At 46.6% G+C, this 72,089-nt stretch overlaps 1 protein-coding gene across 1 annotated transcript; it reads right to left on the bottom strand.

The window, feature by feature from the left end:
* Positions 1-42,642: 42,642 nt before the first annotated feature.
* On the bottom strand, positions 42,643-55,744 carry SIX6 (SIX homeobox 6). The gene is made up of 2 exons (XM_033172761.1): positions 55,060-55,744; positions 42,643-42,898 (listed from the first exon to the last, which is right to left on the bottom strand). Exons 1-2 carry the CDS (start codon positions 55,629-55,631, stop codon positions 42,721-42,723), a joined length of 750 nt encoding a protein of 249 aa, XP_033028652.1. The 5' UTR covers positions 55,632-55,744; the 3' UTR covers positions 42,643-42,720.
* Between the last annotated feature and the right edge of the window lie 16,345 nt (positions 55,745-72,089).

Below are 72,089 nucleotides of genomic sequence, written 5' to 3'. Positions count from 1 at the left end.
CTGCATAGTTGAGTCCACAGCCTATGATCCTGTAACTCTGAATCGAGCAGTATGAAGGGATGTGTCACCTCGGATAGTGGATCCCAACTTTTTTGGTATGGCGATCCACAAGTGCAAATTTATTTTAATATTTGATGGAAGCCGCCCAGAGTGGCTGGGGAGACCCAGCCAGATGCCTGGGGTACAAATAATAAAGTATTATTATTATTATTATTATTATTATTATTATTATTCATCAATTTATTGACCTACTAATTTTGGACCTTGGGGCTTCTCTGCAGCCAGAGACCGGTTCTCAAGTATTAAAATACAAGACACTAATCTTTCTGACATTTTATTTCAAGCGTCAACACTGCATTATAACATGCCAGTAAAACAGTATGTTGCAAGAGGCATTCATCATACCGGTTAAAGGATTACAAGCAATAATTCTTGCGGGTTTACCTTATAAAACCCCTCTGGCCACTTGCACAGGTTTTAGGATATAAACATTATTTCTCACTTCCAGGAGAAACGGAGAAACTGCAGGCAAATTCTCAAACTTTCCCCCACACACCTCCTTGTCTCCACAGGAAGAGGAGTTTGATGCGGTGGCAGCGCAATACTTAGGCCTTAAATTTAGGATGTTGCCACCCAGAATTGGCTCCTGCTCACCCTGTAGGACTGGACGCAACTTAAGGATCACGGGTTGCCTTTGCTTGTCATCTACTGTGTGTGTGTAAATCTGTGTATCCTTCCAAAAAAAAAATGATAATGACTGCATGGTGTCCTGTTCTCCTTTCTCAACACAATAGCCGCCTATAAAAGCCCGAGGGAGAATATTTGGCTCTCTCATGGGAAGAAAGAAATGGACCCAGGTTGAAAAATAATTACCGAGGACATCTGTCAGCACTCCACTCCCCCCATGTTTACTTGCGGGAACCAATGAACACAATAATAAACAGTCTAATGTCATCAGCGGCGTTGTTAATATGTACAATCCGCACACCATTAAGCACTTTTGGCGTCTTGCTGTCTTTTCCACCGATATCAACGGAATTTAAGAACTGCTTGTCTGTGCCTCTGAATGGTGTATCTCTGTAAACGATAAAGAAAAGCAATATCATTATAATGCAGGGTTGGGATGTGGGGGGGGGGGAGCTGTGACCTTGTAGAGCAGCCTTCACCAGCCTTATGGGACTTGGAGTCCAAAACAGGTTGAGGAAGACTTAGAATAGTAGAATCCTCGAATTGCAGAGTTGGAAGGGATCCTGAGGTCCTGCGATGCAGGAATATGCATTTGTTCCCATACAGGGATTAATATCTCACTCACGGTCCTTTCCAACAGCCTGCTTCAAAAAAAAAAAAGACCCCATAAATCTACTCTGGTGGGAAATGCGAGACTTTCCCCTTTTCTTCCAGTGTCAGATCTGAGGACGTGGGAAAAGCTTAAGGGTGAAATTTGTGTGAATGACTACGTGTTTATCTGGTGATCCGCCACAACCCCAAGGTTTTGCTCCTGGTCAGTCACTGCCAGCTCAGGCCCACGACCACCCGAAGAAGAAGAAGAAGAAGAAGAAGAAGAAGAAGAAGAGTTTGGATTTGATATCCCGCTTTATCACTACCCGAAGGAGTCTCAAAGCAGCCAACATTCTCCTTTCCCTTCCTCCCCCACAACAAACACTCTGTGAGGTGAGTGGGGCTGAGAGACTTCAGAGAAGTGTGACTAGCCCAAGGTCACCCAGCAGCTGCATGTGGAGGAGCGGAGACGCGAACCCGGTTCACCAGATTACAAGTCCACCGCTCTTAACCACTACACCACACTGGCTCTTTGAGGTAGGTGAAGCTGAGAGAGTGTGATTGGCCCAAGTGAGCTTAACTGGCCAAGTGGTTCCCCAGGCCCTAGTCTGATACCCTAATCGCCACACCACACCAGCTCTCTTGCGTTTGCCATTTTATTGACCGTTCACCCAATTTGAAAAGCTCCTTGTGGAGTTCCTTGCAAATCCCTCTTCTGTCTTAAACATTCTGAATAATTTGATGTCATCAGCAAACTTGCTGCTCACCTTGAACCCCTATCCCAATCCCATATGCGTCTGTTCAGAAGTAAGGCCCGTTGATTTTGATGGGACTGGCTCTCTGCACAGCTGAGCATTCTGGGTAGCCACTGCTGGCTCAGCTGTGAGGATGCAAAGTTGAGTTCCCAGATCAGGCCTTGGGCAAAAGTTCAGCTCCCTCCTTGAAGAAACCTCTTGCTGAAAGAGAGAGAGAGAGAGAGAGAGAGAGAGAGAGAGAGAGAGAGCGAGCGAGCGAGCTTGGGAGTCTCTGCAGGTTCTGAGTGGAGAACAAGATGTTCCAGTAGCTGAGGGCAAGTGTAGTTTAGCACTTCATTCTTGGCTACATCAGCTTGTGAGAAAGTGCAGGGTCTTTGCTGTGATTATTCTTTCCCCTTTCACTTTCTATTTCAGAATGCCTCCCTCCCCCCCCCCCATCTCCTTTTCCTTCTCGAAGCAAAGGGATTTGCATTATTACTCCCTAGGTCCATTTATTTCATATAACAACCAACCTCTCTCTGCAAATGAAGTTATGTGAGCTGATCAGAACACAGAAAGCACAATGGCAGCAATGGGAGTGCCAGCTTGGCCCCGCGACTGTGGGTGCCCGGGGACCGTGGGTGCCCAGTGCTTTCATGGGCAATTTTGTGGGTGCTCCCAGGGCCCGAAGGAATTGGCACTTTTGGGCAGCGATCCTACCAAAAAAGACATACAGTATTTCCTACACGGCTCCCCCTAGTGGGAGCCAAAGCTGTCAAAAAAATTATTGGTTAGCAGTTGATAGATAGATACCTTACAGAGCTTTTTCTGGGGGGACGCATACCCCCAAACATTTTGTGAATCTAAGTTTGGCCTCATTGAGGGACAGTAATTCAATATGAGTAGGAAAATGAGAGTGCCCCTAAACATTTTTTAAAGGAAAAAAGCACTGGATAGATAGATATAGATATAAACATTTTTTTGGGGGGGGGGACAAACCACAATCTCATTAAATTCACCATGCAACAGGTGCAGTTAAAAGTTGAAACAAGCCTCACATTGAATTCTGCCCGCAGCGATGCTACAGAGCTGAGATTGCACACCTGCCAATGTGAGTTCTGTTTCTGTGCAGACTTAACTAATAGGCAATGTCGACTTGGAAGCAAGTCGCATAGAGGTCAATGGGATTTATTCCCAAATTAAGTGTGACCAGGATGGCAGCTATTGTCCCTTTCTATAAAAAAGTGCCAACCATTGAAGAGTCATATGGCCGCCGAAAGGCTAACAAATTAATTATGGCACAAGGTTTTGCAGACTCAAGTCCACGTTGCATGAAGCAAATTTTCAGTTGATGGGTATATAACGGAGAACATTGCATGCTGGGAGTTGAATAGCAATGAGATGCAAAAAAAAGTACACTGTGATAACTAGAGCATAATATGTGTTAATTAGGTACACCTTTAATATTTTGCTATAGCCTAATTGGTGATAATTGTATCAACACCTCTAGAGGGGCAAGGATCAATTAGCAAGAAACAGTAATAGAAAACAGAGCCTTGGTTGGCTAATTAGCACATGAAATGTGTGTTTTTTTTAATTAAAAAAAACCCTATTGTCTCCATTTAACAGTGACTTGAAAGGGAACACTCTTTAAGTTGCAATTTTGTGCTTACTTTCCTGGGAGTCAGTTCCATTGAACTCAATGGGGATTACTTCTGAGCAGACATGTATCCCATTGAATTGTAAAAAAATCTACCACTGTAGGCAATAGCACCATTTGCACTCTGGATAAATAAATCAAAAATAATTCACCTGATTTCCTATGCACCCTAGCCAATGCAGGTAAGCGACAACACACACCTGAAAAGGGTGCAGAATACTGTGTACGTCTGAAAGCAGATATTTTTCAACCAAAACTGGACCCAGTGCTGCAAGATTCCTGTGACATGTAGCCAGGAGGCGATCCAGGATTGGGTCCTAAAATTATGGGGAAACAGAACACCTGTCAGTTCACAGAGGGGAAAACCTATGGGAAAGAAGCCTAGGTGGAAACACGCATGAACTGGTTAAACTGGAGAATTTAGACCAAAGGAGATAGAGGAGGTTAGCAATCCATGTTCAAACTCTGAAAGGCCCCATTGGTTTCAAAATAGGATTTACCTCTTTGAAAGTGACGCGGGTGACGCGGTGGTTGAAACCACCGAGCCTATTGAGCTTGCTGATTATAAGGTCAGTGGTTCGAATCCACACGACAGGGTGAGCTCCCGTTGCTCTGTCCCAGCTCCTGCCAACCTAGCAGTTCAAAAGCATGCTAGTGCAAGTAGATAAATAGGTACCACTGTGGTGGGAAGGTAAACAGCATTTCCATGCTCTCTGTGTGGGGTGTGAAACACAGAGCAGTCAAATACAACATTCCTAGAGTGGACATGTTTAGACATGAAGATGGATGTTTGTCCAGTCAGTAGATAAACTTCCTGTTTCCTCCTGGGCTGGGACAAACTTCCTCTACATGTGACCAGAGGTGGGCATGACCTCACCTGTGCAGGTAACAAAATAGCACAGGGCAGACAGCCATCTCTCTCTCTGACTCCATTTCTCGAAGAAGCAACATCTCCTTAGCCTGAGATGCTATCTTCGCCAAGAGAGGACAGAGGAACTATCTCCTTATGGGATAGATTCCAGGTGTATATATTTTGTAACTTAAGTCTGCCTTCTGGGATCCATCTGTGAACAGAATGTGTGAGTAAACTATTTTATACTTTTATACAAGACTGTGTTGTGTCTATTCCTTTTAGGAGGGAATAAAGGGGAATTACCAGGAAACTTATTTTAGAGGCTTAAGCAAGCCTGGCAGACATATCTGCTGTGTAAGTTTAAAAGGGGAATGTTACTCTGCTAAATTATAGAACTTGTTAACGCAAGTTGGAAAGGATATAATTAAACAAAATATCCTCTCCTGCCTCCCTGAACATTCCCACACTCTGGCTTCTGTCACAATGTCCCGTTGTGCCAGAAGCAGTATAGTCCTGCTAGCCACATGACCCGGAAAGCTGTCTTCGGACAAACACCAACTCCCTCGGCTTGAAAGCAAAGATGATTGCCGCACCGAATAGTCGAATCTGACTGGACTTAACCATCCTGGGGTCCTTTACCTTTATCTCTGAGCAAGAACATTTAGGACCGCAGCACCAGTACTCCTAAAATGTATCAAGTTGCAAAGCAGCCCCATTGAGTTCTATGGGGCTGACTCCCAGGTGAGTGAAAATAGGAGTTCAGCCTTGATAATATGTAATGATGGTCAACAACAGGAACGGCCTTAAAAGAGGATAAGACAAATTCGTGAAGTGTAAGGCTATCAGTAGCTACTATCAATAGCTACAATGGCTGTGTTCAGACTCCAGTGTCAGAGATAGTATGCTTGAGAGAGGACCAGTTGGTAGGGAGGTCCTTGCTTGTGGGCATCCTGTAGACATCTGGTGGGCCAACATGATAACCTAATACAGGACTATATGGGCTTTGGTCTGATCCTGCCATGGGGTTCATCTTATGTCAACTCAAAACCTCCAGCTTTAGTGGGTTTAAGATCACAAGCATTCTATTTACTGATCTGGCGAGGAGGAGCCTTGAGGACTAGTAACTTGGTCAGCTTAATTGGACTTGTCCGGATCAAGTGGCTTGAGGCTCACAGCCACAGGGGAAGCACAGGTCTCTCTGGCAACAAGAGATGCCTGCATTGTTGTTTTCCTTTTGCATCATGTTTTTTTTTAAAAAAAAATCAAGGCCTGATTTATAATGTCACCCCTGGGGTTACACCTCTGCTCCCACAGCTGGACCAGACAAATCGGTGAGGGGTGGGATGGCTGTCCCTCTGGCTGTTTGGAAAGTAAACACACCACTGCCAGTTTGATGTAGAAAACAAAGGGATTGTCTTACCTCCTGCATCTGTCTTCCTCTGCCGCCACCACCGCTCCCAAATTCTATCCTCCAGGCAAAAAGAGTTCAGTGGCCTCCTTCCACCCCCCCAAATCTAGACCCTCTCTGGCTGAATAACCATGACAAGATCCTTTTCAGTTAAAGCCTGCCCAGAGTCTGGAAGGTCTCATCTCATTCAGCCTGATAACATTTTGTTGCTGTTGTTGTTAAAGGCAGTGCAGTTAATTTATGATTCCCAAATGCTTGCCCGAAAGCTTATGGCAGAACCAGGCAGGTGGTGGGGGCCATGGGGAATAATCTTCAGCTGGAGGGACGCATTCCCTGCTGGGCAATTTCCAAAGGGCCACATGACAGTGGTGTGCAGGGCCAGAGGCAAAAGCGAGAGGAGCAACAAATGCAAATTTTACTATAAAGTACTTTCTGCACACACACACACACACACACACAGAGAGAGAGAGAGAGAGAGTAAAAATCCATCACTAGAGTGCCATATTTCAAAAGGTGAAAATCCGGACACAAAAGTTGCTGAGCATTTTTGGGCAAAGTTGTTGTGCTTTTCCGACATGGGCTGCCACATGTTCATATTTTCCTGGACATTCCAACAATTTCCACCCGGATACTGCTTCCGACTACCATGTTTCGGCGATGTCCGGGAAATTCCAGGTATGGCAACCCTATTCACCACAGATGTACTTTTAATGAGTCAATGATATGTTGCAAAACACACACACACACACAGAGAGAGAAAGAGAGAGAGAGAGAGAGAGAGAGAGAGAGAGAGAGAGAGAGAGAGAGAGAGAGAGTTGCAGTTACAGGTAGGTAGCTGTGTTGGTCTGCCATAGTCAAAACAAAAAATAAAATCAAAAAATCCTTCCAGTAGCACCTTACAGACCAAGTAAGTTCGTTCTTCGTATGAGCTTTCGTGTGCATGCACACTTCTTCAGATACACTGAAACAGAAGTCACCAGACCCTTATATATAGTGAGTGAGAGAGAGAGGGGGGGGGGCCTGAATTGGATTGTACTGCAATAGTCTCCACTGGGTCTGGCGTGCATTGGGCAAGTCAGGAGAGTCCAGTTAAGGGCAGGGGCGGAGTGAGGGGGGGCATAGGGGCGGGCCGCCCCAGGTACCAACCTGGGAGGTGTGTGACACTCGTTGGCCCGCCCCTCACCTCCATGCCGCGGCTCCACCCAGGGAGCCCAGCGGCGGAAAAAGCCCTGAAAGGGGAAACAAAGCGTCTGCTTTGCTTTCCTCCCCCCTCCCCACTTTCAGCGGCTTTTTTCGCTGCTGGCTGGCCTGCAGAGCCACGGCATGGAGGCGAGGGGCGGGCCAGCGAGGAGGGGCGTTTGTCTCTGACGTGACGCCCCTCCTCGCTGGCCCGCCCCTCACCTCTGCGCCGCGGCTCTGCAGCCGAGCGCCAAAAAAGCCCTTAAAAAGGGGGGGGGGGAGAGAGAGGAAAGCAGCCGCTTGTTTGCTCTGCCGGCGGCTGCTTTCCTCCCCCCTTTTCTTTTTTTAAAGGGCTTTTTTTGGCGCTGGGCCGCGGAGGCTTCCTCCACCACTGGTAAGGGGTCAAGAAGGCAGAGGGCAGAGGTGGGGTGCTGGAGGCTGGCGCCCTTTGGGATTGGTAGGCTGGAAGGCAAGGAGGCTGCCTGTAGGTGGCGCCAGACTCAATGGCAGGCAAAGTCAGTAACAGGTGAAGCCATCTAAGTCTGGTTCTGCACACCAACCCACCTTGCTGAGTCCTACAAAGACAGCAGTGAGACTAAGGAGAAGGCAGGGGCAAAACTAGGCTTCATTTCACCTCAGTCAAAGACCCAGTTTGGCACCCCTCCCACGTGCATTTGTATTTTTACACACACAGCCTGGGAGCCTCAATAGTGTCTCCCCGGAGGCTTCACCCAGGGCAAAAAACCCCACCAATCTGGCTAGCCCCCCTCCCTGTAGCTACAGTCAGGGCTACCCCTTGCAAGTAAGAAGGCAGGCAGGCAGGAGGTGGATGAAGGCAGAGTTGAGGGTTGGTGGTGGGACAATGTCCCACTTGCCTGAATGGACCAGCCCCCACGGATAATGTGTATACCCAGGGTCAGGTGTGGATGGGGTGTGTGTGCACATCTGGGTTTCAGCCCCCCCCCAAGCCAATAAGCTGCTTAAAGGTAAAGATACCCCTGACTGTTACCGGTAGGTCCAGTCACGGAGGACTCTGGGGTTGTGGTGCTCATCTCGCTCTATAGGCCAAGGGAGCCGGCGTTTGTCCGCAGACAGCTTCTGGGTCATGTGGCCAGCATGACTAAGCCACTTCTGGCGAACCAGAGCAGCGCACGGAAACGCCGTTTACCTTCCCGCCAGAGCGGTACCTATTTATCTACTTGCACTTTGACTTGCTTTTGAACTGCTAGGTTGGCAGGAGCAGGGACCGAGCAACGGAAGCTCACCCCGTCGCGGGGATTCGAACCGCCGACCTTCTGATCGGCAAGCCCCAGGCTCTGTGGTTTTTAGACCACAGTGCCACCCATGCCCCTTTAATAAGCTGCTTACACCTTGCAATTTCCACCTCACCTCTCCCCATCATTGGAGACCTCACCTGAACGATGCAGGTAAGCTTCCTTTCCAGGATAACTTAAAAGCCACCTGTTGAGCTTTCCTTTCCCCACTTTGCTCCCCTCCTTCCTGCTGATTGGCGAGAGAGAAGAGGGGGGGTGAGTGCGTGAATTTCGCCCCCTCTCTCCTTTTTTCACCCACCCCAATTTGCCTTCCTCTCCCTGACAGATTTCACACTGTGTTGCGCAGCCCAAGAAAGAGCCCAGGGAGGAAGCAGAGAACAGCCGGGTGATTAATTCTACCTGCCTCCCCTCCCCCCCCCGCCCCCAGGAGCATTCACCTGCTTAAGGGGGTCACTGGAGAGCAGGTAGTTCTCTCCATCTCCATCTCTGAGAGCCTCATTTGTTTGGTGACAGCTGAGTGACAGGGCTTGAAACCCGAGCTGCCCGGCTAAGCCTGATGTGTGGATAAAAACCCTGGATGTGTGTCCCCCCCCCCACTCCTCCCAAACATTTCAGGAAATGAAAGTTGTAACACAATCTCTCTCTCTCTCTCTCCCCCCCCCCCCACATCCACTGGCTCACCCACCTCTCCCTACTGCAGGCACACACAGAAAGCTCAAAGGGGCCTCCTCACATTCAGCTCAGGCCAGAGATGATGGAAGGGGAGGGGGCTGCGAAACCTGGGGCTGGTGGGTTTCCCCCCTCCCTGCTTTTCTCTCCTCTCCAGGTTTATTAGAAATGCCTGCCTGAGCAAGGATTCCTGGGGAAGGTCACCCAATTGCTGCGGTTTGAGCATGAATGAGAACCAGGTAAGGTGTGTGTGTTATAATATAGAACACGAGTTCTATATTGTGGAATCGTGGACATTCAGGGAAGCTGAGCGAGCATTGGAAGATTTGGGGGACACACACACACACACACACACACACACGAAAGAAAGGCCTTCTTCATGCAGTGCATAGCTGCGAACCATCCTGGGATCTTCTGATGGAAGGTGGTGTACAAATTTAATGTTGTTGTTGTTGTTGTTGTTCAGTCGTTCAGTCGTGTCCGACTCTTCGTGACCCCATGGACCAGAGCACGCCAGGCACGCCTATCCTTCACTGCCTCTCGCAATTTGGCCAAACTCATGCTAGTCGCTTCGAGAACACTGTCCAACCATCTCATCCTCTGTCATCCCCTTCTCCTTGTGCCCTCCATCTTTCCCAACATCAGGGTCTTTTCTAGGGAGTCTTCTCTTCTCATGAGGTGGCCAAAGTACTGGAGCCTCAACTTCAGGATCTGTCCTTCTAGTGAGCACTCAGGGCTGATTTCTTTAAGGATGGATAGGTTTGATCTTCTTGCAGTCCATGGGACTCTCAAGAGTCTCCTCCAGCACCATAATTCAAAAGCATCAATTCTTCGGCGATCAGCCTTCTTTATGGTCCAGCTCTCACTTCTGTACATTACCACTGGGAAAACCATAGCTTTAACTATACGGACCTTTGTCGGCAAGGTGATGTCTTTGGTTTTTAAGATGCTGTCTAGGTTTGTCATTGCTTTTCTCCCAAGAAGCAGGCGTCTTCTAATTTCGTGACTGCTGTCACCATTTAATAAATAAATACAAATAGGTGCGCAACTCACTCCTATGGGAAGCAGAGATGGCACCAACTTAAAAAGGTAAAGGTAAAGGGACCCCAGACCATTAGGTCCAGTCGTGTCTGACTCTGGGGTTGCAGCGTTCATCTCAGGTGGCCATAAAAGAGGATTAGATTAATTCATCGAGGACAAAGCTATCAGTGGCTACTAGCCACAATTGTTAAGTATAGTAATTTAATTCACTGAAATTGTACAAACACACTTTTTATTTTATTTTAAAGGCCCAGTTTCTGTGAAAGATGCAGTTTTCCCACATGAAAGAATTTTGCTTTTCACACGGGCAACCTGACTCCCCAAGTCCGCTGTTGAAGGTGCCTTGCGGTTTTGATTTCCTGGTGAGAACAATCGAATATTAATCTTCCTTGTAAGGTGTTGCGAGGGCACAGGTTACCTGAAATCTTGTTTGTGGGATTTCCTTCTGCTTGCATGCTTGCCCCCACTGCAAAAAAAAAAAAAAAACAGCATCAGATGTGTGAGAACGCACTCTGCACAACCCTCTGCCCATTGTCAGAAAGGCCAGTTTTTAAATCAACGGATAAGGGTTGGAATGTTGGCACTGCCTACATGGAGTTAACACGTTTATTTTCTTGGGATGAAAAATCCTTAGTGCAACACCGAGATTATTATTTACCTATTATTATCACTATTATTATTGTGATTACCAGTATTATTTCATGGGATTTATATCCTCGAGTCCCCAAAGCAGCCCAAGGGGTGGCTTGTGGTAATGTCAGATTATTCATCACCCTGCAATCCTCCTCTGAGGCCTTTCTTCATGAGCCTCTTCTGTGAGAGGTCTGGAGGGTGGCAACACAAGAACGGGCCTTTCCTGTGGTGGCCCCCTCCCACTAATAATAATAATAATAATTAATAAATTTTTATTTATACCCCGCCCTTCCCAGCCAAAAACCGGGCTCAGGGCGGCTAACACCAACTAAAATCACAGCAAAAACATAAACACAATCAATTTAAAATAACAGATTAAAATACAAATTTAAAAATTCAATATTAAAACTGCAGTCTCATTTTCAAATAACCCACCAATAAAAGAATGAAGCATAAATATCAAACAGAAACCAACCCAAAGGCCAGGTGGAACAGCTCCGTCTTGCAGGCCCTGCGGAAAGATGCTAAATCCCGCAGGGCCCTGGTCTCTTGTAATAGACTGTTCCACCAAGTCGGGGCCAGTACTGAGAAGGCCCTGGCCCTAGTTGAGGCCAACCTAGCATCTTTGTTGCTCGGGACCTCCAAAAGATTATTATTTGAGGACCTTAAGGTCCTACACGGGACATACCAGGAGAGGCGGTCCCTTAGGAATGCTCTTCCCAGGGAGGCTTGCCTGGTGCCATTGCTCATCTCTTTAGGTACCAGGCAGAAATATTCCTCTTCCCTCAGGAGGTGGTGGACTCTCCTTCCTTGGAAGTTTTTAAACAGAGGTTGGATGGCCACCTGTCATGGATGCTTCAGTTGAGATTCCTGCATTGCAAGGGGGGTTGGACTGGATGACCCTCGGGGGACCTTCCAACTTACAGTTATATGACTTTATGATTCTAGGATTCTCCCAGGTCTTTAACTAGTTATCTGTCGCCTTTTAAACTGTGTGTATTTGTGGCGGGGTTGTTGTTTTTGCTAGCATGGTGTGTATTGTGTTTTTATATTGTAAACCACCCTCGGATGAAAGGCGTTATAGAAATTTAATATATTAATAATAATAATAATAATAATAATAATAATAATAATAATAATTCACCGAGCAATGTCAAAGCAACTTTTAAATGTGATTGATAAATACATTGTGCACACAGTAGTTTTGCACCCAGCTGCAAAAGGGGGAGACATTTCTTAGCTCATCAACCCACTGACATTTGCTGTAACTTGAATTATTTGAGCTTGCTTTTCCCTCCCGCTCCTTTTTCTTCTTATGCTGTGTCCTTTTAGACAGTGAATCGGAGAACAGGGCCATCTTAGAACCGGTTTTATGTCAGCTGTTTTATGTATAGGTGCTGCAAATAAATAATAATAAATAATCTGTTCTGTGTTGCGTTTTTTTTTAAGAATAAAAAAGGCAAAGATTCCCACCTCCTTTTCATGGCTTCAGATATGCCAGCAATTTTTAAATAGCCACAAAGTTCTCCTTGGCATGCCCCATAAAGCTTGCTGAAAGTCCAGGAAGCGGGACGCTTTGCTATGCAATGCTGGGCTTCTGCCACTGTTTCAGCTCATTGAAGAAAGAAAATACAGGACGGCACTCCAGGGCCCAATGAAACACAGTCCTTTACTTCTGTCCTGTTAATGGATGGTGAAAAGCACGAAGGCAGAAACAGGTGATTCGGCTCCAGTTCAAGTCCAGGGAAACAGCTGCACCACCACCAAGGTTGGCTGTATGTTGTGTTTCGACAAATGCACCAATGAGCACACATGGGGAAAAGCTACACTTGTGCAAACTCACCCGTAATTTGCATTTATTTGTTGCATTCATGTATCCCCTTTTCTTCCGAGGACCGCAAGGAGGTTCTCTCCCTCCTCTCCATTTTATACTCACAACAACCCTGTGAGGGAGGTTAGGCTGAGAGACAGTGACTTGGCTTAAGGAGTGAGCTCCGTGGCTGAGCGGGGATTCGAACCCTGGTCTCCCATGTCCACGTCCAACACTCTAATCCATGGGTAGGCAAACTAAGGCCCGGGGGCCGGATCTGGCCCAGTCGCCTTCTAAATCCGGTCCGCGGACGGTCCAGGAATCAGTGTGTTTTTTTAGAATGTGTCCTTTATTTAAAATCCATCTCTGGGTTATTTGTGGGGCATAGGAATTCGTTCATTCCCCCCCTAAAAAATATAGCCTGGCCCCCCACAAGGTCTGAGGGACAGTGGACCGGCCCCCTGCTGAAAACGTTTGCTGACCCCTGCGTCTATTTTTTTTTGGGAAAAAGAATAGTCCTTTATTAACGATATTATCAACATTTACATAGTTTACAAATTTACAAATTTCCCATATCATACCTTTCCATTCCAATTACTAATAAGTCGTTTACAACCAAAAAACAATAATGATGATAATACTAATAACAATGAGTAACAAAATACAAAACAGAAAAACAGAAAAAAACTAACATATATATATACAATTGAAATAATAATAATAATAACAATAATAAAAAATAAAAAATAAAAATAAATAAAAAACAGAAATACAAATTAAATAAATAAATTATAGACTTCCAATCTTTTCCGATGAGCATACCTTTTCTGCTTGCGAAAGTACTTAACATTTTCATTTTATCCTTTAGCTTATTTCCAATACATTCTGAAACCCGGATACAGCCTTAGTTTGTTTCATACAATTATTTTACCTCCAAGGTCACTCAAAGGCCGCCACAGACTTTATACCATTGTTGATGCCTTGTAGATACATCAACAATGGTATCTACATGACCCCTGCGTCTAAGCGCTGCACCACACTGGCTCTTTCATACTTGGGTTTGTAGAACAAGAAGTAGGCTAGGCAGATATATTGACGCCTCTCTTTCTCTCTCTTTTTGTTTCCGCACAATTTCTCCAGAGTGTCTCCAAGTGCCAGGCTGCCTACAGACGCATAGGACTTGTTCACGCACATTACTAAGCCATTACTTAGCGTGAGCCTGGTTAGCATGAACCATGGTTAATCAACCATGGTTAGAGCTGAAGCACCTGGCAGGCAATCACCTGAACTTTGGTTCCACGTGTCACAATTATGTGTTGTTTCCAGCCCTTGAGCGCACCAGGAGCCTGCAAAGTGCAAGGAAATGGACTCCTAGCACTTCAAAGACCCTCTTGATGCTGCTACGAATGTACAATACTTCAGTAGTCATGGATTTCTAACAGGGACCCAGTTAAGTAGTGGGTGGACACAGCAGACGACACAGTGATTTCCAAGTAGCTCTTGTTTATTCTCAGGCTGGAACAGAAGTGAGCTGAAGGGCTCAGCAGCCTGCTTATATAGAAGAAGAAGAAGACTTTGGATTTGATATCCCGCTTTTCACTACCCGAAGGAGTCTCAAAGTGGCTAACATTCCCCTTTCCCTTCCTCCCCCACAACCAACACTCTGTGAGGTGAGTGGGGCTGAGAGACTTCAAAGAAGTGTGACTAGCCCAAGGTCACCCAGCAGCTGCATGTGGAGGAGCGGAGACGCGAACCCGGTTCCCCAGATTACGAGTCTACCACTCTTAACCACTACACCACACTGGCTCTCCTCATAGAACTCAGCTACAAAGCAACAGTAACAACTTTCTGTAGTTACCCAATCCCTGAACGTCACTTTTCAATCCCTCTTTTGCATATGCTGACCTGAGTGAAAACAGCAGCAGAATGAACTATATACACCCCCCCTAGTGGCCTAGGGTGAGAACTTCAATACATAACAGACCCTCTTTTGAATTTAGGCTGATGCCATCTTGAGGATAGGTTCAAGAACAGAGTGTCAAGGTGCCCCCTTTAACCCCTTCTGCTCCAGTGGGAAGAGCAACAGGGGCTTTCGAAGAGACCCCCATTCCACCCCTTACTACACGCTCCTGGGTTTCCTTTCCCTTTGCCAATCTTACTTTTGCAAACAAACAAGCAGCCGAGCTGCAGAAAGAGCCAGTGTGTTGCAGTGGTTGGAGAGTCGGACTAAGGCCTGGGAGAGACAAGGATTCAGCCACGAACCTCCCTGGATGACCTCGGGCCAGTCACTGCCTCTCAGCCTAACCTACCTCGCAGGGTTGTTGTTGTGAGGATTAAATGAGGAGGGGGAGAACCACGCGCATGCTGTTTTGAGTGCTTTGGAGAAAAGGCGGGGCTATAGATGCACAGTGCAACAAAACAAAACAAAACAAAATAGGGAAAACTTAAAGAGACATGGGCTTACGGAGTGTTTGCATCCTAAACAGAGGGACCTGCTTGGGCTCTCTCCTGTGGACCAGTCATAACCCCCTTTCCACAAAGCTGGTTGTGTTACAGGGCCTCCAGCAGCCATTCACTGAAGCCACCTCTCACTTGAAGCAGCAGTGAGTTGTTTTACCACTGAGGACTAGAGACCCAGGTGTTTGGTTTCCATGGAGGAAATTCTAAAAATTTGACATCATCGAGACGTCTGAATTTTTTTGCAGTTGCAAAGAGCAGCATGTCTGTGTTTATTTTTACTTTAGCTCTTGGGTGAGAATGCTTCTTCTCTGGAGTTTGAGTGTCCTCTGCTGGTTGGTTTGCCTCATTGCTGTGCCATCTTTGCTATGTGCCATGTGAAGAAGTGTGCACACGAAAGCTTATACCAAGAACAAACTTAGTTGTTCTCTAAGGTGCTACTGAAAGGAATATTTTTATTTTTTATTTTGTTTTAAGAAAAGTTTGTGTGTGTGTGTGTGTGTGTGTGTGTGTGCTGGGAAATACAGTGGTACCTCAGGTTAAGAACTTAATTCGTTCTCGAGGTGCGTTCTTAACCTGAAACTGTTCTTAACCTGAAGCACCACTTTAGCTAATGGGGCCTCCCGCTGCCGCTGCGCTGCCAGAGCACAATTTCTGTTCTTATCCTGAAGCGTTATTTCTGGGTCAGCGGAGTCTGTAACCTGAAGCGTCTGTAACCTGAAGCGTCTGTAACCTGAGGTACCACTGTAATCATGTGCAAAATATTTGCCTGATTTATCTAACCTCTAATCTAGTTTTATGCTGCTTTGCTTGCTTATTTTGTTTAAAAGGTTTATTAGATGGCCTTGGTGAAAAAAGTGTCCCAGGTGGTGCACACAATGTGAATAAACCTAGTTCGCACAACATTGCACAGGAAGCTGCCTTACAATGAGTCCTTCCATTGGTCCATCCAGTTTCGTCTTGTCTACACTAACTGCAGGGCCGGCCCAAGACATTTTGACACCTGAGGCGAACCACAAAGTGGTGCTCCTTCCTGCCGGGGAAGAAGGGTGGGGGTGGAGCGAAGATCGTCATCAGAAACAACGGGAGAAATAAGACCTACATTGGGATCTGCTGCCCCTATGGATTGTGCCACCTGAGGCAGTCGTCTATCTTGCCTTATGGGTGGGCCGGCCCTAACTGGGAACAGCCCCCCAGGACTTCAGGCAGGGAGTCTCTCCCAAGGCTACTTGGAGGTGCCTTGTGCATGCAAAGCAGGTGCTGTGCCACCGAATAAGATTTGCATGCCAGTCCAGCCTGCTTCTATGCACTGAGCGAGTGGGCACCATCTTGTTGTTTGCTTCAAGCAGCCAAATGCCTCAGGCCAGCTCTGCTGACCCCCCCCCCCTTTCTGCTTTGCATTTACATTTGTCCTCCATGTTTTGCCTTTTCGTGTTGCGAAACTTACACCGCACTGCGCCCTTTCCTGTTTGTCCTCCAGCTCCCTTGCTTTTCCTGGCTCCCCTAGGCTTAATTCCACCACCCTGTGTCCGTTTACTGCCTTGTTTGCATTTCCAATTTCCTTTTTCATTTTGTTCCCAAGGTTGAACCTGGGCACGGACTGCCGCGTGGGTGTATCTGGCCCTGGTGTCAGAGAGAGGCAGGCGTCGGCGGCTGCCAAGCCTTAATTCATCACCCGCACCTCCCTTTGGCACCCGGACATGCCCGCCCATTGCTGGCCTTGGCATCGCTTGGCATTCCAGGCTCCGGCTGCAGTGCATGGGCCAGCTTCCTCTGTTTGTTAGTGTTGGCATTCCTGAGTTGCCCGTTTGGCTTCAGAGCAGCATATTTCAGGAAGGGGGCGGGAATGGGATTTGGGGTTTTCCTTTCATATCTAGGTAAACCACAGCTTTGAGACATGGACTTCCTTTGTCCGACAGGGGTCACGGCTTTGTGGTCCAGCACAGGCTTTTATAGAATCATGGACCAGTAGAATTCCTCTACCTAATGGTAGGACCGATCCTGATCCCAGCCAAACTTTCTGCCTTCTCAGAGGGGGTAGAATCCAGGCATTTCTCATCCACGTGTGTTGGAATACACTGAAATCCAAGCAAAGTTTTAAAGCATTCATTAACTATGGTTGGGGAAAATGGAGAGCAAAAGCAGCCATGAGGCCTCGAATCTGGCCTCCATATCCCTCCGGCCAGCTGGCAACCTTCTAGGTGTCACTGCGTTGCAAACAAAGCCCTCTTTGAGAGGAGGTCTCGGCCTCTCTTGCACCCAGGCCAGATGCTGAAAGTGATTGAAGGAACAACATTTCTGTAGGGCCCAAGCAGGAAGGCTACCTCTGTAGCCCACCTCTGAGGACCAGCTTTCTTAAGGATGTAGGTTTCGCTGTGAAATTTGGCTTATGCATGGGGTGTATGGGAGGTTAGGGGAGGGGTAGTGCCTCTGTTGGGGGACACACCGTGCTCCTTCTGGGGTAGTTTGGCCACCTTTGGTCCCCATCCTGCACTCAGCTGTCACCTGTGGCTCCCAGAAGCTGTCAGCCTGCGACAGTGGCCGCAGCCCAGAAACAGCTTCAACTAGCTGGTTAAATCAGGTGAGGGTAGTCGATGGCTCTCAAACCTTCGGTGAGTTAGGGACTTCTCCTGAATGTGAAGACAGGCTCCTGTGGATTGAGCAGACAAAACCAATAGTGGGTCCAGCGGTCAACAAGGCGGTTTCTGCATGTGCTGTATGTGGGAATGTTTTGGGATCCAGGAGAGGATATATTGTTTAAGATATCCTATTCCAACTTGTGTTTACAAGCCCCAGAAATTAGCAGAGTTCTCATTCGCCTTTTTAAACACACACGCAGCAGATAGCTTGCTCAAGTTTGTTAAAACCTCTGTAATAAATGTCCTGGTATTTTCCCCATTAATCCCTCTCAAAATAAGACACTACACAGTCTTCTATAAAAGTATAAAAAGAGTTTACTCACGAGAAATCATCTGTTCACAATTGGATCCCAGACGGCAGACTTAAACTTAGTAAAAGTTACATTTACTCAGGAGACTGTTCCATAAGGGAAAACAGCTCCTTTGTGTTCTCTTGGCTGGAAGCCAAGAGAGCATGCTAACAGTCTCACTTCTTTGAGAGCGTGGTCCAAAAAAAGAGAAAGATGGAGTCTCGCCCCTGTGGTTTTGTGTGAACCTGCCCAGTTGAGACCACACCCATCTCCAGTTAAACAGAGGAAGTCCATCCCAGCCCAGGAGAAACAGCAAGTTCTGACTGGCTGGCCTAGAGTTCCCCTTCTATGTCCTCTCTAGCAATGTTGTGTTTGACTGCCCCTGTGCTTTACATCCCACACTGTAGAGGGAAGTGAGGGACAGGTGGGGCTTGTCAACCTGGCAAGGTAGCCCATCTAGGAGAAGGACAACTCTGATCCTATATCTCCACTGCCTTGTGGGACATCTTCAGGACAAGAAAAGCCTAAGGAATAAATCCCCCACAAATCCAGAGTGGTGTCCTTAAAACGGTCGGATGGCACCTTGTCTGCCTCCTTCCAGCAACTCCTGCAGCCAAGCTGATGCCAAATATATTGCTCTGCTTTCCTTTGGACCACATCAACAAGGCCGGGTGTGTGTGTGTCTTGTCATCTGGGCAGTCCAGGACCTCCATACACACTGCCCTAGCTTGTGCCCCAGAGAGAAGAAGAAGAAGAAGAAGAGGAGGAGGAGTTTGGATTTGATATCCCGCTTTTCACTACCCGAAGGAGTCTCAAAGCAGCTAACATTCTCCTTTCCCTTCCTCCCCCACAACAAACACTCTGTGAGGTGAGTGGGGCTGAGAGACTTCAAAGAAGTGTGACTAGCCTAAGGTCACCCAGCAGCTGCATGTGGAGGAGCGGGGACGCGAACCCGGTTCCCCAGATTACGAGTCTACCGCTCTTAACCACTACACCACACTGGCTCTCAGAGATCACTTCAGTGCTGCTATCGTTACAGTTTGACTTCACCCATGGAGGTACACTCCATCGTATGTCGAGACAGATGAATGCCAATAATGCATGAGAGAGAAGTTGGACCATTCTCTGCTCCACATCTTCGCTGTGCCAAAAAAAAAAAAGGAAACAAGAGGACAGTTTCTATAATCAGTCCTTGGTACTTATTTATTTTTAAGTCCCCACCAGCAATTTTGCTATCTAGGAATACTATCGTTATTATTACTATTTCATTTGTGAATTGCTTCCTGTGAAGTACCCCCAAAGCAATTTTACAGCTCTTTATCTGAGATGAGTGCCATTTCTCCCGTCTCAGTGCTGAGCAACAAGCAATGAAATGCAACCCTGGCTTAACAAACGTAATATACAAGTGCAACGTTTCAAGCTTGCCAGATACAGTGATACCTCGGGTTAAGAACTTAATTCATTCTGGAGGTCCGTTCTTAACCTGAAACTGTTCTTAACCTGAAGCACCACTTTAGCTAATGGGGCCTCCCGCTGCCGCCGTGCTGCCACGGCGCAATTTCTGTTCTTATCCTGAAGCAAAGTTCTTAACCCAAGGTACTATTTCTGGGTTAGCGGAGTCTGTAACCTGAAGCGTGTGTAACCCGAGGTACCACTGTACAGTGATACTTCTAGTTATGAACTTGATTCATTCAGGAGGTCCGTTCTTAACCTGAAACTGTTCTTAACTAGAGGCGTGCTTTTGCTAATGGGGCCTCTTGCTGCCGCTGCGCTGCCGGCACACGATTTCCGTTCACATCCTGGGGCAAAGTTCTCAACTCAAGGTAACTCTTCCAGGTTAGTGGAGTTTGTAACCTGAAGCCTTTGTAACCTGAGGCGTTTATAACTTGAGGTACCACTGTATTCTATATACACTATCGGAGGCAGTGAGTCTCTCTGAATTTCAGTTGCTGGGATTCACAGACTGTTTTGCTCGGCTTCTGCTTTGGGGCATCCCAATAGAGGGGACCTGGCTAGCCAATGTAAGAATACAGTGCTGGAGGAGTTCGGCTTCTGGCTTGATCCAGCTGCCCGGTTCTCCGTTCTATGTCCTTATGATAATCAGAAACAACAATAAGGTTAAACCTCAGATTCTCCACATGGTGGGGCTATTGGCCTGTGCCAAATGGATGTTGTGTTTTTGTGGTCTTCTTGCTGCAGGATGCTTTGTAAAGTACAGAGACAGCTGGAGAGAGCTGTGGCACCTTAAGATCACTTTGCATTAGGGACAAAATAAGGTCAATGATTTATCAAGGGGTGTGTGTGCATGCATGTAATAAAATAGGAAGCATTCCCCGTAGACAGAGAAAACAGGGCCATAGCCATTTCATGCCCCTCCTTACACTTAACCTTGCAAAGTTAAGTTCACAAAATGTAGCATCATTTTACTAGCTAAATGTTTTTACCAGTCGACATTTGCCTCGTTTGCACATCGCAGTAAGCCCAAGTTTGGCTTTCCGTGACCAGGAACGAGATTGTTACATGGACTGAAAGAGAAGCAGGGGAAAGGTTCCTTATTTGGTTATTGTTGTTGTTGTTGTTGTTGTTGTTCAGTCATTCAGTCGTGTCCGACTCTTCGTGACCCCACGGACCAGAGCATGCCAGGCACGCCTGTCTTTCATTGCCTCCTACAGTTTGGTCAGACTCATGTTGGTAGCCTTGAGAACACCGTCCAACCATCTCGTCTTCTGTCGTCCCCTTCTCCTTGTGCCCTCCATCTTTCCCAGCATCAGGGTCTTTTCCAGTGAGTCTTCTCTTCTCATGAGGTGGCCAAAGTATTGGAGCCTCAACTTCAGGATCTGTCCTTCTAGTGAGCACTCAGGGCTGATTTCTTTGAGAATGGATAGGTTTGATCTTCTTGCAGTCCGTGGGACTCTCAAGTGTCTCCTCCAGCACCAGAATTCAAAAGCATCAATTCTTCGGTGATCAGCCTTCTTTATGTTCCAGCTCTCACTTCCGTACATCACTACTGGGAAAACCATGGTTTTAACTATATGGACCTTTGTCGGCAAGGTGACGTCTCTGCTTTTTAAGATGCTGTCTAGGTTTGTCATTGCTTTTCTCCCAAGAAGCAGGCGTCTTTTAATTTCGTGGCTGCTGTCACCATCTGCAGTGATCATGGAGCCCAAGAAAGTGAAATCTCTCACTGCCTCCATTTCTTCCCCTTCTATTTGCCAGGAGGTGATGGGACCAGTGGCCATGATCTTAGTTTTTTTTAATTATGATTATTTGGTTATGCTTGCCAGCAACCGGTACGGAGAGGCCTACTGCCTCCAATGGCCATCAAGGAGGCTGAGGAACTGTGGCCTGAGAGAAGTCACAATGGCAGGTTCTCCAGCCCTGCTCTAGATATGCCCACAATTGCTGAACATGTTGAAGCTGGGAAATGAGGTTCACGGCATGGCGCAGCATAACAGAGGGGTGCTTTCACTCAAGAGTCAGGATGATTGATTTAGGACATGGAAGGTGGTTCAGTTTCCTCTCTGGAAGAACCAGTTGTGGCAGGGGACAAAGCCAAAAGCATGAGTTCTGCAGAAGCAGGTGGAGCAACAATGCTTTCTCCAGATCAGAGGGGGGTGGGGAACTACAATTCCCACCCTCGCTTCCCATCGGCCGCACTGGCTAGGGTTGGCGGGAGATGTAGTCCAAAACTCTGGGAGGGCACCAGGCTAGGGAAAGCTGGAACAGAATTGTTTTCTTGGCTTTAGCCAAGTAACAGCATCATGTTCCTCTGGAGTGTTCTCTGAGCTGTTATTAGTTTGGGCAATTTAGCCTGATACTTGTGTTCGGTAAAGGTAAAGGGACCCCTGACCATTAGGTCCAGTCAGGGACGACTCTGGGGTTGCAGCGCTCATCTCGCTTTACAGGCCGAGGGTTTGTCTGCAAACAGCTTCTGAGTCATGTGGCCAGCATGACTAAGCCGCTTCTAGCGAACCAGAGCAGCGCACAGAAACGCCGTTTACCTTCCCGCCGGAGTGGTACCTATTAATCTACTTGCACTTTGACGTGCTTTCGAACTGCTAGGTGGGCAGGAGCTGAGACAGAACAATGGGAGCTCACCCCGTCGTGGGGATTCGAACCACCAACCTTCTGATCGGCAACCCCTAGGCTCTGTGGTTTAGACCACAGCCCCACCCGCTGTCCCGATTCTTGTGTTAGCACTGCTTTAAAAGCAAGACTGTTTGTGGGTGTTATGTGTTACGTTGACCAGCAGGTGACAGACATGTTACTCTACTTAGGCCCCCTAACCACAAATGAAAATAGTACAAAAATGATTTATGAGTTGGACAGACAAGACCACACTCAAAATGAAGTTATATGCAAATGCATGTGGTAGTCACTGTTATGTAATAATTATGCCTCACATAATTATCAACAGTTGTGATTCTCAAAAAATGGCTACGCTTAAGCAGAATGATTATTTAGATAGAAGAAGAATTAAGAATAAGAAATTGTACCTTTATATCCAATTTTGTGTAAGAGTTGTGCAAATGCTTATGAAAATGCATATAAATCAATTTCATCATTTCACCCAGTAAAGGTAAAGGGACCCCTGACCATTAGGTCCAGTTACGGATGACTCTGGGGTTGTGGCGCTCATCTCGCTTTACTTGCTGAGGGAGCCGGCGTACAACTTCTGGGTCATGTGGCCAGCATGACTAAGCCGCTTCTGGTGAAACAGAGCAGTGCACGGAAACGCCATTTACCTTCCTGCCAGAGTGGTACCTATTTATCTACTTGCACTTTGACGTGCTTTTGAACTGCTAGGTTGGCAGGAACAGGGACTGAGCAACGGGCGCTCACCCCGTCGCGGGGATTTGAACCGCCGACCTTCCGGGGGGAGATGGTATTTAGGTTATGTGTCCAAAATACTTCAGAATCACACTTGTTGATAATAACTGGAGGCATCTGGAGAGTCCTCCAGGTTAAGGGGTGATATGATAGCCATGTTCAAATATATCAAAGGATGTCATATAGAGGAGGGAGAAAGGTTGTTTTCTGCTGCTCCAGAGAAGCGCACACGGGGCAATGGATTCAAACTACAAGAAAGAAGATTCCACCTAAACATTAGAAAGAACTTCCTGACAGTAAGAGCTGTTTGACAGTGGAATTTGCTGCCAACGAGTGTGGTGGAGTCTCCTTCTTTGGAGGTCTTTAAGCAGAGGCTTGACAGCCATCTGTCAGGAATGCTTTGATGGTGTTTCCTGCTTAGCAGGGGGTTGGACTGGATGGCCCTTGTGGTCTCTTCCAACTCTAGGATTCTGTGATTCTGTGATTCTGAGTCTACCTATCTGAGATTCTATCTGAGATTCTGCACACACACAATCATACAAACACTAAAGATGCCAGGGATTGAACCCATTACTTTCTGCATCCCAAACATGTGCTCTACCACTGATCCTGGGGCCCTATGCATGAAACACAATCTTCCCTAGGCCCCACCCCTTCTCCTCTGGTCCCACCCCCACCCTTCCTGTTCCATGATTTCTCTGAATAATCTTTCTTAGCTCAAATGCACCCTGGAACTATTATCATAGTTCTTGCTTCCTTGGACTGAAGATGGAGACACATGTGTGTTTGTGTTTGTGTTTGTGTAGAAACCTCTGACCTTCGCATGGCTGGGATGTAGCCTTTCATATAAAGGACAGAGAGCCGCATCCATTTGCCCAGCCCACTTTTACCTCAGGCCCCGCCCACCCCTCTGCCACGGCATGTGGCCCCCTGGAAGGTTACTCATGGGGGGATGCGGACCTCGGGCTCAGAAAGGTCCCCCACCCTCAGCCTAAGCATTCCAAGCTGAGCTCACCGTTTCCTCCTAGAACTGTTAGGTGCGACTCTTTCTGCCAGCACTCAAGGAGAGATTTTTCACACACATCTGGAAATCCAAGAAACACGCCAGGTTCCGCTTGTCAGCGTCATATGTTTTTTGCCTTTTTGATCAGAGATCCCGGTCCGAACAGCATCCGTGCACACGATGGAAGCCTCACATGCAGAGAATATGTTACATGGCCTTGATAGCAATCGCAAGGCTGAGGAGAATTTATTTAGAACATTTACGTATTCACAATGTTTGTATCCCACCCTCCCTCCATGGTTTCTGAGTGGGAGATTAGCAGCCAAGCCTAACAAATGTATACTCTTTCTGGTTAGCATGAGAAGGGGTAAAAGTCCACAGAGCTGTATTGTTGATAGGCAGACCATAGAAATGCAATTGATGGGGCTCTGTGTGGTGTCATTTCCCCTCCTTTCCTGGGGAGGATGGAACAGATAGCACTTCCTGCTCTTCTCTCTCTTCCTTTGACCAGCATTAGTTGCAGACATGCCTCTGCTTGCTCCAGATTTATATATGATTTATATACCTCTCATAAGATCTCAGGGCAGAATTTAAGTGTTTTGCCTGCATAGTTTTTGCTGCTGCTTGATTGCCGTGTGTCTTTCAGCTCTGCAAATGCCTCTCGCTTGCCTTGATGGAATGCAGAGTGTGGTGCGTGACTGTGTGCAGAAACTAGCCGGACTCTACAAAGGTAGTGTTAACTCTTCAGCTTCCAACACCTCCTCTCCCTCCGACCACTCATCGTTGTCCCATGACCACTGTCCAGGCTCTGAGCCTTCTTCTCTTGCAGTTTCTCCAGCTGCTTCCTCCCACCATTCCTCTGTGTCCAAGCAGCCTCATTGGCCTTGCTTTGCATCCCCTTTGAGGGTTTTTTGCCTGGCTGGAATGGGTCCTTGAGGTCAGATAATGCCTGTTGGCTGCCTGGGTGGAGGAGAGGACAGGAAGTGTTGTTGTGTTGGGGTTTTTGTAGAAGCTTGCGTCCTGCACAAAAGGTAAAATTTACACCTATTGCCCTGCCCACTTTTGCCTCTAGCCCCTCCCACCACTGGTGTGGGGCCCCTAGAAGGGAATGTGGCCCTTGGGCACGTATGGTTATAGCCACATTTTGGAAAGACTTAAAGGCGAGAACTTGAACATGTATTCCTTTTGTTTATAAATTCTCCAGGAAACCAAAGGTTCATACTAACGTTTGGATCGCTTAATAAGATGTATGGTGGTGTATGCATGGGAATACAGGTTTTCGTAATGTATTTTTTTGGGGGGGGAGCTCTGGGGAAATAAACAAATAAGGGGGAAAGTTCCCTACGCCATATCTAACCACTACACCACACTACCTGGTGCAGATCGGGGGTGCAAGATGCAGGTACAAAATTGCATTGCCCAGATGATCGCTGAAGGAGGAGGTGGCTTGCCTCTAGGGGTCCTACTTGTGCTACAACTGAGGAATGGAGGCTGCAATTAACTTGTCATTACAGAGGAAATTGACAAACGGCGTGAGGTTTATTTGCTTCTTACTGAAGATGCTGCAGTTGGAGCTCAGGACACCTTCGGCTTCTGCAACAGATTGTCTGCAGAAGCTTTATCTTATTCAGGCTGGAAATGGGTCACTCGGCTCGCTCTTGCAAGTGATTACAATATTGCTGGAATCACTCCATCCATCAGTGCGTGAACTCTGGGAACACTTAGCCAAGCTCAGCTCCAATGCATTACTTCAGCTGGAGGAGCCGCGATAGGTAATGCAGCGGCGAGGAAGGAGCTAAATGATAACAAAAGTCTCCCGGCTGAAAATGTAAAGTGCTGTGCAACTATTTTTAGTGACCTCTCTGGCTCAGATAATGTAGTGAGCAAAGTGGATGTGAACATCCACCTTGGGTGAATTGAGTCTGGCTGCTTGCCATCCAGCACAAGCTGGCAAAGGTTAATTCCACCTTTCCCAAGGGGAACAGGTTCTGTTGTACAGTGTGCATGTTAAAAAATGGCCCTTTAATGGACCGGTCCTGGGGAAAAATGTGCCTGCTATACGATCTTTCTGCATGAAGTATATAGCTCAGGTAAACACAGGAAGGAGGTACTGTGCTTTGCAGCGCGATTCTACCTATTTATATCTACAGCTACAATAAAACTATAAGGTTGTCGTCGTGCTGCTGTTTGCTTGGTTACAGATAGGTGGCGCTGTGAATTACAGTATGATGAGGCAGTGGTTGGGTGGCCGAGGCAAAGCATGGAAGGGCAGCCAGAACTGTAGCTCCTCAGCTCCATTGGCTCATTCTGCCATCCCCGGGGACCACTATCTCTGGAATCTAGACCCCCAGGCCAGCTGGCACTGCTACTGACCACCTTCCTCCTCCCTGACCAGCCAGGAAAGTTGCTGCTTCTGCCGCTACTGCCCAGTTGGTTGGGATGAAGAGTCTGTCCAGCGGGAGGAGTCTGCTGCAGCCACTAACCTCAGTCCCCAGGCTGGCCGTACTCTGCTTCTGTCTTTCTTTCTGTGCTGCTGCTCCTGCCAGGTCGACTCTTCATCTTCTTTGGCTGCTGCTGCTGCAGCAGCATGAGGAGAAAAGGAGAAGATGTAGGTCCTTCTGCAACGCTCTCCTCCCACTTCTGGTTTGCACCCCTAACATTGGGAGTAGGCAAAGGAGAACGAGGGGGAGGGGATAATGAGGTCTAGTGGGCCGGAGTAGGCTGAGTTGGCAATCTTCCCTGCCCTCCTCCTTTGCACCTCCAACAAGGGGAGTGGCAAAGGAAAAGGGTGGTGACGACAAAAGGTTGAATGGATCATTGCAGGACGGGCTTTGCAAGTCTTCATTTGCTCCTCTCAACCTCTGATTTCGGGATTTTGCCAGGTGGGCAGGAGGACAGCTCACCTGTCAATCATATTCACACCACATTGACACCATTGATTTCTGCATTGCAGGGCGTCACTAGATGACCCTTGGGGGGCCTTACAACTCTACCATTCTATGGTTCTGTGATACACCAGCAGCACACCCAAAGTGGATTACAACGGTTTTCAAATTCAAAATTCAAAACAGTCAAGCTATTGCCCCCTTGTAGAACTCAGCAGGGAAGAAGAGGGTGGGGAGAAAACTTAGAATGTGCTGGCTCTGCTTGCTGTGGCCTCTGGCGCCACCTACTGTTGGCCTCCTTGCCTTCCGCCCTACCAATCCTAGTGGGCACCTGCTGCCACTGGTCACACTGTATCTCAGCCTATCCTGCCTCTCAGAGAGACCTACCCAGGCACAATAAATTAGAACAGCCAGAACTGCCTCTATAGAGGCGCAGAAATAAAACTGCTAGCACCTTTGCAAAGCTAAGCAGGGTCTGGTATGGTTTCAAATTGGATGGGAGACCGCAAGTTGAGATTAACGCATTGCAGGGGGTTGGAGGGTTGGGCTAGATGAGCCCCAGGGTCCCTTCCAAGTCTATGATGTTGCTGATCCATCCAGGGGCGTAGGAAGGGGGTGGGTGTGGGCGGACCGCCCCGGGTGTCATCCCTGAGGGGTGTGTGTGACAAAATCCCTCCCAGACGGATCGCCGCCCCGCCCCCTGGGTGCCAATCGCTGCATCGATCACCCAGAATGGGCGCTGACCGCCCCCAGTGGGCACCGATCGCCGCGCTGATCACCCCCAATGGCCACTGATCGCTGAGCCGCTCTGGGTGCCCAAGCAGCTACCTCTGCCGCTGGATCCATCTGTGTTTTCCAACTTGCTGTCTCTGTGTGTATGTGTGTATTTGTATCTGTACTTATGTAGACATTTGATTTATATAGCCTGCCTTCCAGGCTCACCAAGCAGTTCACAAAGTAAAATAAACACTACAATGTGATAAAAAGTTTTAAGAGGCCCTAAAGTGGTTTAAATGATGTAGATGGTCAAATAACAAGCAGAGATAAGATCTATAATAAAAATACCAAAGAATCAGCCATAAAGCCAGCAAATCAATGTTGAGTATAGTGGAACCTCATGTTACGTACCGTCCTCCTTGTGAATGCTGCGGGTTACGAGCTCCACTGACCCGGAAGTAGATGCTCCTGGTTGCGAACTTTGCCCTGGGATGCGAGCGGAAGTCGCGCGCTGGCAGCATGGCCGCAGCAGGATTCGCCATTAGCAAAAGCACGCCTCGGGTTATGAACGGTTTCGGCTTAAGAACGGACCTCCGGAACAAATTAAGTTCGTAACCAGAGGTACCACTGTATAGTCACCCAACACCCCGACATACCCAAAGGCCTTTTGGAACCTTCTCCATTGCCTCAGGCAGCAAAATGTCTTGGGCTGGACCTGATCACCCACCCAAATGTGCACATAGTCAAATGGACTTGGGCTCCACCCAAACTGCATTTAAAGGTTTGCTTCTACATTAAACCTATATACTATAACAGTCATGACTTCCCTTCCTGTCCCAAGCACCCTGGGAACTATAGCTTGTTAAGGGTGCTAAGCATTGTTCAGTGACCCCTATTCCCCTCACAGACCTACTGTCCCCAGAACGGCTTAACAACCAATCCCTCTTCCCAGGGAATTATAGCTCTGTGAGGGGAGTAAGGGTCCCCTAACAACTCTCAGTTCCCCTTAACAAACTATAGTTTCCAGGATTCTTTGGAGTGGAGGCAACCAAGATGATCAAGGGCCTGGAAGCCAAGCATGGGAAAGAGGAGATGGAGAGGAGACAGGAGATAGGCTAGCCATCTTCAAATATCTTAAGGGTTGTCACATGGAAGATGGAACAAGCTTGCTTACTCCTGCTCAAGAGGGTAGGACTTGAATCAATGGCTTCCATTAACCAGAAAGGAAATTCCGACTGAACACCAGGAAGATCTTTCTGATAGTAAGAGCTGTTTGACAGTGGAACGGTCGGTCTCCCTCGGGAGGTGGTGGACTCTCCTTCCTTGGAGGTTTTTAAGCAGAGGTTGGATGGCTATCTGTCATGGATGCTTGAGTTTGAGAATCCTGCATTGCAGGGGGATGACCCTCGGTGTCCCTTCCGAACGTGTCCAGAGGAGGGCAACCAAAATGGTCAAAGGCCTGGAAACGATGCCTTATGAGGAACGGCTTAGGGAGCTGGGTATGTTTAGCCTGGAGAAGAGAAGGTTAAGGGGTGATATGATAGCCATGTTCAAATATATCAAAGGATGTCATGTAGAGGAGGGAGAAATGTTGTTTTCTGCTGCTCCAGAGAAGTGGACACGGGGCAATGGATTCAAACTACAAGAAAGAAGACTCCACCTAAACATTAGAAAGAACTTCCTGACAGTAAGAGCTGTTCGACAGTGGAATTTGCTGCCAAGGAGTGTGGTGGAGTCTCCTTCTTTGGAGGTCTTTAAGTGGAGGCTTGACAGCCATCTGTCAGGAATGCTTTGATGGTGTTTCCTGCTTGGCAGGGGGTTGGACTGGATGGCCCTTGTGGTCTCTTCCAACTCTATGATTCTATGATTCTATGTACATTTCTATGATTCTATGGAGAGAAAGCCATGGCTGTTTAAAGTGCGCAGGTCCCATTATCCAAAAGCTTGCTATACAAAAAATTCTCTTATCTAAACATGAGGAATTAGTACTCAAACTTCGCTCTACACACTGCAGATTCAGATATCCAAACAGCCGGACCTGTGGATAGTAGTGCAAACAAATAAGCAGCTTTAAACAAGCCATAGTTTTTTGTGTTTTGCTCATTCGTGGCAGCTAGAAACCATGGTGGGTGGGAGGGGGAGAGATCCAACAAATAAAAATGTAAAAAAAAACACCAACCTTGTTGTTTTCCTTTTGCAAGGTTTCAGAAGGTTTCCCCTTCATTTCAGGGTCAAAATTCCATGGTCGGGAACACATTATGAATTTCCCCATAGGAATCCATGGAAATTCTCAACCCGTTATGTGAACGCTTGCCTAGTTAATGATTTCCTGAGAGCATATTTGTATTGAGATAGTGGAACCAGTGTGCATGGTGCAGATGGGGCCTGGGTATTCTCCAAGGAAGGACTACGCATCTTGCTTTTTCCTTCCTGTGTTGCTTGACCATGAGATGCATGATCAGAAAGGCAACAGTAGACTCCCCATGTGAAACAGTGATCTGTCTTCCGAGCTGCAGGTGTCATGAAAAAAGTAATACCATAATATTGTTATAGATTTAGGGAGGGCTGCCCCTAAGCCCTAGAAATTAATAAATGCCAGGATTTTGATTAATTGGGGGTATAGATTAAAGCACAAACTGCTAAGGTAAAGGTAAAACTTCAACTAGGGCCAGGGCCTTCTCAGTACTGGCCCTGACTTGGTGGAACAGTCTGGCACAAGAGACCAGGGCCCTGCGGGATTTGGCATCTTTCCGCAGAGCCTGCAAGACGGAGCTGTTCCACCTAGCCTTTGGATTGGTTTCATTTTAACCCTGATGTTTCATTCTTTTGGTGTGATTGGTGGGCTACTTAAAAATGAGGCTGCAGTTTAGATTTAATTTCAAATTGTATTTTAATCTGTATTTTAATGAATTGTTTTATGTTTTTGTTGTGATTTTATTGGTGTTAGCCGCCCCGAGCCCAGTTTGGCGGGGAAGGGCGGGGTATAAATAACATTATTATTATTATTATTATTATTATTATTATTATTATTATTAGGTAAAGGACCCCTGGACGGTTAAGTAGTCGCAGCACTCATCTCGCTTTCAGGCCGAGGGAGCTGGCGTTTGTCCACATACAGCTTTCTGCGTCATGTGGCTAGCAGGACTAAACCTTCTTCTGGTGCAATGGAACACCATGACGGAAACCAGAGCACACGAAAATGCCATTTACCTTCCCGCCACAGCGGTACAGAGCTGCACCAGACAGGGAATTCCTGGGCTGGCTTAGAATCATAGAGTTGGAAGAGACCACAAGGGCCATCCAGTCCAACCCCCTGCCAAGCAGGAAACACCTTCAAAGCATTCCCAACAGATGGCTGTCAAGCCTCTTAAGTGAAGAGAAAACCTGTAAACATGACACAAGGTGTTGATGGGCCTTCAGGGAGAGGAATCCTTTAGCCTGGGGAGTGGGATGTTACCAAGGAGGTGGGCTGTGTGTTTGAGGGGACAGGAAAAGGGAATTTTCCAAGAAGGGTTGCTGGGAAGGAGAAGCAGGAAGAAGAGCTGATACCCATCTTGGGCAGGACTCAGCTACATTAGTAAAAAAAAAACACCAGCGTTTAGGATGCATTATAAACATGCAAAGCCAGGTGGCGACAGAGAGCAATTTCCCCCCATAGCCTATCCCTCCCTTTTGTTATAACAATTTAATTTCTGACTTATTTATAGTGGGGTTTTCCCTGTGTGTAGATCCACCCTGAAGGCTGCCAGTGTGGTGTAGTGGTTAAGAGTGGTAGACTCGTAATCTGGGGAAACGGGTTCGCGTCTCCGCTCCTCCACATGCAGCTGCTGGGTGACCTTGGGCACACTTCTTTGAAGTCTCTCAGCCCCACTCACCTCACAGAGTGTTTGTTGTGGGGGAGGAAGGGAAAGGAGAATGTTAGCCGCTTTGAGACTCCTTCGGGTAGTGAAAAGCGGGATATCAAATCCAAACTCTTCTTCTTCTTCTCTGCTGCTGTGGGTGACAAACTCTTCTTGAAATGGCCATGCTGTAAGATCAGGACTCTCTCCATGCAGGCTGAGGGTGTAAATAGGTGAATAAACCACATTTCTTAAAGCCACTACAGTCTGCACCTTGTCTTCTATTCTCCAAAGAGACAGGGATCCTGTGTGAATGCCTGAGACCCCATGGGCTTTTTCCACCGCGGGGCAGGCACACGGCTTTATAACAATATATTTATTTTTTACTAGCTGAGAACAAGGCTGCTACCCATAAATAGGGGGAAACGGGTGCTTCTCTCAGTAGTATAGCATTTATTTGCATGCAGAAGTCCCAGGTTCAATCCCTGGCATCTCCAGGTAGGACAGGGAAAGACTTTCTGTCTGACACCCCAGAGAGCTGCTGCCAGTCAGTGTTGACAATACTGAGCTAAATGGACAAATGGGTCTGACTCTCAATATACAGCAACTTCCTTTTTTATTGATTAAACAGTTTTAAAGATGATTGTTATCGAAGTGAAAAGGTGCTTCATCCCCCTTTAATCTCAAGGCAACTGTTAAAAGCGTTTTTCTTTCCTTTTAAGAAACATAATTAGTCATTTCTGTGCTCCCTCTTTTCCCAACAGAAGAAGCAGAAATCCACGTTGGCTTCCCAAATAGGCATGCAGAGTGAAGGTTCCAGTATTTATTTCATAACAAACTTCTCTGTCCCAGAACAGAGGATGGTGCTACTCTGACCACACAAATTTGTCCGGTGTGGCACCATTTGTTGGTGGGAAATGGCATTGGAGAGGACAAAGTGGAACTTTACAAAGGATCAAACAGGAAACTTGGACTCCTCTCAATGCCAGCTCTGAAATTAAATGGTGTTTAGAGTCCATTCTAGTCCACAATGGGCAGAAAGTACCCTAGAAAATAAGCAATCACATTTCCCATACATTGCCAGCTCTTTTAGCTCTGCAGGGTGGAAGACCTCCATAGCTCGCTCGCTCTCTCTCTCTCTCTCTCTCTCTCTCTCTCTCTCTCTCTCTCTCTCCCCCCCCCCCCATTGAGTTACAGCAGCATATCGGCCCAGAGATCTGTTTTATTTTCTTGACTTCGATAGCTCCAAATGCGCTTTAGTGCAAATTCTTTACCCCAAAATGCTCTGCAATTTATCCATCAGAGGCCTCACGTTTTCACCTGGCTGCTTACAATTCCAGCTCAGACCACCTACCTTTATTTGTCTCCTGCCCTCCCTTTCCAAGCAACTCAAGGTGCTGTGTATGGCTGCCACCCCTCCCGCAATTTTGTTTCGCATCGCAACAACCTTGCGAGGCAGGTTGGGCTGTGAGATGGGGACTGGCTTAAAGTAACCCACCCCACCCCCAGTGAGCCAAGGAGGGACCTGAACAGTCTTCCCATGGCATCACAATGGCTGTGTGCGACAAGTTCCTGGGACAGTTTTGTAGCGGCAGCCCAATTCATCCATCTATCTATCTATCTATCTATCTATTAATTAGGAAGTCTGTGCAATGTTTGCATACTGGGGAATCACCTACCTTGCTTCTTAATCGTTTGCACGAAGCTCCCTCCCCAGGTTGATCAATCAGGATTGCTTTATCTAAAGCTACTTTAAACCTGTTGTCTTTGTCCATGGAGTTTTCTTGGCAGGGATACTGGAGTGGCTTGACAGTTCCTCCTCCAGAAACTGGAGGAGGAACTATTTTGGCCACCTCATGAGAAGAGAAGACTCCCTGGAAAAGACCCTGATGTTGGGAAAGATGGAGGGCACAAGGAGAAGGGGACGACAGAGGATGAGATGGTTGGACAGTGTTCTCGAAGCTACTAACATGAGTTTGGCCAAACTGCGAGAGGCAGTGAAGGATAGGCGTGCCTGGCATGCTCTGGTCCATGGGGTCATGAAGAGTCGGACACGACTGAACGACTGAACAACAACAACAGCAACTTTAAACCTACCACACCTATCTGACATGCTGCAGTGCTTGGTACGAAGCTACTTTGACTCTGTGATACCCGACTGAACTTTTCTGGAGCGCTTAATCAGACTCTGTTTTTTAAATGCGTGATCCCAGCCACCGCTAGACTTTCTGGAGCTTTCTTGGTGCACAGAATCTGTGATACCAGCTTGAATTTCCTGCTTGAGTGTTACCTGTTTAACCACTCCTGGGGGGGGGAGCATGTGTGTGTGTGTGTGTGTGTGTGTGTGTGTGTGTTTAACCAAAGTTCCGTTTCCCCTTTTGTCCGTCCAGTGGTCCCCACCTTGCTGTTGCTCAGCTTTAGCCCTGATGAGCAGAAGGCAAGCGGAGGGGGGGGGGTGTTTGTGAGTGTGTGTATGGGGGGGGAGGGGGGAGGGAGAAGCTGTGAAAAGAGGCCCTTCTTCTGCCCACAGCTGGGCAGAGGCCCATCCTCCCCCTTTCTCTCTCCTTGCAAAATCAATCCCCTGACAAACCAAACTCATCTCTTCCCCAAAACGCATTAGCCATCCAATCCCCACCCCCTTCCCGCAGCAGCAGCAGCAACCCGCCCCCCCCCCCGAGCTTCCCTTTTGTCCCAAGGAGGACTGCAAACCCTCTCATTAGAGCTTATTACCCTGAGCAGTTTGACAGCCTCCCTGCCCGGCTTGCGAGACTCTCCTATTCAGGGCTGCCCCCGCCTGAAAAGAAAACGGAAGTATTCAACTGGCTGAATAGAGGGGAAAAGCTGTTTCACTTCTCCTCCCTCCCTATTCATGTTACTTTTGATACAATACTTTCCTCTTTGTCCGCCTAAAGAGAGACAGGTCAAGGCAGGCCCTGTAGCAGGCTTTTCTTCTGCGCTTTGTTTAACGTAAATAACCAATTCTTGTGTGTGTGTGTGTGTGTGTGTGTGTGTGTGTGTGTGTTTAATGCCTCTCTGTCCGGTCTCTGCATTTGACATATTTCTGGTCTGGTGGAATGAATGCATGCCTACTTGGAAGTAAGACCCACTGGGTTTTTATGTGTGTGTGTGGGGGGGAGGACACACCTTACTCCCGGGTAAGTGTGTGCACACTGTGGGGGTTTTAGCCTTAAAGTGTTCTTATGCTAATTTGGTTGCTGTTTATTATAGTATGCCATTTCTGCTCATCCCACCCTCTAAACATAAACAGGCTGGGTCCAGTCCAATGCGGGGTGGGGTGGAGGTGATGGTGGAGGGGAAGGGAAGCGGAGCAGACTGAAGGATGATTCATGCAGTCACCAGAGGCAAATGATCCTGGGTGTGTGGGGTGGCACCAGGCCTCCATCTCCTCCTTTCTGGGTTAGCGGAGTCTGTAACCTGAAGCGTCTGTAACCTGAAGCGTCTGTAACCCGAGGTACCACTATATAGAGAGCTGAAGGGCACTGTTGGCATTTGATGGCATACACAATGTTAGAAGATGAGCAATTAAATAGTCCTGATATGGTATGTTTGATGTTAAGACCGTGTTCATGGAAGACAATCTTACTTGGCTACGAGTGGTTGCCAGAGAAGATACTAGAGCTTGGGATCACACAGTAAAGTCGATGAGACAAATAACAAAACAGGCAGAAAGAAAATGGTTTCACACAAACACATAGACCCCCCCCCCCGTATGCATTATACATTTTGTACCGCTTTAAAAATGGCATAGCTTCCTCACATACGAACTAGGAGTAATCCCTGCTATGTTCAAAGCAGCTTTTTGTGGGAATGTTAAGGAAGGTAGGAGAGGATATATTGTTTTGATATTATCCTTCCCCACTCACGCTAGTGAGTAAATGGCGGAGCACATTCCCTTTGCAACTTATTGGAAGCAAGTTGATGATTTGTTAGAATCCTTTAATTAAGCAATCCAGTCTGGCTTGTCCAGTCTGGATTGTTCCTGATAAGTTCCCCCTTTATTTCCCTCTTAAAATAATAATAACACAACACAGTCTTCTTTAAAAGTAAGAATAAAGTTTTACTCACATTCAGTTCACAGCAGTTATCTGAAGGCAGGCTTTATCTTTGTGGGATGTAAACACAGAGCAGTCAAACATAACATTGCTAGAGTGGACACATGAAGGGTGTCGCCAGCCATAATTTCCTGTTTACCTGGACTGAGACAACTTCCTGTGGGTAACTAGAGGTGGGTGTGCTCTCACCTGCGTACAAAACTCTTGAGACCAGACACCATCTCTCTCTTCCTGACAATGTTCTCAAAGGAACCACATCACCATGGAGCTACTTCTCCCTTATGGAGATAGCCACCACATGTAACTTTTACTAAGTTCAAGTCTGCCTCTACTGGGATCTTATTGTGATCAGTTGATGATTGTAAGTAAACTCTGTTTATATCTTTTATAGAAGACTGTGTAGCATCTTATTTGGAGAGGGATAAAGGGGAAAATACCAGGACATTATTTTAAGGAGATTCAAATGAATCTAAGCAAAGCTTTCGCTGTGTGACTTTAAAAAGGGAATGTTAGCTCTGCTGATTTTGCTGAACTTGTAAACACAAGTCGGGATAGGATATCTTAAACAATATATCCCCCCCCCACACACACACACATTCCTAAACATTCCCACAATCTTGTGGTTACAGTGAAAAGAAGTCTGAGCTACATCTCAGACTTTCTGCCTGTGGGCTCCATCCTATGTGAAGTTTGAGCCATGATCTGCCTAAGAGCCAGGAGAGTCCAAGAGTAAGAGTAAGAGAGTAAGAGTCCAAGAGAGAGATGGTTGCATGGCCAGCCCTTTTATCTGGTCAACTAGGGTCACAGGCATGTAGGCCTACCTAGTCACACACAGGGGGAGGAAGCTTCAGAGCAGGTATGACAGGAAGTCCTCCCTGTCTGGAGCCACATTCCCCTGTGTGTCCATTCTAGGCAACAGGAAATGTTGTTCTTGACTGCTCTGGTAATAATACACCCCACACTTATTTCTAGGAAAGTTTGAAAAGTATTGCGGCAGAAGTCCTATAGATTTCAACTTGTGATGGGTTTCAACTTGAGGTCATTAGACACCTGCTTAAGCATGGGCATAGCCAGGATTTATCTTGGGGGGGGGGGACAGGACACCCACTTGTCATCGTCCTCTGTCTGGCTCTGTCTAGCAGATTTGGAATGAAATCTCTCAGTAACAGTTGTTTTAAATCACTTTCTTTTGACCCCAAGTGCTCAGAAAAATCTGTCAAAATCTTTCTACAATTTCAGCGCTTGGTTCAGTATTTTTTTATTTATTTACTTGATTTAGGGGGGCAGCTGTCCCCTTGCTGCCCCCCCCCATTACACCCATATGCTTAAGGCTTAGATGAGCCCCAAGGAGCACAGTGGCATGTACACCCCACTAAACATGCCCGGGGTTCCAAGTCTGTAGAACAACCAGTTCAGGATTCAGACTGAAATTTCTGCTGCTTGGCTTGCAACATCTACCTGTCCTCTATTCCAAATGCATAAATCAGAAATGAGGAACACATGTTATTGGACTACATCTCCTATCATCTCCTATCATCCATTGGCCTGGACTACATCTCCTATCATCCATTGGTCTGGGGCTGATGGCAGAGGGTCGCAGGTTAGGGCCGCAGGTTAGCCACCCCTGGTGCAATTGTTGCTGTAATCCAGTACTTATTTACTTGGGAGTGAGCTCCATTGAACTTAGTGGGACCTTCTGCTGAGTAGACAGCTAGCAGTGGTCAGCAAACCTTTTTCAGCAGGGGGCTGGTCCACTGTCCCTCAGACCTTGTGGGGACCAGACTATATTTTTTTGGGGGGGAAATGAACGAATTCCTATGCCCCACAAATAACCCAGAGATGCATTTTAAATAAAAGCACACATTCTACTCATGTAAAAACATGCTGATTTCTGGATTTAGAAGGTGATTGGGCTGGATCTGGACCACGGGCCTTAGTTTGCCTACCCATGAGCTAAAGGATTGCTCTGCCAGCCATTTTAAAAGCCTCCTGTTGCTCGGTCCCAGCTCCTGCCCACCTAGCAATTCGAAAGCACGTCAAAGTGCAAGTAGATAAATAGGTACCGCCCCAGTGGGAAGGTAAACGGCATTTCCATGCGCTGCTGTGGTTCGCCAGAAGCGGCTTAGTCATGCTGGCCACATGACCCGGAATCTGTATGCCGGCTCCCTCGGCCAGTAAGGCGAGATGAACACCGCAACCCCAGAGTCGGACATGACTGGACCTAATGGTCAGGGGTCCCTTTAGCTTTTAAAGCCTAGGAAGATACTGGTTCGCCTTTCTTTTATGAATTATGTTAAAAATCACAGGCTGCAAACTGATGAATGAACGCTGCACCCTAATCCTGTAGGGAAGATTGCTCCAAAATAAGGTACCAACCCGAAAAGCTTTTTATTTACCATTTTAGAGTGGACACCCCCCCAAAAAAAATACCAGTGGCTTGGGATTCCGTTTGCATGGTCTGACTTTTCTGACCCTCTTCCTCCTGCTGTTATTGAGATACACACTTAACCGGCAGTAAGCCCCAAGTTGAGCTCAGAGGGACTTACTCCCAAGTAAACATGTATAGGGCTGGGCAGTAAGGCTGCAATTCAAGATGCATTTACTTAGGAGAAAGTCTCCATTGAACTCAGTGGGACTTACTCCCCAGTAAACATGGATGGAATCCTACTGCACCCCAAGCGCTTCTTGGTAATTTTTTATTGGATCTGGGCCGTCAGCCCAGGGATTCTAATTAACGGAGATCCCTTTCTCCCTTCTGTTCGCAGCGCGCGCCCTCCCCTCCTCAAACTTCTATTATTTTATCGGCATTAATCCGTCACGCTATTTAAATCACATTAATGGCGGGGCACGGGGAGGACCTGTACTCAGCCAAACTGCAGCGCGGGCTTAATGCAACGTCAGCGCCTATCTCCTCCACACACACACACACACCCAGCCGTTATCTCGTCGCTGTTTGGGTCTCCCGTACCAAACTGGAGAAAATGGGATGTTTCTTAAGGCAAGACAGAGATTAAAATGGAGATTTACACCAAATCCTGAGCATTTAACGATTCCCCCAGAAACAGGGAGTTTTGTTACTGAGGAGTAAAATGTTATTAAGCACCTCAATCCTATAGATGTTCACTCGGAAGCAAGTGGCGCCGTGATAACCAGTAAGGCAAGTAAGTGTCTGTTCAATGGTTCGTCCTTCCTTCCTTCCTTCCTGTTTTCTTTTCTTTTATTATTTAAAAAAAGAAAAGAAAAGAAAAGAAAAAGAAAGCAGCCAAGGAGCGCAGCGCAGGGAGGGGATCGATGGCTCAGCGGCGGAGCGTCTGCCCCGCAAACAGAAGTAATAATAATAATAATAATAATAATAATAATAATAATAATAATAATAATAATAATAATAATAGATTTATACCCCGCCCATCTGGCTGGGTTTTCCCAGCCACTCTGGGCGGCTTCCAACAAAATATTAAAATACAAGAGTCTGTTAAACATTAAAAGCTTCCCTAAACAGGGCTGCCTTCAGAAGGTCCCAACTTAAACCCTCAACTTCAGGCATCCCCAAACTCCGGCCCTCCAGATGTTTGGGACTACAACTCCCATCATCCCTGACCACTGGTCCTGTTAGCTAGGGATGGTGGGAGTTTTAGTCCCAAAACAGCTGGAGGGCCGAGTTAGGGGGTGCCTGCTCAACGTCATCTCCAGCTCGGGCTGGGAGAGACTGCTGCCTGAAACCCTGCAAGAGCAGCTGCCAGTCCGTGTAGACAATATTAGCCGAGGTGAACCAATGGCAGGTGAAGCGTTGTTCTGACAAGGCACCCTATAGAATCAAATAATTGTAGAGCTGGACGGGACCCTCAGGGGCCTTCCAGTCCAACCTCTTGCAATGCAGGAATCTCAACTAAAGCAATCCGTGACTGATGTATATTTTCCTAGGCATGCGTCTGCCTCCGGCAGCTGGTTTGGAGCGAGGGAATGAAAGGGCACCAACGTTTTAGTTGCGGGCGGCTCCCTTTAATGCATTCTTGTTGGGTTTTTGCTGCCAGCGAGGAGCAAAAACAAACAAAACCAAAGCACGTGCGTCGTGGAAGTCTCTGCGGTAGGTGCCAAAATAACATGACCCCCCACCACCCACGCATGGACGCCTTGCACTGGTTGCAAGCTCTTCTCTCTCTCTTTGCGCTGCGCACCAGGAAGCAAAATGTCTTGGTCCGGCCCTGAAGGCGCTGTGGGTGAAGGCAGTGCGCGCGAGCCGCGACCACCTCCGGCTCCGCGCTTGGCTTCTAGGAATTCGCGGCGGGGAGAAACAGGGGGCGACGCAGGCGGGAGAGGGAGGAGAGAGGGAGGACTAGTCCGGCAGGTTCCCGCTGCGCGCTCCCTTTCCTTCTCCCGCCGCAAAGAAGCCAAGCAAAGCAAGCAATCAGCTTATTCGGGTAGCCGAGTCCCCGAGGACAAAACGCGAGACCGAAAAAAGCACAGCTCAAGTGATTTAAAAGATCAGCGTTCAAATTGTATAATATTGTGAAATCCTCTGGGCTGGCGAAGGGGGGAGACGCGCGCAAGGAGCTTAGCTGCCTCTCGGCACGGGCTTTCTCTGCAAACCCGAGTCAGGGAGCGAGTGCGCGGCGAGGAAAATGAAGCTGCCCGGCGGTAAAGCGCCCGGAATCTTGCTATATATATTCCGCCCAAAATTTAGGGGGAACTGGGTTGGCCAAAGTGCCCTCTGCCTCCACACATCGAGTTGTGTGGCTGCTTCGGAGCTTCAGATCTAGCAGGGCAACGAGCCTCGCTGTTCTTAGCTGCTGGTGAAAGGCAAGAAAGGGCTCTCCATCCGTCTTGGCGCAAGAAGGTCGCGGCGGCGCAAGATGCAACGCGAAGCTAAGCAGGGCTGGGTCTGGTTAGGGCCTGGAAGGGAGACCACTCGGGGACCACCGCGGAAACAGCCTTCAGGTTCCACAACGGAAGAAACGCGGGATTTTGATGTAATAACAAAAGTACCCTGTTGCAACCAGTTGCAACTTGCTTTCCAACATTAGCTCGGGACCCAAAAGCTAAATCGGGTTGGATTGCACCTTACAAAAAGCAGTTGGTTTTTAAAAGGGAAAGGTCCATGGGCGTAGCCAATCAATATCAAATAAAAATATATATTTTTAACTGAGGTTCTGTACCCACAACATGAAGCCTGCTCCCCCTAACATGGAGTCTGCCCCCCCCCCAGCTTAAATCCTGGCTCCTTTCCCAGCGGTGCAGCCCAGTTCTGTACACATTTACAAACAAGTGTTCAGGAAAGTGTGTCAGTATTCTGCAGGGTTGCAAATTTATTCCGCCCCATCCTGTGTATTAGCATTAGCGTGCATCACTTTCCACAGGATCGCTCTAGCATAAGGAGATAAAACTGGTATGTTGAAGGTAAATAGCATTTTTTAAGCGCGCCAATTTTCTGCTCATAAAGCCATACTCAAAGGATTGATCGTGGGTGTGTGGTGCCCAATTTAACTGCAAGTTATCCCCGGGATATTTTTACTTTAAAGTAAACACTGTTGATAAATAGGTAAACAGGTACCGCTCCCGCGGGAAGGTAAACGGCGTTTCCGTGCGCTGCTCTGGTTCACCAGAAGCGGCTTTGTCATGCTGGCCACATGACCCGGAAGCTGTATGCCAACTCCCTCGGCCAGTAAAGCGAGATGAACGCTGCAACCCCAGAGTCGGACACGACTGGACCTAATGGTCAGGGGTCCCTTTACCTTTACCTAAGCACTGTTGAAAATCTGCCCTACTTTCCATATTGAAAGGACACAGAAGCTACATCTTGCGTTACCCAGATGGCTGCAATATTCCGCCGTCCCCCCCTTTGCATTAGCCCGCTGTGCGTACAAACAGGGCTTAATTCAGAAGCCAGAAAAGGCAAAGATGCCATCTTTGCAGCTCCGACCTAACCTCTAGTTTCTGCAAAGACCAGCTGTGCACTGCGATCCGTTGAGTTTATCAGGGCTTACCCCTCATTGCATTATTTTGCTATTTTAATTGCTTTAAAAAAAAAAAGAGTAACTGGCTCAGAGAACTTCGGTTACTGGACGGCATTGAAATGCAGTTAATAAAATAGCTGCTCCTAAGTCTGGATAGGACAGATTGCTGCCTTGTTCTCTCTTCCAAGGCCCAAAGATTGTCATGACTTTTGTCTTCTTGTACCGAAATGCTCGCTTCTATCTCCCCACCCTCCTTCCTTTGGCTATGTTTGTCTCTCAGAACTGCTTTACTCCAAGACCGCAAAACCTCCTTGGTGCTGAACCCACAAGCTGCAACACTGGGCCTTTTTTTTTGCGCACCAACGAAAATGAATAAGCGTTGCTCTAGATAGAACGTGGATAGAATGGGCCGACTCTGGTTTTCTGGAAATCACGCTTGTTTTAAAATTCACTTCTTTTCTTTTAAATCCACATCCAGGTGCTCTCTGTGGACCTTGTTTAGGTCCCAGATCCATGCAAGCAAGCAAGCAAAGCGCTTCCAACTCTTCTCCTGGTTTAAAAAGCGTTTTAAGTCAAGGACGGAAAAGAAAGAATCTCAGTTTCGCTCACCTATTATTTTATTACACTGGAATTGTTCGTTTCTTGGTCTGTTTCTTGTGATTTGGCTGCCCCCCTCCCCCTACAATCCCTGGTCCTGCTGCACATGCTCCACGGGGAGAAAAAGAAAATTAAATCACCAGCGCACACAGGCATCAAGCCTCAAACAATAATTATAATAATATTAATAATAATAATTAATAATAGCAATTATGATAATCAAATAAAACAATCTACCCACAGAGCAATTCTTTAAATAAGTCAATAAACATTATATAGAATATTTATATTTATATTTATATATATGTATATGTATAAAAAAAACTTTTAAAAATAAAAGCGAACTAACAAACCAAACCAACCAAACAACCTCCGAAAAACAACCACCAGCAACTTTTCAGCTGGAAATTCCCAGAGGAAGGAATTAGGATTTGCGGCAGGCGACGGAGCTGCAATTTCCATCCTCCTCCCTCTAGGTTTGGTGTCTCTCTTTCTCCCTCTGCGTGTGTGTGACTTTTGAGGCATCTTTACAGCAGATCCTGGCTGAAGGATGGAAGGCGGCGGCGAAGATGCCGCTGGGAGGAAGGAGCATCAGCGGAGTCTCTCCGAGCATTTTCGCGTCCTGCTTTTCAGACGGGCTGGACGGTCCTTGGAGACTCGGGCTGCCCCTCAGGCCCGCCACCAGCCGCCGGGCCCGGGATTGCGGACAAGGCAAAGCGGCGCAGGAAGCCGTGAAGGCGGGCAAGGCAGGCAGGCAGGCACTAGTTGGCGAGGGAGTGCTTGGCTGGAGGCAGCGGCGGCTGTGCCGCTGCTGCGCCCTCGGCTCTCCCGCGCGCCCGGCCGCCCCGTCCGTCCGTCCGTCAGTCCTTCCTCCTCTTGTTCTCCTCCTCCTCTTCCTTCTCACAGATCACATTCGCTGTCGCTGGAAGTGATAGAGATGGCCGAGGAGGCGGCGGCTTTGCTGGACAGGCTGGCGGCGGGGCTGGCGGCGGCTCCCAGGAGGGGCTCTCCGGCGCTCTCCTCCTCCGACGGCAGCGACCGCCCTGCGCCTTGCGACGACAAGACTTGCTGCTGGAGCCTGCGGCGGGAGAAGCGAGAGGGAGCCGTCACTTTGGGGAGGCAGCGGAAATAATCAAGGGGCGCCCCCTCCCTCCTTCCGGAAAACCCCCACCTCTGTCTCCGGGCCCACCCACTGCACCCCCGATGCCCATCTCTGAGCCACCTAGCCAGGGGTCCTCAGCACCGAGACGCAGCCTCCTGCTTCCAGGCGATATGCATTCATATTTCTAGTCTAGAGGGGCAAGGAAACAATGCTGGCCTTCCACCTTTGGGCTAAGGAGGGCCAGTGAGCGCCAGACACTTGTTTTCTAAATTTCAAGTTATTGTTGTTGTTTTCTGGGGGTGCATATTTAATCCAGCCAGATGGGCTTGGGCAGGGTATAAATTATATATATATATATATATATATATATATATATATATATATATATATATATATATATATTCATTATTATTAAGGCGGCAATACATTTGGATATATAATGCTTCCTGCATTTACGTATGAGCTGCACTCCATTGATTCTCCCCACCTGAAGTACACTTAAAATTTCTAAAAAATTGCAAGCTGCCCGTTCCCAAGGAGGTTCGTAATCTATATTATGATGGTAATGTTCCTAACTAAATCCTACTCAGAACAGATCCACTGAACACAATGGCCATAAGTTCATTATTTGCAGTGGATCTACTCACGGGACACAATCCATTATCGAAACAAAATAGAAAATTCTTTTCAGTAGCACCTTAGAGACCAACTGTGTTTGTTCTTGGTATGAGCTTTCGTGTGCATGCACACTTCTTCAGATACACTGAAACAGAAGATACACTGAAACAGAAGATCTGTATCTGAAGAAGTGTGCATGCACACGAAAGCTCATACCAAGAACAAACACAGTTGGTCTCTAAGGTGCTACTGAAAAGAATTTTCTATTTTGTTTCGACTAGGGCAGACCAACACGGCTACCCACCTGTAACTGGAACAATCCATTATGTTCGTTATTATTGTCAAAATACAGCCATAAGTAAAACAATGACACAACAATGATTTTTTAATTAAATGATTGCAATAACTATAGTATTAAACACACACACACACCTAGCAGACCATATTAATGAGAACACACCTCTTTCACTTTGTGCTCACTCATTATGCCTCTTCTCACCTTGAGCAGCCCAAGGTCTCACCTGCATTACAGCCTATACTCTGCTCTACAAATCTGTGGTGTGACTGCATTTGGAAAACGGTACTTTTCAAAGCACAAACCAAAGTGTTGGTGCTGACCTTTAAAGCCCTAGTTACAGGTAGGAAGCCGTGTTCCTCTACCATAGTGAAAACAAAAATAATAATAATAAATAAATCCTTCCAGTAGCACCTTAGAGACCTACTAAGTTTGTTCTTGGTATGAGCTTTCATGTGCATGCACACTTCTTCAGTGTATCTTGATATGAAAGCTCATATCAAGAACAAACTTAGTTGGTCTCTAAGGTGCTACTGGAAGGATTTTTTTATTTTTTATTTTGTTTTAAAGCCCTAAACAGCCTGGCTCCAGTATACCTGAAGGAACGTCTCCACCCCCATTGTTCAGCCTGGACACTGAGGTCCAGCTCCGAGGGTCTTCTGCTAGTTCCCTCACTGAGAGAAGTGAAGGGAACCAGACAGAAGGCCTCCTCGGTAGTGGTGCCCTCTCTGGGGAACGCCCTCCCATCAGATGTCAAGGAGATAAAGAACTACTGCACACAACTTTTAGAAGACATCTGAAGGCAGCCTTGTATCAGGAAGTTTTTAATGTTTGATATTTTATTATGTTTTAAATATGCTGTAAGTTGCCTAGAGAGACTGGGGAAACCCAGCCAGATGGGCAGGGTATAAATGTTGTTGTTGTTGTTGTTGTTGTCGTCATCATCATCATCATCATCACTACCAGACATTTAGAGGACATCTGAAGGCAGCCCTGTTTAGGGAAGCTTTTAATGTGTGATATTTTAATGTATTTGATTGTTGTTGGAAGCCACCCAGAGTGGCTTGGGAAATCCAGCCAGATGGGTGGGGTACAAACAATTATTATTATTATTATTATTATTATTATTATTATTATCATCATCATCATCATCATCATTTACAGTTTTGGTCACTTCATCTCAAAAAAGTAATTGTAGAGCATAGGAGCCAACTCCTAGGGGCCGAGGTCCCTTTGCCCCCCAATAAAATATTTGAGGGGGCTGGGCCCCCCAAAGTTAATGGGCATTGCCATTCAAATGGTGTGCATGTGACATGTCATGTGATCGATTTATGTGAGGCAGGGCTTACCTGGCACCACAAATATTTTATTCAAGTTGGCACCCCTGTTGCAAAGCCGGAAAGGGTAACAGGATCAAGGGGATGGGGCAACTTGCCTATTGGGAAAGATTGTAACATGTGGGACTTCTCAGATTAGAGAAAAGCCTAGTAAAAGGCAAGAAGTGTATAAAATTTATGCATGGCATTTCAGAAAAACCGAGAACTCGTGGGCATCCAATGAAGCTGAATGCTGGAAAATTCAGGACTGATAAAAGGAAGGGCTTCTCCACACAGCACAGTTAAACTATGGAATCTGCACCTGTAAGCGACAATGATGTTCACTAACTTTGATGGCTTTTAAATAAGTAATCTCCTCTAATAATAAGGCTACCAATGGCTACAGGTCATGATGGCTCTGTTCTGCCTCCACTGCTGGATGAAGTATGCCTCTACACCAAATAGTAGTAGTAGTGGTAATAGTAATAATAATAATAATTTATTTATTCCCCAGCCACTCTGGGTGGCTTCCAACAGGATATTAAAGGTAAAGGACCCCTGACAGTTAAGTCCAGTCGCGAACGACTCTGGGGTTGTGGCACTCGTCTCACTTTACTAGCTGAAGGAGCTGACGTTTGTACTCAGACAGTTTTTCTGGGTCATGTGGCCAGCATGACTAAGCCGCTTCTGGTGAAACCAGAGCAGCGCACGGAAATGCCGTTTACCTTCCCGCCGGAGCGGTACCTATTCATCTACTTGCACTTTGACGTGCTTTCAAACTGCTTGATTGGCAGGAGCAGGGACTGAGCAACGGGAGCTCACCCCCATCACAGGGATTCAAACCGCCAACCTTCCAATTGGCTCGGCAAGCCCAAGGCTCCGTGGTTTACACCACAATGCCACCCACGTCCGAACAGAATATTAAAAACACAATAAAACATCAAACATTAAAAACTTCCCTAACAGGGCTGCCTTCAGATGTCTTCTGAAAGTCAGATAGTTGTTTTTTCTCTTGACATCTGGTGGGTGGGCGTTCCACAGGGCGGGTGCCACTACCGAGAAGGCCCTCTGCCTGATTCCCTGTAACCTCACTTCTCGCAGTGAGGGAATCTCCAGAAGGCCCTTGGAGGCGGACATGTTACACTAAGGTCTTGTTTGTGGGCTTCCCAGAGGCATCTGATCAGCTACTATGAGAACAGGATGCTGGACTAGATGGGCCACTGTTGTTTGCACCCCTGTGCTAACCCTATATTCCTCTTCCTCTTATCAAAAGGTGGAAACACAATCATATGCTCTGCCACTGCCTCAGGAATGGCAACCTACCACTTCTCCAGCTCTTAACTATTCTGATTCTGTTAGCCAAAAACACACACCATAGCAGTCATGTTTGCATCACCAGACACCATGCTTCTCCATGCCTTCATGGAGAGGGCAATGAACTAGGACTTCCCAGCTGCTCTCAGCGCATTGCAGGGTATGTGGGTCTCATATCCATACAGGGAAAGTGGTTCTCTGATTTCGCAAAAGCCCAGGCAGACTTAAGAACTAATAAATCATTTTAATGAGCCACAAGAACACAGAAAGAGCTGGACCAAGACAAAGGCCCTTCTAGTCCAGCATTCTGTTCTCATGATGGCCAACAAAGCTCACAATCGGGACCTGGTTGCAATTGTGGGGAGGAAATTCCACAACTTATGAGCTGCTGCAGAGAAAGCTCTCTCCCAGAGCACCACCACTCAAACTTCTGAGGGCAGTGGAACTTCCAATAGGCCTCTTCTGCAGTGGCTCCCCGTTTGCCGGATGCTCTCCCCAGGGAAGTTTGGACCGAGCCTTCATTGTACACCTTTAGGTGCCAGGCAAAAATGTTCCTCTTTGACCAGGCCTTTGGTTGATTGACATCCAATACCCTTAAAAAATGTGTTCTGGAGGCGGGATTATTGGGTTGCTCTTGTTTTTGTTTTTATTATACATTTAATGTTTTTTCTACTGTGATTTTAGCTTGAGATCTGTGGGCATAGGGCGGTATACAAATTCTAATAACAATAACAATAACAACAACAACAATAATAATAATACCAAGAAGACTTGCTCTGTTGATATTAATAAATGAGTGGGTTTGTAGGGAGGAAAGCAGTATTTCAGATATCTAGGACCTACATCATTTAGGCCTTGACATAATAATAATAATAATAATAATAATAATAATAATAATAATAATAATTTTATTAATACCCATCTGGCTGGGTTTTCCCAGCCACCAGCCACTCTTATCATAGCAGTACTGTATGATTAATAACAAATGATACACCCACCCTCCATGAATTTGTCTAATGCTCTTTTAAAGCATATTCTCTGTGCCTTGTGTTAATGAGTTTCACAGATTAATTATGCACTGCATAAAGATGTACTACCTTTAGTCTTCCCAGTGGGATGGCTTGGCCATAGAGTATCAGAAAGGTACACAACAATGATGTGACCATATCCCCCACCCCACCCCACCCCACCCCACCCCAATTAAAAAAAGACTTTCACTTTAACCATGTCACTTTAACCAAGCCACTCTATTTCCTATTATTTCAATGCATACTCCTTCCCCAAAGGACAAAAGCTGATCTTGGAATATGTACCCTTTGTCCTTCATAGGAAGGCGAGAGAAGGCAAAAGCTTACTTAAAGATGTAATTTTCCTGTTCACCCAGCCAGCTACTGCAAAGGAAATTAAAAAAAAATAAAAATCCTTACAACCTAACAGATATTTTGTCTCCTTCAGAAATCACTCTATCTTTCCTTTATGATGGGGAACCTGATGCCCCCCGGATGTTATTGGACTACAAGTCCCATCATCCCTGACCATTGGCCATGTTGGCAGGGGGTGACAGGAGTCTGGCAATATATGGAGGGCCACAGATTAGCCACCCCTGCCCTAAATATTTGCCTTCTTTTGGATTTTTGTGTTTCTTCATGAACCTGCTTCAATCAGAGATAATAATAATAATAATAATACTGTAATATTTATTTTTATTATTATTATTATTATTATTATTATTATTATTATTATTATTATTATTATTACCCCGCCCATCTGGCTGGGTTTCCCCAGCCACTCTGGGCGGCTTCCAACAGAATGTTAAAATACAACAATCTATTAAACATTAAAAGCTTCCCTAAACAGGGCTGACTTCAGATGTCTTCTAAAAGTCTGGTAATTGTTTTTCTCTTTGACATCTGGTGGGAGAGCGTTCCACAGGGTGGGCGCCACTACTGACAAGGCCCTCTGCCTGGTTCCCTGTAACTTGGCTTCTCGCAGCGAGGGAACCGCCAGAAGGCCCTCGGCACTGGATCTCAGTGTCCGGGCTGAATGATGGGGGTGGAGACGCTACTTCAGGTATACTGGACCGAGACCGTTTAGGGCTTGAAAGGTCAGCACCAACACTTTGAATTGTGCTTGGAAACGTACTGGGAGGCAATGTAGGACTTTCAACATGGGTGTTATATGGTCTCGACAGCCACTCCCAGTCACCAGTCTAGCTGCTGCATTCTGGATTAGTTGTAGTTTCCGAGTCACCTTCAAAGGTAGCCCCACATAGAGCACATTGCAGTAATCCAAGCAAGAGATAACAAGAGCATGCACCACTCTGGTGAGACAGTCTGCGGGCATAAAGAAATGAATATGCCCAACACTGACCCTATCATATCAGCTTCAAGACTCCTAAGCACTGCTTTCTGTTACAGCCACATTGCCAAATACATCTGGGTCATATTGGCTCACACCTCCATCCATCTATCCACCTGTCAATCACCTATTCTGACTCTGCTGCAGCCAGTGTCTTACAGTTCCCCATCAGCTATCTTAGCCAAGGCCACTTCCACAATTTCAAATGGCCCATCGTAGAATGACTCCACGTGCATGTACAATTAACTTCAGTGTAACTTTGGTGCAGGGTCCACCGGTTTCAAATCGTCTCCCTGGGGAACCCTGAGATACTCCGGAAATTTGTCAGAGGTCCTCAGTGAAAGGTTCAGGAATGACAGACAAGCCAGTTGATTCCTGCATTGACAGGGGGTTGGACTAGATGACTCCCCCCCCCAGGCGTCCCTTGCAATTCTACAGTTCTATGATTCTAAGCTTCCCTGAGAGAGTATCACCAATTTCCCCCTTTAATGCACAGCCAAAGAAAAGGGTTGTGTGTTTTCTGCAACAGTCGGTCACTTTGCACAGTGGATGGGCGTTCCTGGTGCCAAGATCTTTCTGCAATGGCCAGGGGTTCACTGGCAAATACACAAAGGTTCCTCATCAGGCAGATCAGGGTGGAAATTCCTCCTGAATGCAGGAAGTTTGAGAAGGTATAGCTCAAGGGGTTATTTGTCCTGCTTTAGGGGCTAGGGGGTGTGGCAGGTCAACTGGAACAAGCTCTGACTCTTCCTCATTCTTCAAACTTTGCTAATTCACCATGCCTATATTTTCATCCACTGCAGGGTTTTTAAACTCTTGCCAGCTGATCCACTCATGCAGTTTTAATTTAGCCATTTGTGCATTTAAATTATATTTCCCTAATTCCAAATTGTATTATTATTATTATCATCATCATCATCATCATCATTAATATATCCGTAATATTCTGGATGAAGTTTCTTTTCAAGAATGCATTTCTCATTCAGCGTCATAAATTATTTCAGATTCTATAAATGTGATTATTTCTACTGTTATTTTTCTTGCAATGCTATGTTACATGATACCGCCAACTTATACACCCAGACCTTGTAAATTACATTTTATTTGGCCCCCCATTTTGTTTTCATTGGGAGTAATTGTTTTCATTTGGGTAATAACCCATACAATTTGGAGGTGATATTCAAACATAAATCAAAGGATTCATTTCAGTTTCTGAAATTTTCAGTAGGGAAGGGTCACAGGGTTGAGTGACGTTCAAAAGGTCTGCTAGAGCAGTTATTGTCAGACACAACAGAAAGACCACAACAAATGTTCTGAACACATAATGCTTTTTTGTAGTTCTACCTTGAACATATCATTCAAAGTAGAGCTGCAAAAAAAGCGAAAGCAATGTATTTTGAGAAGATTTTTAGTGGTTCTTTTTCCCCTTTTCTTTTCTTCCTTCCTTTCTTTTTTCTTTTTCTTTTTTTTGCCTCACAATAGCTGCTGTAGTATTATCGACATGGAAGAAGCCGTCACACATACAGCTTTTTGTAATATAAAAAAGCCAAGGCACACACACCTAGCACATGGACCCAGTTAACAATAATCACTCTCTGGGTAGAATCGGCATGGAAGACCAGTTCAAGACAGAAATACTTCTAAGCACGTGCTGGTTGAGAAGCATAACAATAAATCTATCTATCTATCTATCTATCTATCTATCTATCTATCTATCTATCTATCTTCTAAGCACCTGTGAAACACATCCTAGAGAAAAGCACCTAGGAACATATTTAAGATTGCATTGTCCTTCCCTCCTTTCTTTTTTTAAAAAAATCATTTTTAAAAAAATTAAAGCTGTCTTTGGCAAACATGGGTGTTACAGAGCTGAAATAAAACAGATCTGTGAAATATTGCAACTGCTTGATTTATGCTATTTTATTGTTGTTAGTGTTATTATTCTACCACCACCACCATCATCCTCATCCTCATCCCTTCACCTCTTTATGTAGCCAGGCTCATTGTTATGGCTGACTACATCTCTTAGAACAAAGAAATGAAGAACTGTGTTAATCTAAGCACGGAGGGTTAAGCCTCGTCTATAGAAACGGCTCCTTTTTGCTACCAAAGCTAAGACAAATACGTTAATGGGTGACGATCCAATAATTTGGCATCGAAGCAGCAGTTTCTATTCCTGGAAACTATAGTAATAGTAGTTTTATATTACACCTGCTTTCAAGCAACTTTTAGCAGAAATATATCTTGGATCACTTATTTGAGGCGGCTGTGGTTACCACAAGTGTTTCAAAACATTGTCCGTCCGTTCCCCCCCCCCCTCCAATAAATTTAACCACACTTGCACTACAATGGGGAGGAAATGCAGTTTTCTGCAGATTGCACCATGGACTGGAATCAGCTCCTCTCCAGTAGTTTAAGGAATGTCCTACAACTGATTTCCACCAAGGGTAGTTTAGAACCAACAACAATGTGTTTTTCGCTGGATTAAACTCTTTGTATTTATTGTGTAAATGGAGCATACACTCCCAAGTATACCGGGTTCTAAATTTTGTTTTTGCAATACGATATGTTCTTGTGTAGTAATGCTCTGCCCTTATTTCATAAGCATTTATGAAATAAAGAATAAATACTGTTTAAAAATGACACATCCACAAAAATACAGAACAAAGAAGAGTATTTTCTGAAAAAAAAGCTTTCAAGGATGTTAAGATCAGAACCAATTTTAGCTCTGAGCAATCCAGAGTAGATTTGAAAATACTTTTTAAAAACCAACAGCAGGGCCATTTTTAAACACAGTCTGCTAAATGTTCTGCTTTTTCTCTCAGTTGAATCCGCAACCCACTTAAAACCAAAGTCCTTTAATTCCCAGTTTTGCTGCATTGGCTTTTGTGGGCCTGCCTGAATTTAAGAATCTCTTTAAAGCTGCAATCCCGTGTGCACCTGAGCTCAGAAATATTTGCTTCCAAGTAAACATGCATGGGGATTATAGCATTGCAAAACTCTCTTTCTTCTTCGCTGGTTATAACTGAGGGATAGATTAAAGAATGTATACTTCAGATGGATTGCAAAAACTGCTTGTCCCCAGCAGTCCCCCCCTGTCTTTCTGTCTCTCTCATTGCAAGTTATTTATACATTGGTGTGCATCGCCCTCACATTTAAACTTTGTAAGATGGAAGCCTATCTATGTTTACTCAGAAATCAGTCCCGCAGCACAGGATTTACTCCTAGGTAAGTCTGTATAGGATTGTTCTGTTAGTCGGATTCACAGACTTAAGCCGAAAGAATCCTATTGGATTTAAGCCGAAAGAATCCTATTGAAGTCAGTGCGACTAAACTGGTTTACATTCAAGCACTTTGGCACAATGGAATCGTAAACACGCCTCCTGCAAAATATAGGTCATTCGTGCTTAATTAGTGCACCTAATTGTCATCAGAAATCCTTTCTCATTCTAAGCTAGGCTTCTTCTTCTTTTTTCTACTTTCCCTATTTATTCCTTACGTCAAGCTCCACATGCAAGTCCTTAAACCAGCTCCCTATTTGGCTAAATAAAAGTCCTCCTAGTTTTGTTCTACACTTAAATGGCAATACTGTATTAAGCATCTTTTTTTAAAAATTATGGGCTATATCCAAACCGTAACCCTAGAGAGGGATAAAGGATAATGGTGAAGGGAAGCTGATGTGATTTCATAGGAATGGCATGTGTACCTTAAAATATGCATGAATCACAACTGAATATTTGACAGGTTCAATCCCGCTGCCCGCTATCATGGTAAAGAGGCTTTGAGAACCAAATCTTTCAAGATACCATCGTTCTGAATTCTGTTAGAAGTGGGTCTTGCTGCATTTGAATACAGACATTTCCTACAGTTGTGTCTTTGCACTGAAACACAGCAGTGTGTCTACAGTATGTCCCTTTACAAATTGGATTTAGAAAATGGATGGACGAACGGACAGCTGCTTAAAAGGAGAATGGCATATAGCCATTCCTCAATAGGGAGAGTATTTTGCTCAAACACTTTGCTCCCGAGTTGCTCCTGGTTTTAAATTAAAAGTGCTTGCTCCTGGTTGATTGCATTTAGACACCGATTCGAAACACATTACTCAAAGTAAGCCGTTAAAAAAAAAACACTTAAGTGTGGTCCCATGTGCATGTACACTTGGGAATATCTTCTTTTGAGTTAAAGGGGACTTACTTCTCATAAACATGATTTTAAGGTAGCTACACGTGCATTTAGGACTGGCGAGCAATCAGCTTGATCCACTGAAATGCTTGTTTTAAATGAGCCATTAACGAGGTTATGCACCAGATAGCATTAACAGTATTAGAAATATCCATCTGTATAGATGGGTATCAGCAAGCATGGCATAATGGTATTAAATGATAACTCCCGGTAGTGAAATAGATATTGTATTTTAAAATATGCTTATTTTAAACCCATCAGCTGGTCTCTCTACCTATGCATTAATACATACAGGCAATGCATTTTTCCTTTAGTAAAGCAGAGATGACGTGCTGGGTAGTCAAAGGAAATTAAAAGAAAAATGAAAGCCAAAACTTTAATTGTAGATTAATTGTTAGAGGAGATAACAATAGTAAAAAAAAACAGATTTTTAAATAGAAAAAAACACATATATCCTATGTCATGTACCTGCTTCCTTTCCTTCTTTAATTTTAATTGTTTGAAGAATCATTTTGCAGTTCTCCAAACCTGCATAGTTTCCTTCCCTTCCAATAAGATGTTTCATAAATTAATTTCCAAAAAGATGTTCCATACAGTAATTAAACTGCAGAATGCAACAGTCTCAACAGCAACATACCTTTACAGATACAGGGATGCTGCAGAAAAGTAGGCAGATGTAATTTCCCGGCTGATCCTCAACATACTTACTTGGAAGTAAAATGACAGTTCTGCATCTCATATCTCCCTGGCCTCAAGTTTTTACAACCCCCCCACCCAACTATGTATCAGCGACTCAGGATAATGCTTTGTGCATCTGATGAAGTGGACTATTGCTCAAGGAAGCTTATGCCACAATTAATTAGTTTGTCTTGGAGGTCCCACAATGCTGCAGCGTTGCTTATTTTGCAAAAGACGATCAAGGCTGCTCATCTGGAAATCGGTTACATGAAATCTGGTTTCTAAATAGCAGCCCGTCCTGCTGATATCAATGTGGCTTGATCCTAAATTGGTAATTTAATGCTTGTTTTGCAACTCATTTCCCAGCTCTGGGCTTAGGATCCGGGCATAGCTAGTGTCAACTTTTCCCTTTTCTTGCGAGGGATCCTATTCGGAATAAGGGAATTTCCCTTTTAAAAAAAAGGGGGAAAGTTGACACAGCTATGGATCCGGGTGGACAAAAGAAGCTCGCATTCTTACTTGTCTCCTCCCACAAACCCACTCTGTGGGAAATTCGAGCTGGGGAAAGTACATCCCTCACTGAACAAAGTATGACTTACTTCTGAGTAAAGGTGCATAAAACTGTACTGCAAATTTCCTCCAAAGTCCTTGCTCTTTGGACTGAATTGGGAAGGTGAGATTAGCGAGGACTTGCTCCAAAGTAAATGTAAAGACGGCCGTGGAATAGGAAGATTTTAAGCACATTTTACATATGCGGTCTTCAGACACCTTAAGGCGAAGTTTAAAAAAAAAAACCCCAATCTGTTTCAACGGAGCAGATTCACACGAACGGCTTCCAGGATTTCCCCCTACGAATTCAGATCCAATTCAACTTACTTAAAAGGGGGAGGATTATTGTGCAGTGCTTAAAGCTTAATCGGTCCTATTCTGGAAACTTGAACATTAATTTTCGCCTTGCCTACGTTAGCTATCTCGATTCGGTCGTAAAAGCTAATACCCAAAGACAGCAAACGAACCTAACCAAGTGAATCTGACGCGGGCCGGGGAAGAGAGCATCAGGATTCGCACCCTCGAACGAAACCAATAAAATGCGGTGAGGACGTGGGGGCACGAGAAGGAGAAATCGCCAGGCGAGCGGGAGGGGGGGGGAATAGGAGGAACATCTCCTTTTCCTACAGTGCCAGCAGGGCAACTGGAACTCAATCTTCGTAGCTGTGTTTGGAGAACTCGTGATTGCGCGCAAGAGTCTATGAAGGGTATGAATGTACTGTATCTACAGTATAGCGGCGCGGTCGCCACCCCGCCAGCCACCCTCCCCCGAGATCTTCCTCCTCCTCCTCCTCCTTCTCGGTCCATCCCCGCCGTGCGCTACCGACCTGTTCTTGGCGGCGGCGGCCCTGTCCCTTTGCCTGCGGTTTTTGAACCAGTTGCCCACCTGCGTGGGGGTGAGTCCGGTGGCTTGGGCCAGCTCTCGCTTTTTGCTGGGGTTTGGGTAAGGGTCCTGCAGGTACCACTCTCGCAGCAGGTGCCGCGTGCGCTCCTTGAAGCAGTGCGTCTTCTGCTCGCCGTCCCAGATGGTGCGCGGCAGCGGGAACTTCTTGCGCACGCGGTACTTGTCCACGGGCCCCAGCGGGCGGCCGCGCAGCTTCTCGGCCTCCTGGTAGTGCGCCTCCAGCCACAGCGCCTGCAGCTTGGCGTGCGACTCCTTGGGGAACTTGTGGTTCTCCAGGATGTGGTACAGCTCGCGGTAGTTGCCCGCGTGGAAGGCCACGATGGCGCGCGCGCGCAGCACCGACTCGTTGCGGTTGAGAGCCTCGCAAGCCGCTGGCGCCACCGGCAACGACCACAGGAAGCGCCCAAGGCGCTCCACGTCGCCGCTCTCCTCCAGGGTCTCGCACACCCCGGCCACTTGCTGAGGGCTGAAGTTGAGGATGGGCAGCTGGAACATGGAGGCGGCCGGCGAGGGGGCCAGGGCAGACGAGAGGGATGGCTGGGCTACTGGCTACCACGCTTCCTCCGTGTCACCTCTTGCGCGCAATCCGCGGGGACGCCGAACCAAGACGCCTCTTCTCCGCGCCTCGGGCTGAGCTGCCTCTACCGCGGGTCCCTTAGTTATGGGGCTGCAGGGTTGCAGCGACTCTTCTCCGCGTTGGAAGCGACTCCCAGCGCCTCACCTCTCCAAACAGCGGCGCTGGTTTTGGCCGAGGCCACGCTTCTTCGCTTTTCTCCTGGGCTCAGAAAGCCAGCGCTCGCTCTCTGTCTTCAGCCCTCGAGATAAGGGGTAAAAAGCATCTCTCTCTCTCACCCTTCCCGTCCCCTCCTCCTCCTCCTTTTGCGCGCTTCAGGCGCTCGCTTGGCTAACCTTTCGCAGCAGCAGCAGCAGCAGCAGCGGCCGCCGCGCGCGCGCGCTGCGCTAGGGCGCTGAGAGAAAGACTGCGCCGCGCTCCGGCGGCTGCCTCAAGTTGGCAAGGAGGAGGGACCTGTGTATGAATGGAGGAGGGAAAACAGGGAAAGCCCCCCGCTTACTTCACCACCGCCCCCCCGCACCGCCCGCCCCCCCGCACCCTCGGACTCCCTTCCAGCTTCTGATTTGCTGCTGTTGGCCTCGCCAGATTGGCTGCCCCCTCGGTTTCCATGGCAGGCCGCCTGCCCATCACTGCCAAGCCTCTGCCAATCAAAGAGCGAAATCCTGCCAGCGCAGCAGCTCCAAGCGCGCTTGGAGAAGGAGGGCGTGCGTCCTCCGCCCTTTCCCCGCTTCTCCTTTTCTTCCTTTCAGCACCTCCCAGCGGTCGACAGCGCCCAGTCACTGCACTGGCCCTTTGCTAGCAGGGAGAACTGGAGGATGGTGGCGGGGAGAGAGTTTCTTTGCAAGAGATTTGCGCTGTATTCAGATAGAGGGCGCAGGCGCGTCCGAGCGCTGCCTGAGATGGCGAAGCGGTGTGGTTTTCTCGAAGAAAAGGGAATGGTAACTCTGCCACTCAACTTTCCCAAATATAATCCGAAATAAAATCAACTCATTCAGCATCTGATCTGGAAAGGGAAAGCACCGCGATCCTACTCCGAAGTATCTCATTACAGGAAAATGTGTCTATTTAAAAATAAAATAAAATTGTCCAGTAGCGTCAACAGGTTTACCATACCCATTGAGTCAATCACCCATCTCCTACTACCCTCCTGAGAAAAACCCCCACCCCACCCTCCCACTATATATATGGGTCTGGTGACTTCTGTTTCAGTGTATCTGAAGAAGTGTGCATGCACACGAAAGCTTATACCAAGAACAAACTTAGTTGGTCTCTAAGGTGCTACTGGACAAATTTTTAAAATATATTTCGACTGCGTCAGACCAACACGGCTACCTACCTGAATATTTTTCTTAAAGTTAGCTTCATGCAACCTGATGAGAGAAGGCGGAGGCTTCATTTTGGACACCGAAGCATTACACCCGGGTCGGACTGTTCGCCCATCTAGTTCACTATTGCATACTCTGACCGGCAACAGCTATCTCTGGAGATTTAAGCCAAAGGTATTTCAAATCAGTTGCCGCCTGGTACTTTGCCAGAGATGGAAGTTGGCACTTTGTGCGCGGAGAGGCCTCGCCGCCAAGCTGTGATTGCCAACACATGCACACGCAACCCGCCCAAATCTAGGCAGCCTATATAGCCCGGACATGCTCTCACGTGCAGCCAGCCACACGTTCCACCTTTTGAGCCTCTTCGCCTGGCTTTGGAATGACCCGCAAAGGGACACAATGGGTCTTTTTTCAGTGACATCTTAAGATTCCTTTCCTGCCTAACTGGCGCGCACTTAGGGAAAACAATGGCCATTGGGTTCCTTGGACCGTACATGGGACTGGCTTTTGTAAGGGGGTTGGGGCAGAGCCTTGAACCCTTGGAGGAAAGTTCGGTCCAAGAGATGCTGGGGCTGCAGTAAGCAAAAGAAGAATCTCAGCGCGAGACTCTGGAATAATCTTAACACATCCTTCAGCCACCTGGAGCACTCCAGACGTTTGGGAGTTGTAGTACAAAATATCTGGAGGGCACCAGGTGGCCTGAGGCTGTCTTAACGCAGCCCAGGCGCAGAGCTCAGCCCTTCTCGACCGAGTTCTGGATGTTTTCTTTTGCGGGGAGACCTTTAACGCCACCCCCATGAAAACTACCACGGGAAACGAACTGTCCTCTGCCCGCCATCCAGGGCCTGCTGAGGATCGACCCTTTCCCGATCCTTTCCTCCCTCCCTCATTCATTTTCTCCTTTATTTAGCACCCCTGCTTTCCATTTTAAACCTCATTGCTTTCGCTTGAGCGGCCTCGAATAAACACCCAGGAAAGCCGCGGAAGAAGTGAGAAGTCATTTGTAGGTCAGGATGAGCAACTTAAAGGCATCTTTTAAATTATGGATCATCTTTTAGTCATAATTTTGGCCCCTCCCCCCAATATTTATTCCTCTTTCTCCCTGCGAAGTCTAAGAAAGTATGGACCACTATTTTACCTTCCCATGAAATAATAGCAACATTTTCGTCTTCTTTGGTGTCAGCAAACGGAATTAAATAGTTTCCTGGAGGGTTGGAATTTGCAGTTTTATGGGGTCTCGGGCAACGAGATAGAATAAACTGAGATTTATTTACAGTGTGACTTGTTTATTTATTGCATTTAACACACACACACCCAGCTCATGCATTGCAGGGGGTTGGACTAGATGACCCTTGGGTCCCTTCCAACTCTAGGATTCTATTATTATCCCCCTCCTCATTTAATCCCCACAACAACCTTGTGAGGTAGGTCAGACTGGGAGGCAGTGAGTGGTCCAAAGTCACCCAGCGACTTTGGGGAGGATTTTAACCCTGGTCTTTCCCAGACCCCAGCCTGACATTCTAACCACTCTAACTGTCTCTCGATTTATTTTGCTTTTCTTCTCCTTCCTTCTTTATGGGCAAGCGAGCATCCATTCTTCTGGAAAGAAAAGGAGAGGAGAGGAAATAGAGCTAATCTCAGGAATTTGGAATTAAATTCTGTATTAGTGCAAGGCCTTTCACATTTAAAATTTAAAATAAACCAATTCTGTTTTCAAGCCTCACCTTGGTTATTTTTCACACACTCCTCAGTCCCCGCGCAGATGTAAAAAGAAATGCCCTCCGATTCGACGTGGTTTGTTTGGGGGGGGGGGAGAGAGAGATAGATAGATAGATAGATAGAGAGAGAGAGAGAGAGAGAGAGAGAGAGAGACTTCTACTGCCTTTTCTTTAGTATCAAGCACACTGTGACTTTTTCTCGGGAAGATTTGGTAAATCAGACGGCGGATACATAGCGCAGATGGTTTGGAGGTGTCGGGTCACATTATGGCATGCCTGGCTTCGCGTCTAAGTTCATTCTGACGGAAAACCCTGATATTATTTTCACAGATCTACACAGTTCACTTGAGAAAAAAAAAGCCCTCCGAGCCATTTTCATCATTTATGCGAGGCTTGCTGCTAGCGGGATGGAAAGCCTTTCGCTATTGCTCATTTTCATAAAGACGGCAGGAGGAGAACTGCAGAGAAACAAGAGCGGGCAGGGCGCGTTTGTGTCCGTGTAATCAAACGCTGAGTGGGGGGGGGGGGAGAGCCGGGGGGAACGGACCCCATTCCGTAAGCATTTCTTTTTATCAAGAGTCTAGTCCTCTTGAAGGCAGAAGAGTTGGACGTGATGCAACTCGGTTCCTCTGTCCAGCTAAGCCGAGGGTTATTCGGACCAGTTTTATAGACACTTTTCTGCAGAGCACACAAGCGGTGTATGTATAGAATCGTAGAGTTGGAAGGGACCCCCAGAGCCATCTAGTCGACCCCCCTTACGACGCAGGAATCCCAGCTAAAGAGATGGCCATCCACGGCAATCCCGTGAAGGAGAGTATCCTACACCACTTTCCGTTTTACGACTGAACAGTTCTTGCAGTCGGAAAGTTCTTCCTGAGCAATAACCAGAGAAATAGCCAGAATACGGAGCAAAACTGAAACAATAAATAGCAAAATTAAAAGAACATGAAACTGATTCGAGGCCCACTGCGGCCTCCAGTAGAACCCGATCCACAGGTTCAGAAGCCAATTCCGTCGAACTATTTGCTATTTTTCGCTAGTCATGGACAAACAAAGTGAAGGGCTCTTATCAAATCTGCTTTGCGTGGCGAAGGTTCCAGGTTCAATTCCGGCTGTTTCCAGGCAGGGCTGGGAGAAAACCCAACCTGAAACGCCGCTTGCCAGTGTAGTGGCAGTGCCGAGCGAGATGTCCTGTTGGCCTGAGTCGGTCTTGAAAAGCTTCCGATCCGGTGTTCTTAAACCAGAACGACAATGAACTGGAACCGGTGCGCTGAAAATAAGTCGTGAAAAATAAAACGAATAATGCTGATTTTAAGAACTGGGCTGGTGGAGACGCCAGCCATTGAACGACTTTGTGTCGGTGCTTATTGCCATGAGAGAGGAATTCTGGAGCCGTGGGGTACCGGGTTGTTTGCTCTTCACCCCGTGATGTCTGCTTGGGGTGAGGTCTGAAATGCGCCCTAATTCTAACAGGACTGGATACGAAATCGGTAACGACTGGGTTAAAAGCTGGATCCTTTCTCGTCTGGAGTAAAGCACTCCAGCCTCCAATAAGCTCCCTTATCTGGGGGTAAATTGCGCCCAGTAGGGATTACTTCTGAGTAGACACTGTAAAGGCGCCATCGATTTAAAAGTGAGAATCAAGAGGTTTGTTAAATGAATCCAGATGAAATAAATGGGTTTTAACATGTTTGCCTTGAGCAGGGTTTACGCCTTTGACTCCCACTTCTTTCAAAGGGAAAGAGAGTTAAGCGTACATTAAATATATCTGGATCGCGCCCAATATTTTACTGGCGAATGAAGCATAGGCGCATGTAATTGGCCGCCAACCGGTTATCTCTGAGTAAACGGACCCCATTTCTTTAGCAAACAGATAGTGATTGCTGAACCCTCTACCCGTTGGACTCAATGGGATTACAGTACTTCCAAGTATAAGATCGCGCTGTTTAACAGCTCTTGTATGCAACAGAATATTTAGTCATATAAGTATAAAGTTGGAAGGGACCCGAGGGTCATCTAGTCCAACCCCCTGCAATGCAGGAATTTCAACTAAAGCGTCCATGACAGATGGCCATCCAACCTCTGCTTAAAAGCCTCCAAGGAAGCAGAGTCCGCCGCCTCTCGTGGCAGTCTGTTCCACTGTCGAACAGCTCTTACTATCTGAAAGTTCCACCTGATGTTTAATCTGAATCTCCTTTCTTGTAGTTTGAAGCCCTCCAGAGCCAGAGAAAACAAGCTTGCTCCATTTCCCTTGGAACAGCCGTCCAGATATTTGAAGATGGCTATCATACCTCTTCTCATTCTTCTCTTTTGTAGGGTAAACATACCCAGCTCCTTCAACTGTTCCTCATAAGGCTTGATCATCTTGGTTGGCCTCCTCTGCACAATTTCCAGTTTCTCAATATCCTTCTTTAATTGTGCTGCCCATAACTGGACACAGTATGCCAAGTGTGGCCTGACCAAGGCAGAATAGAGTGGTGCTATGATTTCCCTTGATCTGAATACTATACTTATGTTGATGCAGCCTAGAATAGCATTCGCTTTTGTTGCCACAGTTTCACACTGTTGACTCATGTTAAGCTTGTAGTCTACTAAGACCTCTAGATCCCTTTCACATGTGCTACTGGCTTTGAGCCACTAGCTTAGATGGCTTTTGGCCAATTGGTGGTGGTAAAGAAGATTAACAGCTGTGACAGCTAAATGGGAACCTCCAGGTTCAGAGGAAGTCTACCGCTGAATACAACAACAATGGTGGAGAGGTGTTGCACTTGCCCACTGCTGGGCTGCCCCTCAGCAGAACGGTAAAACCTTTGCCTTACATGCAGAAGGTCACAGGAGCAATCCCCAGCGGCATCTCTAGGTAGGACTGGCAGAGACCCCTCTACCTGAAACCCAGAAGAGTCTCTGCCAGTCCATGCAGACAGTATTGAGCTAGATGGGCCCATGGCATAAGACTAAGCTTTCTATGTTCCAGAAGACTTCCGAAAGGGCATTTGCTCTAGCCCAGGGTTTCCCAAACTTGGGTCTCCAGCTGAACTACAATTCCCATCATCCCTGAATACTGCTCTTGCTAGCTAGGGATGGTGGGAGTTGTAGTCCAAAAACAACTGGAGACCCAAGTTCAGGAAACCCTGGTTTAACCAAAACCAGCTACTTTAAATGCTCCTCTCTATATACAAAGCAGGGAGGGGTAGCCAATGTGGTGCTCTCCACGTGTTAGAGCTGATGAGGGTTGTAGTCCCGAACACCTGGAGTCAACACGTTGACTAGCTCTGCTCTAAGGAGCATTTCATTGATTTGGAGCCTTGAGGGTGCTGTGGAATTTAGAGTCAAAATAGTTTCTCAGTCGTTGGGCCGGACGAGGGCGGTGATGCTGGGAGGAGGCTGGAAAGCAGATATTTCGCGCCATCCACGCTGCGCCCTCTGCACTTCCAAGGAGCAGCTGGGCGGTGTTAAGGTGCACACACCTCGATTTTATGGACAGCTGGATTAAAAACGGCCTTCGTGTGTCCTGGCAGGGAGGAATAAGCCATTGTGGTGTAGTGGTTAAGAGTGGTAGACTCGTAATCTGAGGAACCGGGTTCGAGTCTCCGCTCCTCCACCATGCAGCTGCTGGGTGACCTTGGGATAGTCACAGTCACACTTCTTTGATGTCTCTCAGCCCCACTCACCTCACAGAGTGTTTGTTGGGGGGAGGAAGGGAAAGGAGAATGTTAGCCGCTTTGAGACTCCTTCGGGTATTGATAAAGCGGGATATCAAATCCAAACTCTTCTTCTTCTTCTAGGCGCTCGATTCTGTCCACCGGACCGCAGCTCTATGTATACATGCAGGAACGGCCCGCCCGCAGCAAAGCACAGTCGTGCGTAATTTCTGGCGCAGCAATGCGTACGCGTGCTTAAAAGCCTAATTTGGATAGAATTGGGTGTCAAACTGCCCCACTCCTGTTTATTATTTAGCATTAGGAAGCGTTCACACGTGTGCAATAAACCAGCGAAACAAAACACCACAACAAGAGAGGGCCGAAAGTGCCTTGGGAGGCACGCGTGAAGCCATTCTCGACGTTCAGAAGGCAAACATTCAGAACCACGTTGAGGCTCGTGTGAAAACAGCCACTGGGATTATTTGTCACGACACAAGTATGAAAAACAAAACAAATCAGCACGGGCCTTCTTTCGTGCTTTACGGATGGGGCAGGTCAGAAGCTTTTAAAGGCAGGGCTTAAAATAAGGCAATATATCCCTGGTGACCAGGGCCCTAGGCTCTAAGCACCGAAAAAAGTATGGTCCCCCCCCCCATGGGCGTAGCAGAATTGAGTAGGGGAAGAACTATCTGCGATGCGCTTGTTCAGTTAGTTAAGTATATTTACTTGAGGGAGGGGCAGCTGCCCCCCTTCCTCACCTTGGCTATGTCCATGGTGCCTCCCACCTGTAGTTCAAAATAAAAGCAATACTAAACCCGTAAAATAAAATTTCACAACAAAATAAAACGTGGATTTATTGTAACACTTGACAGGATCTGATTTCCTTGCATTGTTTCCATCTATCTTAACAGGGCGCCCCTTGGTTTAGTTGGGGGTAAGTCTGGAAAAAAAGAGAACTGAAAACTGGGAGAAGAGTGTGGAGTGTACGGAAGTCAAATAAAGCTCTGATTCTTCCCATGATGACTACTTCGAAGACTTTTCTTTTTTTTAAATCAAATGTCAAATTCTAAACAAATAAAATAATTCTAATAAAATGAAATAAATGTGCCCCTGCTTTGTTGCTGCCCCACAGTGTGTACTTAGTCTGCCTATTGGAGAGTCCAGCACCGCTGATGAGCCTCAGATCTGCCAGTTCTTTTAATCAATCCCTATCCGACCCTCAGGGTTAAGTCAAAACTGAAAGCAGTTTAGATTCCTGCCAACTGTAGGGACGCCAATGATTCTGAAAGTTGCCTCTCAGATAAATCTGTCTTTCTGTAAGAAAGGCCTGATTCCCTGCCTCTTCTCTTTTGTCTCTCTCTTTCTATTTCTCTCTCTCACGCACGAAAAAAAAAACACAGCAGGATTAAGAGAGGAAAAATAAAACAGAGACATAAAATAATACAATGCAAAGTCATTGCTGTGAAACCGTCACATTTATCACTTCGGGGTTTCTGTGCAGCTTTGCTAGGGAGCTGCAATTCCCTGAGATCTGAGGTTGATCTACGAAGAGAGAGCCATTTACTAAATTTTTGATTCCTGCAAGCTGACTGTTTTCTAAGCGCAGAAGTGCATCTCCCCAGTTTAAGCAGACAAATCTGTCATTCCAAGTACAAATGTTGCCCTGTGACTCACATACCCCTCTTCCTGCATAAGGAGGGAAGCCTCTCCAGCACAACATCCCATTATACTGAGTCAAGGAGCAAACAAGTGTAATGGGGATGAAAGCGGCCCTTTGTCATCCGTGAAACATTTAATACTTTCAAAGTCCTACTGTTCGCCTTGCATATCATACAGCAGGCTCATGAGACCAAATCCAGCACAGGAGGATGGAGAACGAAAAAAAATCTCTCTGGAGTCAATGGAACAGTTGTCAAAGAACAAACGACTGGTTTATTTAGACAAATGAATCTGTTTGTGATAGTGGATATAAATGTTAAAACGAAACAAAACAGCTCTTTCTTCTTTTTAGGAATTATGCTGTGGATAATATTGCTTACCTTCCCCAATTGTGTTTTTTATGTTTTGTTTTCTGGACTCATGTTTGCCATGACATGAACAGTAAGATCAGGCAATCAACGGAAAGCAGTTCAATTTACACACATTTGTTTAATTTTCATTGCCTGCTTATTTATTTGCTGTGTAGATTTTTCCTCCTTCATTGAGGAAAGGCGCAGCCTTGAGATACCTTGTAAATGTGCAATCTACGTATCTGAAGGTGAAGTAGATCATGCCAGCCACATGACCCGGAAAACTGTCTATGTGGACAAACGCTGGCTCCTTCGCCCTGAAACCGAGATGAGCACCGCACCCCATAGTCGCCTTTGACTGGACTTAACCGTCCAGGGCTCCTTTACCTTTTCCTTTCCAAATTCACATTCAGGGATCACAACAATGGCCCGGTCTATATATTTGCAGCAGAAAGGCCAAGTTCTGCGGTGGCACAATGGATTGCACCACTTTAGGTCTGGTGGAGGGGGCGGGACAGACCACATTTTAAAAAGAGTTGTAAAAATAACTCTGTATCAGAAGGAAGCTAGCACGGCAAAGGGAAAGATTCTAGTCCAGCCCCTTGTCTGCTGTTCTGCTTTTCTATTTGTAAAACGTTTTGGTTTGGAATGCATGTGTGAGCACTCACAAACGTTATTCCACCCCACACAATGTGAAGTGGTACAAGCCATTATCATCTTATTTTCCTGGACAAAAAGGACCCGTTGAAAGTCCGTAGAGATTACCAGACCGGTTTTCCATTGAGGACAAGAGATAAGGAGTTGTATGAACAATATGAAGGCAACTTCCCATTAGATATAATTTTGGACTCCGTGTTGCCTAATAATTGTTTTCTCATCCGCTTCCGCAACTTGTGTATCTCACGTTTGGCAATATTAGTGGCATAAGGCTATATTGTTTGCATACACAGGTCTTGCCAATAGTTTGACATGCTTAATTCATAAATAAATATCTGACTTGGGTCAATAAGAATCAGTGGTGGCTGCAGGGGAAAAAATGGGAAGTGGAAAAGCATATGATAATGACAGGAGTACACCAATGGCATCGCAAGTTGGTGGGGTAAGCTTCTTGCTTGGGGGCACTTGTGATAAGAATTATACATAGCCAGCTCCTGCATTTATTTTATTTATTTATTTACAGATTTATTAACTTTTAAAAGATGAAAGTCTTATTCTTTTTTGGATTTACAGAATCTGTTTACAAAGTTGCATCTATATCCCACTTTTTGGTCTGATGAGCCTCCAAACAGGTCATGTAACAGAACAAAACAAAACTCTTAAAATACAATTTTGGTGTTGGGAGCTGTACAGTTAGGGTGCTGGGAATGAGAGTCACTGAAAGGAGGAGGAGATTTGTAGAGCACAGCAAGAACTCATTCCTAATCTCCAAGGGTGGGTAACTTGTTACTTTCCTGCTATTGTTGGACTCCAGTTCCTATCAACCTTGGACAGCATGGCCAATGGTCAAGGATGATGGGAGCTGTAGTTCTGCAACATCTGGAAGTTTCCAGATTTCTCACCTTGCCATAGACAATATCAGGCTCTGCATAAAATAAAGCATTAATTATATTAATTGACCCTGCTGGATTAGGCCAACGGCCTGACTAGTCGAGGTTCCTGTTGTCATTGTGTCCAACCAGAGGATTATGGGAAGCCTAAAAGCCTTAGGCTCAATATGAGCCAACTATCAATGACTGTTATTTTAAGAACATTGAGATCACCTCTCAATTATAAAAATAAGTTTCCGGCCTTTATGATGGCTGAAATAATATTGGAACCACATAAACTGCATCTATTGAAGCTTCTGAGACACTGAGCAGCAAGCCTTTCCATTTAAAAATAAATAAATATCTCATCCCCTCCTCCACTGGGAAAATGGAGGTTATTGTATTTGCCTTCTAAAACAACTTAATTTATGTGTGTACACTTTGATATTCAGTATTTCTACAACCACGTTTGGCATTTCCTCAGCTCAGGAGTAAAATTATGGTTACATTTGGGTGGGTGGGGGAACCATCCATAACCTCAGTATTTGACCAATCGGAGACCACTGTTTCCTTGTTAATCATCGGCTTGTCTCAATAAAATAAGAGTGAATTATTTCATGATGTGCTTTTATGGCGAGAAAATTTATACTAGAGATGACATTGCTCATCCAAATGTATGAAGGATTTTCATTTCTACTATTTAGTTGTGGGCCTTTGTAATCAGTATTTGACAACTTAAGGTACTTCATGATGGAGCAATCAATTGGTCCTCTTTGTTAACAACATTTATGGCATTGTCATCATCGTAAGTAGTTCCAGTAATGAATTTGCTGTATATTACTTGTAATTCATATCTGACCTTGGATGGCAATTATCAGCTTCTCTGTCTGGTATTCAACCCCCCCCCCCCCGTTCATAGCTATGCTATTGATGTTCCATTGTCAGAGTAACCATCAACTTATCTTGCTGGGTAACAATTGTATAAGTTCTTATCTGTGAATTTATCTGCACTGTCAAAGCCAGCTTTCAATAATGTTTTAGGGCACTTACTATAGTTGAGGGGAGATGAATGAACTATCAATTAAAGCACTGAATGCTCTCCTTCTTCAAGGAAAATAGTATTTTTTTGCCAAACAGACGCAATCAGATACATATGAGTAAAGAAAATGGGAGGGGTGGGGGACTGAGGTAAACATAGGATTCTGTTTTTAAAAAAAATCTCTATAGCAATCAACTGCAAGAGTTCTTGCTTGACTAAATAGAAACTAACCTTTCTGACAGTAAGAGCTGTTTGACAATGGAATGGTCTCCCTCAGGAGGTGTTGGACTCTCCTTCCTTGGAGGTTTTAAAGCAGAGGTTGGATGGTCATCCGTTGTGGATGCTTTAGCTGAGATTCCTGCATTGCATGAGGTTGGGCTAGAGGACCCTCAGGTCCCTTCCAACTCTAAGATTCTATTATTCTATTACTGTATTCATCTGTTGCACTAGCTCAGCTCTTGAAGTGTTACAGGATGTTCATCAGCATTCCAATTGCTCGGATGTTAAGAAACAAACACAAAACTGGTTGTGTGTAAGGCTTAGGCGCAGTGGTGTCCAAGCTTTTTTCAAAGAGGGCCAGATTTGATGAAGTGCAGGGCAGTGAGGGCCAATCAAAGGGCCAACCCAAGTTGTTGACCTATTATTATTATTATTATTATTATTATTATTATTATTAAATATTTTCTTGGTTTACAAAAAGTATGAGCATTGTCTCTCTTTTTCCCCCCAAGTTACATTTTTACAGATCAATTTCATTTGTTGAGACATTAGTGTTACATTAGGAAGAAAAAGGGGGAAAGAAGTGGAGGGGGGAAAGGTGAGTGGGGCGGGGGCGGGTGGCAATGTTTCTATTTTACTTAATATATGTGTTGACCTTTTTTAGGATTGAAGTTGTTGAGCTTTTCTTAGGGTTGGAGTTGTTGAGAGCTTTTTTTTAGAATTAGAGTTGTTGAGGGTTTTTTAGGATTTTACCCCAGGAAATAAACTGCTGCGGGGGCCAGATTTAAATGACAGTGGGCCGGATTAGGCCCCTGAAGCAGACTTTGGACATGCCTGGCTTAGGGACAGTTAAGAAATGTACACCTGTTTCCTCTGATGAGTATGGATCAGAGCAGCAAAAGGAGTTCTGCAATGTAAGCCTATATATACATGTATACTCTGGAGTAAGTCCCAGTAAATACAGTGGGGTTTACTCCTAGGGAAGTGTGTGGATTGCAGCCTTAGGCTGGATATGCATGATTCATTTGTGAAACATTCATGAAACGAGAAGCTTGGTGACAGAAAGACATTAACAAGTGCCTTAAACTGCAGCAAGGAGGGTGGTGAGGTGGTGACAGAATACTGTAAACAGACAATGCCATAAGCAAATCAGAATTAAATGAAGAGATCAGAGCACAGATGGAGAGGCTGATGCCTATATAACAGTATATTCAGTGGTGTTTTTCAATGCCAAATTTGAGCAACTGTGTATTAAAATGTACGGTATATATTATAAATAAGCCTCCCTTTTTATGCAATTATGATGGTCTGATTCATTTCCCGTCTCTTTGTGTTTTCAACCGAAGGTCAGGTTAGTCAGTGCTTCCTCCATATTCCTCCTGCATTTCTTGATGCATGAGTTTTCATTTCCCCAGGCAATATATTCTGTCTGTGACGGACAATAGGCTACATTTTGAGCAGAATTAATTCATTGCATCTGCCCATATCTCACTTCCAGTGTGCTATCTCCTCCTTCTCCAGTTGCTGCATCTTTCCTTCATCTCCTGCCTGACCATCAGCTTTTAGATTACCACATTTTACTTCCCTCTTTCTCATTAAACTATCTGCTTCTCCAACATGTGCACCCATTATGCTCTTCCTATTTGTTCTCTCTGCCAGTTCAATTGGGCAAGCAATTCATGAGGTTGCTTGGGGCAGGAAAATGTATGTGTTGCAGTGAAGCTGCATGGAATCTAAGGGGTGGACCCTGGGATCCCTTATAACGACACAGAAGACTTTGGGGATAGAATTTTTACAGTAACAACTGCACTCAATTTTAAGTGCTGCACAGCTCACACATGAGCCAGCAGTTGTTTCTGAAGTGTTTTTTGATTGTTGGAAACGCTTCAAACCAATTTCTGCACACTAACGGAGCCCGGCACACTTCCTCTGCGCAACTCTGCTTGCCTGAAGCGTTTTTCCTTGCTGCCGTCTCCTGTGCTATTCAGCAGTTATCTTCTTATCTTCTCTCACGCAGCGGGGGTGTGCATGCCAGCATATTACAGACAACAGAGTCCGGCTTCTTTCTAATCTAGAAGCTTTATTTTACAAGGCATAAATCTACATTCCTGGAGAGACGCACGACATTTTGCCGTCTTCTCCCTTCTCCGTTCTCCGGACAACAGAAAAAGAAAGTATCACATTACACAGTACAACAGTACACAGAGCATCCGGTGACGCTCTTCCTCCTGTGGGTGGGACAACTGGTTGAGCTTGTTAACTCTAAAAGCTCCAAACCTCTACACCCCCTCTTGTCCCGCACACAGGGGCGTTGTAAGCATGCAGCTTACCTCACACAAACCCTCACAGAACTCCCCATGACGTTGGAAGTTCCTGGGCTTCGTGAACCCAACCTTCTGGTTCACCTGACCAGGACAGTACTTCAGCTTCTCCAAGCCGGTCTGAACGCACACGTCTCGAAAGAGAACGTCTAGGTGTTTGGGTCTGGCCTTGACTTGTCCAGACTCTGCCACCAACAAACAGAGTTGGTTGTCCTCCCAAACCATCACGGGCAGGCAACTCTGAACGCAGATCTCTTGGACCAAACACCTATAGAACTCCAGTTCCCTGCAAAGCACTGACAACGCACTGTACCTGGCTTCTGCACGAGAACGAGCAATGAGGCTCTGGCACCGGGACTTCAACCCGTCTAGAGCTCCTCCACACTGTACAACCATTTCAGACACAGATTTCCTGTCCTCGGAATTTGCCCAACCGCCGTCGCACCAGCGCATGAGCTGGGGCTCACCGGTAGCTGACAACCTCAGGCAAAACTCCTTAGTCTCCTGCAAACTCTGGAGCACTCTCACCATGCCATTCCAGGCATGCATGCTGGGATTTGCAGCCACCTTGCTGAACAGATCCACAGCAACTGCTATGTCAGGTCTGCTCAACCATGAAGGAAACAACAGCCTCCCAGGAGCTGACCTAAACACCTCGGGGCTCTCGAACTCAGAGCGTTCCCCGGTCTGACTGTCCTCACCTAGACACGTCTCCATGGGTGTTCTGACACTAGCACATTCAGACACTCTGAACTTCTTCAACAACTGCACTACTTCGCCAGTCTGATTGAGCAAGACACTACCGTCTTCGGCTCTGTCTACCTGCACACCTAGGTAAACAGCAACAGGGCTTAGGTTCCTGAGCTGGAAAGACTGACCAAGCTCCTCTGCGAACCGTTGCACCTGTCCCCTGGTCTCCACCAGGTAAAGCATGTCCGCACCGGACTGCAGAACTAGCTCCTGCTCTGGACTTACTCCTGCCAGAAACAGGCAGCTATCAGCACAACTCTGGCTGACACCTAGCTTTCTCAAAGCTTCTTGCACACCTGAGGACCAATCTCTGGCTGACTCCTTCAAGCCAGTGATTGCCTCGTGCAAACTCCACACCTGATTTGGCCCGTTGTCCTCGAACCCTGGCGGAGGTACCTCGTACCTCTCCTCATCCAGGTCGGAATCCAAACAGGCATCCAAACCAAAGTGGCTTGCCTCAAAGCTGCTTTGAGTCGCGACCGCTAACAGCATGCGCGTGGTTTCGCTTCTGAGAGAGGGCGCATCCAGTACCTCAGAACAATGGACCCCCTCCTTCTGAGTGAAACCTCTGGCTACTGACCTAGCCTTGCACTGCAACTCGCCAGTTGCTGCCGTCTTGAGTCTGCACACCCAACGACCTTCTGACAGCGTCGTGGTTGTGCACACACCCAAAGACCTCATTGAGCCTACCTGCTCTACCATGGCATCATGCCATTTCTGGGCCTCACCTTGAGATACCCTTTGAACCTTCACAAGGCTTTCCGGTTCACACTGAACCAAACAAGCACTCATGCTAGTGGCCGTGAACCTCTCGGGCAGAATCCCTTCAGTGGATCGTGCAGACTGCTGTGATACCACTTCAGATTCTCCCTCTGTTCCAGTTGCACTGGATTCCACCTGCACGTCCTTGACGTCAGGCATCTCACCTACAGACTTGCTGCGCCTGTGCATCCTAACTGAACCACTCAAGGATGACGTTGGCGCGCCTTTGGGCTCCTGCTTCACTGCCAAAGAACCCCCCTCTTGCACCAGGACGAGACCTGTGCCAGGCTCTCCTGGAGAAGAGTTGCCACACAAAGAGTCACCATGTGTGGCCTGCCTCCTAGTCCTTGACATAGGAGATGCGGGTGCACTCCCAGGCTGCTGCCTTGGAGTTGCCCCTAGCTGCGCTGCACCCTGGTGATGACTGGGAACTCGGCCCAAGCCACCAGCAGGTGCCAAAGCCACAGCAATACCCCCTCTTGGGGCTGGTCCACCTGGACCACTGCCACCAGCAGGTGGCGCATCCTGTCCAGCACTGACAGGACCATCCAGAACATCAGGGCTTCTAGGGATGTGTTCCAATCCATTCTGCTCACAAAATTCAGCACTCCTGCTGACTAGAACCTGGGTCTGGTCACTATCTGGGTTAACTAACCTCCAGCTATGCAAGCTGGGTTCGCACCCACAGAAAGACACTTTCAGAACCTTGGTATCACCCAGTTCCACCCGGAACCCTTGTGGAAGCTCTGCATCCAAGAGCATGTCTTCAGTGGCAGCATGCAGCATCCTTTGCTGCCTCTCTGCAAGACCACATACCTGTGAAGAAAGCAGGTTAGTCACACTGTGCTTACTCCCCCTCTCACTGAGGACCTGGGAACAGCCTACTCCAGTAGAAACCTGCTGTTCCACTGCAACCAGTGGTGCTGCCTCAGTTGCCTCCTTGAGCAACGCAGACCACATGTGGTGAGAGAAAGCATCAACCAAACACACAGAACAACACGCTCCCCCCAGGTTAGCTTCTGGCATCCCTTCAGAAACAGCCACATGAACCAGGGAAAAGGGACGCGTG

This window comes from Lacerta agilis, chromosome 1, assembly GCF_009819535.1.
Source record: "Lacerta agilis isolate rLacAgi1 chromosome 1, rLacAgi1.pri, whole genome shotgun sequence".
NCBI classification, from domain to species: domain Eukaryota; kingdom Metazoa; phylum Chordata; class Lepidosauria; order Squamata; family Lacertidae; genus Lacerta; species Lacerta agilis.
Note: the sequence above shows the minus strand (reverse complement) of the source record. Positions and strands in the feature narration are given on the sequence as shown.

Bases quoted from the DNA above. Each gene is read 5' to 3' on its own strand.
- SIX6 (XM_033172761.1), bottom strand. From the start codon at position 55,631: ATGTTCCAGCTGCCCATCCTCAACTTCAGCCCTCAGCAAGTGGCCGGG. The intron at 42,899-55,059 runs GTCGGTAGCGCA...CTCCCGCCGCAG, and splicing joins GCCGCCGCCGCCAAGAACAG to GCTCCAGCAGCAAGTCTTGT.